Source organism: Arachis ipaensis, chromosome B10, assembly GCF_059453495.1.
Source record: "Arachis ipaensis isolate K30076 ecotype BB chromosome B10, ASM5945349v1, whole genome shotgun sequence".
NCBI lineage: Eukaryota > Viridiplantae > Streptophyta > Magnoliopsida > Fabales > Fabaceae > Arachis > Arachis ipaensis.
Window position 1 is genome coordinate 4,465,159 of NC_142435.1, and position 67,259 is coordinate 4,532,417.

The 67,259-nt window shown below is 35.5% G+C and overlaps 14 protein-coding genes across 17 annotated transcripts; 2 read left to right on the forward strand and 12 right to left on the reverse strand.

The window, feature by feature from the left end:
* Positions 1-8,760: 8,760 nt before the first annotated feature.
* On the reverse strand, positions 8,761-9,719 carry LOC107624335 (uncharacterized). Its single transcript, XM_088503754.1, has 2 exons — positions 9,527-9,719; positions 8,761-9,423 (listed from the first exon to the last, which is right to left on the reverse strand). The coding sequence occupies exons 1-2, from the start codon at positions 9,686-9,688 to the stop codon at positions 8,923-8,925; spliced, it is 663 nt and encodes a 220-aa protein (XP_088359880.1). The 5' UTR covers positions 9,689-9,719; the 3' UTR covers positions 8,761-8,922.
* A 1,388-nt stretch (positions 9,720-11,107) lies between these two features.
* Positions 11,108-13,032, reverse strand: LOC107623483 (small ribosomal subunit protein eS6). Its single transcript, XM_016325759.3, has 6 exons — positions 12,875-13,032; positions 12,728-12,792; positions 12,504-12,561; positions 12,297-12,405; positions 11,761-12,033; positions 11,108-11,523 (listed from the first exon to the last, which is right to left on the reverse strand). The coding sequence occupies exons 1-6, from the start codon at positions 12,878-12,880 to the stop codon at positions 11,282-11,284; spliced, it is 753 nt and encodes a 250-aa protein (XP_016181245.1). The 5' UTR covers positions 12,881-13,032; the 3' UTR covers positions 11,108-11,281.
* Positions 13,033-13,749: 717 nt separating this feature from the next.
* EMB3113 (Ribosomal protein S5 family protein) lies at positions 13,750-15,245 on the forward strand. The gene is made up of 2 exons (XM_016324223.3): positions 13,750-14,636; positions 14,712-15,245. Exons 1-2 carry the CDS (start codon positions 13,969-13,971, stop codon positions 14,959-14,961), a joined length of 918 nt encoding a protein of 305 aa, XP_016179709.1. The 5' UTR covers positions 13,750-13,968; the 3' UTR covers positions 14,962-15,245.
* LOC107622353 (transcriptional corepressor LEUNIG_HOMOLOG) lies at positions 15,237-20,583 on the reverse strand. 2 transcript variants are annotated; one of them, XM_088503729.1, is made up of 17 exons: positions 20,304-20,583; positions 20,108-20,205; positions 19,402-19,517; positions 19,084-19,313; positions 18,946-18,994; positions 18,789-18,861; positions 18,635-18,684; positions 18,292-18,498; positions 17,915-17,971; positions 17,749-17,823; positions 17,466-17,613; positions 17,106-17,215; positions 16,849-16,998; positions 16,573-16,728; positions 16,118-16,237; positions 15,816-16,013; positions 15,237-15,652 (listed from the first exon to the last, which is right to left on the reverse strand). In XM_088503729.1, exons 1-17 carry the CDS (start codon positions 20,330-20,332, stop codon positions 15,506-15,508), a joined length of 2,013 nt encoding a protein of 670 aa, XP_088359855.1. In that variant the 5' UTR covers positions 20,333-20,583; the 3' UTR covers positions 15,237-15,505. The 2 variants fall into 2 exon arrangements, with proteins under 2 accessions (XP_088359855.1, XP_016179708.2); XM_016324222.3 differs by having other exon boundaries at positions 17,749-17,802; positions 20,304-20,578.
* A 2,845-nt stretch (positions 20,584-23,428) lies between these two features.
* LOC148578984 (uncharacterized) lies at positions 23,429-23,950 on the reverse strand. The gene has a single exon (XM_088487922.1). It carries the CDS (start codon positions 23,948-23,950, stop codon positions 23,429-23,431), a length of 522 nt encoding a protein of 173 aa, XP_088344048.1.
* Positions 23,951-24,035: 85 nt separating this feature from the next.
* On the reverse strand, positions 24,036-25,261 carry LOC107619971 (uncharacterized). Its single transcript, XM_016322197.1, has 3 exons — positions 24,990-25,261; positions 24,532-24,905; positions 24,036-24,382 (listed from the first exon to the last, which is right to left on the reverse strand). Exons 1-3 carry the CDS (start codon positions 25,259-25,261, stop codon positions 24,036-24,038), a joined length of 993 nt encoding a protein of 330 aa, XP_016177683.1.
* Positions 25,262-26,850: 1,589 nt separating this feature from the next.
* On the reverse strand, positions 26,851-28,065 carry LOC148578985 (uncharacterized). Its single transcript, XM_088503760.1, has one exon. It carries the CDS (start codon positions 27,616-27,618, stop codon positions 26,956-26,958), a length of 663 nt encoding a protein of 220 aa, XP_088359886.1. The 5' UTR covers positions 27,619-28,065; the 3' UTR covers positions 26,851-26,955.
* Positions 28,066-30,246: 2,181 nt separating this feature from the next.
* On the reverse strand, positions 30,247-32,003 carry LOC107622355 (uncharacterized). Its single transcript, XM_016324224.3, has 3 exons — positions 31,795-32,003; positions 31,556-31,713; positions 30,247-30,495 (listed from the first exon to the last, which is right to left on the reverse strand). The coding sequence occupies exons 1-3, from the start codon at positions 31,891-31,893 to the stop codon at positions 30,396-30,398; spliced, it is 357 nt and encodes a 118-aa protein (XP_016179710.1). The 5' UTR covers positions 31,894-32,003; the 3' UTR covers positions 30,247-30,395.
* A 640-nt stretch (positions 32,004-32,643) lies between these two features.
* Positions 32,644-37,379, reverse strand: LOC107622356 (Telomerase activating protein Est1). Of its 2 annotated transcripts, none has more exons than XM_088503721.1 (6): positions 37,121-37,379; positions 36,502-36,613; positions 35,813-36,403; positions 35,601-35,723; positions 35,275-35,483; positions 32,644-35,012 (listed from the first exon to the last, which is right to left on the reverse strand). In XM_088503721.1, the coding sequence occupies exons 2-6, from the start codon at positions 36,559-36,561 to the stop codon at positions 32,942-32,944; spliced, it is 3,054 nt and encodes a 1,017-aa protein (XP_088359847.1). In that variant the 5' UTR covers positions 36,562-36,613; positions 37,121-37,379; the 3' UTR covers positions 32,644-32,941. The 2 variants fall into 2 exon arrangements, with proteins under 2 accessions (XP_088359847.1, XP_020969619.2); XM_021113960.2 differs by lacking the exon at positions 37,121-37,379 and adding an exon at positions 36,901-37,101.
* A 6,554-nt stretch (positions 37,380-43,933) lies between these two features.
* LOC107619972 (protein RALF-like 19) lies at positions 43,934-44,389 on the forward strand. Its single transcript, XM_016322198.2, has one exon. It carries the CDS (start codon positions 44,057-44,059, stop codon positions 44,387-44,389), a length of 333 nt encoding a protein of 110 aa, XP_016177684.1. The 5' UTR covers positions 43,934-44,056.
* Positions 44,390-45,821: 1,432 nt separating this feature from the next.
* On the reverse strand, positions 45,822-48,505 carry LOC107623704 (VQ motif-containing protein). 2 transcript variants are annotated; one of them, XM_088503746.1, is made up of 3 exons: positions 47,678-48,505; positions 46,342-46,415; positions 45,822-46,140 (listed from the first exon to the last, which is right to left on the reverse strand). In XM_088503746.1, the coding sequence occupies exons 1-2, from the start codon at positions 48,372-48,374 to the stop codon at positions 46,396-46,398; spliced, it is 717 nt and encodes a 238-aa protein (XP_088359872.1). In that variant the 5' UTR covers positions 48,375-48,505; the 3' UTR covers positions 45,822-46,140; positions 46,342-46,395. The 2 variants fall into 2 exon arrangements, with proteins under 2 accessions (XP_088359872.1, XP_088359875.1); XM_088503749.1 differs by lacking the exon at positions 46,342-46,415 and having other exon boundaries at positions 45,880-46,140.
* Positions 48,506-56,075: 7,570 nt separating this feature from the next.
* Positions 56,076-58,584, reverse strand: LOC107624374 (uncharacterized). The gene is made up of 4 exons (XM_016326872.3): positions 58,126-58,584; positions 57,955-58,027; positions 57,584-57,649; positions 56,076-57,071 (listed from the first exon to the last, which is right to left on the reverse strand). Exons 1-4 carry the CDS (start codon positions 58,170-58,172, stop codon positions 56,925-56,927), a joined length of 333 nt encoding a protein of 110 aa, XP_016182358.1. The 5' UTR covers positions 58,173-58,584; the 3' UTR covers positions 56,076-56,924.
* A 762-nt stretch (positions 58,585-59,346) lies between these two features.
* LOC107622931 (Eukaryotic translation initiation factor 3 subunit 7 (eIF-3)) lies at positions 59,347-62,449 on the reverse strand. Its single transcript, XM_016325011.3, has 2 exons — positions 60,556-62,449; positions 59,347-59,591 (listed from the first exon to the last, which is right to left on the reverse strand). The coding sequence occupies exon 1, from the start codon at positions 62,260-62,262 to the stop codon at positions 60,559-60,561; it is 1,704 nt and encodes a 567-aa protein (XP_016180497.1). The 5' UTR covers positions 62,263-62,449; the 3' UTR covers positions 59,347-59,591; positions 60,556-60,558.
* Positions 62,450-63,778: 1,329 nt separating this feature from the next.
* On the reverse strand, positions 63,779-65,462 carry LOC107621611 (basic helix-loop-helix (bHLH) DNA-binding superfamily protein). The gene is made up of 3 exons (XM_088503778.1): positions 65,234-65,462; positions 64,610-64,981; positions 63,779-64,200 (listed from the first exon to the last, which is right to left on the reverse strand). Exons 1-3 carry the CDS (start codon positions 65,366-65,368, stop codon positions 64,114-64,116), a joined length of 594 nt encoding a protein of 197 aa, XP_088359904.1. The 5' UTR covers positions 65,369-65,462; the 3' UTR covers positions 63,779-64,113.
* Between the last annotated feature and the right edge of the window lie 1,797 nt (positions 65,463-67,259).

The window sequence follows — 67,259 nt, forward strand, 5'->3', positions numbered from 1 at the left end:
AGGCCTAGAAAACCCCGTAGTTGGCGCACTAATATAGGAATAGGCCAATTCTTAATGGCCGAGACCTCGCATTATCCACCCGGACCCCTTTGTCGGAGACCATATGACCAATATAATCGATACTCCGCTGGCCGAAGGAGTACTTAGATAACTTTGCAACCAAATAATTATCTCTTAGAACCGATAGGACCCTGCATAAGTGTGTCAGATGTGAAGACCAGTCAGGACTATAAACCAAGATATTGTAAAAAAAATACCAGCACAAATTTGCGCAACATTTCAGCAAACATTGAGTTCATAAGGGATTGAAATGTGGCCGGTGCATTTGTAGCCCAAATGGCATTATTATCCATTCCTATAGACCGTGGCGAGTCTTAAATGCAGCCTTGAAGCAATCTTCAGGGGCGACCCATATTTGATGATACCCTGCTCTTAGATCTAGTTTAGAGAAAAATCGAGCGCCAAACAATTCATCCAATAATTCGTCCACTATTGGCATAGGGAAAGAGTCTTTGATTGTGGCTGCATTCAACGCCCTATAGTCGGTGCAAAAACGCCAACATTCGTCCTTCTTTTTTACCAAACTCACCAGTTATGAGAAAGGACTAGTACTCAGGCGAATGATTCCTTCATTTAACATTTCTGTCACTAGTTTCTCTATTTCTGTCTTCTGCCTATGAGCATACCTATAGGGTCAAACCTTCACAGGTGTAGTACCAGAAATTAGAAGAATATGATGATCATGTGCTCACTTCGGTGGAAGACCTTTGGAAGGGTGAAAAACCTCAGGAAAACCATGTAGTAATTCTGCGAGATCAGGCACTAACTCAAGAGGGAAGGCTAATGCAGGAGAACCTTCCTCCATCGCAAGTTGTCTAACCTACAATGTAAACAAAGCAGCTATACCATCTACTGTTTGAAGCCGTTTAAATTGATGTAATGAAGTTGGCTCTGGAATTTGTTTTTGCTCCCCTTTCAAGATAACCAAGTGATCACCAGCCTAGAACATGATAAACTTCTCCCTATAATTGACCAAGTGAGTATCCAAAGTCTTTAACCAACTATCGCCAAGCACCAACTCCTCCGAGGCAATAGGCAAAAGATAGGCCAAAATGCACAGGCAGTGATCTTGGACAACAACCAGAACCTCTTTAATTTCACCCTCATAATGCAGTAAATCACCACTTCCCACCTCTACTGCAAATGGAGGGGCTTGGTGAAGCACAAGTTTCAGTGCTTTCACCAAACGAGGATAGATAAAATGTCCGAACTCCCTCCGTCCATCAAAATATGAATAGGGTGATTCTTAATAAAGCCCGTGAAGTGAATGGAACACCTTGAGGGGACCCTTGACAACGCATTATATGATAAATGTGGTGTCTCAGGGGCTTCTACCCCTGATTCTTGGTCATTATCAGGCACTGGAATAGGCTCACCACCATTATGTGACTCAACTAGAATGTCTTCTAATGTTTGAATTATAAAATATTGTTTGGAGGCACAATAGTGAGAAAATGAAAATTTCTCATCACAAGTGAAACATAACCCATTCACTCGACGAAATTGGATTTTTATAGGCGAAAGTTTTTGAAGCTGGGGATGCTTAGTAGGGGTGGGTAATAATAGGGTGGATGCAGGGACTGGCATTGGGAAGGTCGCCAATGGTTTAGGGGACTGCGTAGGTATCAGTGGCTGCTGAGCCAACGGAATGAAAGGTAGTTGTGGTGGTCGATTGCGAGGCAGCACCGGAAGAAAATTGTCCTCAAACAATTTCGCTAAAGCGACCGCCTGTAACAACGAAGGTGCGGAGCGAGATTTCACATCTTGGCGGAGCTCCGGGTGCAAACCACCCACAAAACAATCTAGGAGTAAGGCATCAACCATGCCATAAGTTCGAGCGGCCAAATTATTGAAAGCATCAAAGTAATTAGAAACAGAGTTAACCTGTTTGAGCTTTAGCAAATCCTCCCAAGGATTATCAAACTGTGAGGGACCGAATTGTAGCTGAATAGCTGTGGAAAGAGAAAACCAATATGTCATCTGACCCGTCTTCTCCAGGAGCTGGAACCACGCTAGTGTCTTACCCTCTAAGTTCACCGCCACCAAGTCAATGTTCTGGTGTTCAGGCATATCGTAAATCTTGAAAAAATAATCTGCCTCATAAATCCATTGCATAACATCATCACCAACGAAACTCAGGAAATCAACTTTCATTTGGTGCGGTGGAGCGAAGCCCGACCCCCAAGAGTCACATCAGCGGGCCGCTACTTTTATTAAAAACATTGGGCCAATTTAACCTGAATGTTAGCTAGCGTGCTATTGATAGTAGATAGTTGTTCATGGTGACTTGCTCAGTGAGCCTAGTAGTGGCCGATTGTATCATTTGCAACTACGTGTTGTCCGCCATGGCAGCTCAATGAGAGCACCAAAATGATAAGGTTGCTTACTCAAATTAAGCAAAAATCACTGGTATGTATGTGTAAGTATAGAAAAATCACAAATGGAATCAATGTAAGTACAATATTGAGCATAATTATCATAACCAAACTGGTGATCGAATTGGTCAGGTTACTGGGTCACTCAGTCATTGGTTCAATCGGTGGGTGATTAGTCGAGCCTGTTGACCTGGTATAATTAAATAATTATATAAAATTTAATTATTTTTCTATTATAAGTACCTTTATTTTGTTTTTATAAAAATAATTCTCATTTTTAAATTTTAATACTTTATTAATTAGTTTATATTTATTTTATTATTATATTATTATAGGTGAAAATAAACTCACATACAGTTGTTTTCATATGAAGTTGATATTTAAGAACCGTTAGATGATTTGACAAGTTTGATAAAATATCATCTAATGATTTTTAACTATCAACTTCATAAAAAGATAACTGCATGTGAGTCTTTATCTATTATTATATACTACAAGTATTTATTGAAAAAATAATATTAATAGATATCATATAATCATGAAAAGAAAAAATAAACTGTGATTAATAAAAAAATTTTTGTTTATATTTTTAATTTATATATATTTAATAAAATTTATAGTTAAATAAAATATAATTAATTTAAAAATGAGTGACTTTAAAATTAAAATAAATTGAATATATGTAAAATAAAAGATTGTTATATGTATTATAATTTATATATATATATATTAGTAAGAAGCATTGCAGTTTGGTGGTATGATTATTCTTGTTGTATTCTTAGAGGAAGGGGTTCAAACCTCATTTCAGACATTGAGCACGAGCATCCTTATTGTATTTTTGGAGGAAGTGAGACCAAACGGTTCGATCCGATCTAAAATTCACGGTTTTAATTTTGGATTAGACCGATATTGGATCCAGTTCATTAGTTTTTTAATCGAACCGGCCGATTCATTCCTATTTTAATAACTATGATATTGAGGCTGAGAGAATTGGGAAAAAGAGAATCACAAGAAAAGAATTCAGAGAGAAATTCAAAAAGGAAGGCTCACAATTCACACACATCTCTCTTGCTAATGTCACTCCCGCTTATTAGGTACCATTGCTATCACACGCAAGGTCATGAGGATACAGAGGCTGCTAAAGCCTACAACAAAAATGCCGATGAGCAATTTCTCGGTGATGTGAATGCTGGTTTAGAAAAGGCAGACCAGGAAATTGGTCCGTCCAGTGACAGAAGATTGAGGGCTCAGAATGTAGAGGAGGGATACACTGACAAAGACAACCATAAAGAGGAACAAGGGCATGCTGATGATGAATAGGACAGTAGTAGTGATGGTGGAAATTTGGATGAGCAAATGTTGGAGCACCAGACAGAGCTGCATACCACAGCACAAACCAATGCAAGATTTTCCTTCATTTCCTTCTAAAGCAGACAGTTCGCAGGTTCCAAACCTTGAAGATCTCCGCCTTAGGATAATCCTGACCCGCAGGGAAAGAGAGCCATGTCAGCTGGCTCATGGGTAAGGTCTGTCGTCGAGGGTATAACGTAAAGCCCTTACTTCACCAGATCTGGTAGTAGAGCCCTGTGATTCAATGCATAACGGAAAGCAACCTAGCTATATTAACTAACGAGATCCAGAGTTAGCAAAAGAATCAGGAGCAATGCTGGTCAACGAAGAAGAGGACATTATGGCTATACTGCAAGAACAGAATGAAGAAATTGCGCGAAAAAAAAAAGATTGGCAAAACAGAAGGCTAAAGCAAGACGAAGCAGACCCAAAAATCAAAACAAGGTGTGTAGTAATAATTTAAAATGATTATTAGCTCTTGGAATGTTAGGGGGTTAAGGGGTGATGGAAAGTTGAGAATGATTAAAGAACTTAAGAGGAGGCATAGGTTGAATATGTTAGGTTTGGTAGAGACTAAAAGACAGTTAGTGACAAAGTTCGATGTTATGCAAATATGGGGGAATGGTTGTGCGGGGTGGGAGTATGTGGGGTCTGATGGTACATCTGACGGGTTGTTGTTAATGTGGGATGATGGCTTCTTTAAAATGAGAAATTGCTATAAAGGTGAGCGATGGTTATGTGTTGAAGGGATCCTCTTGGAGAATTCTATCAACTGTGCTGTTTTCTTGATTTATGGTGCTCATACTAGAGATGAGAAACTTGTTGTGTGGGAGGAGTTGAGTTACATGGCTGGTTTGTGCCCAGGCGCCTGTTGTTTCTTGGGAGACTTCAACGAGATTGCACAGGTGGAAGAAAGGCGAGGCTCTGATAGTTTACCTTTGTCGGCGCAAGACTTTAAGAATTGGATAAATGACATGGGTTTGGTGGACTTTCCGATTACTGACCGTAAGTTTACATGGTTCAGAAGCCAGTCTTATAGCCGTATTGATAGAGCGTTGGTTAGCTTAGAATGGCTGGAGGCATTTCCAGAGACTCGGTTGAGGGGTGGTCCAAGGGGTTTGTCAGATCACTGCCCTATCATAGTGGAAGAAAAGAGGCTAAGAGACGGTCCGAGGCCGTTTCGAAGTCTAGATTCATGGTTTACACATGAAGGGTTTTTAAGAATGGTTAAGGAGGAATGGAGAGGGCTGGGAGAGATACAGTTCACTGATAAACTGAAGGCGTTGACGATTCCTCTGCGAAGATGGCATAGGGACAACTTTGGTGATATGGACAAGAAAATTATGAAGTTTGAGGAAGAGATTCAGAAGATTGATGACAAGGTCAATGACGGGAATTATGATGGGACAGTGGAAGCAAGACGGAAGGCGCTAGTTACCTGTTGTGAGAAATGGTATGTGAGGAAAGAGTTACATTGGAAGCAGATGTCGAGGTCGAGGCATGTGAGGGACATGGATAAAAACACGAGATATTTCCATAACTTGGCTTCTGTGAGAAGGAGAAATAATAAGATTGACGTGCTGGTTATTAATGGAAGATTGATAAAGAATCCAGCGAGGATAAAGATTGCCATCAGGGAGTTTTATAAGGGCTTATATCATCAAGAGATCAGGTCTCCTATGGTGGGCTTTAGAGATGGGCTGGTGAAAAGGATTAGTGAGGAGGATGCTCTTGCTTTAGAGAGGCCACCATCACCTGAGGAGGTTAAAGAGGCAGTGTGGGATTGTGATTCATCCAAGGCTCCAGGAATTGACGGTTATAACATGAACTTCATAAAGAAATGTTGGAATGATATTGGTTCGGAATTCACGGCTGCGGTACTGGGCTTTTTCCAATATTCAAGGTTGCCGCCTGAAGCTAATATCACTTGGGTGGCGCTGGCCCCTAAGTTTACTGATGCTAAGGAAATCAAAGATTTGCGTCCGATTAGCATGGTGGGGTGTGTATATAAGGTAATCTCGAAGGTGCTGGTTAGGAGAATGAGAGATGTTATGCCAGGATTAGTAGGCAAGACACATAGTGAGTTTGTAAGGGGTCGGAAGATTCATGATGGGGCTCTTATCGCATGTGAAACGGTTCAGTGGATCAAGCAGAGGAAGAAGAAAGTGGCAATAATAAAACTAGATTTCCAGAAAGCATACGACAGAGTCAAGTGGAGTTTTGTAGTCCTTGTACTGCAGAAGTTGGGTTTTAGTAGACGATGGAGGGGATGGGTTATGGAATGTGTCAGCACGTGCTCTATGTCAGTATTGATAAATGGTTCGCCGTCCAAGCTGTTTAAGATGGAAAGGGGCCTACGACAAGGGGACCCTTTGTCCCCATTTCTGTTTGTACTTGTTGTTGACGTCTTACATCGGATGATTGGAGAGGCTGTTAGGAATGGCCGCATATCGCCGTTGTTAGTGGGGAGAGATCATATTGAGTTGTCGCATCTCCAGTTTGCAGATGATACTGTTTTATTCTGCCCTCCCGAGGAAGAGACGATCAAGAATTACAGGAGGCTGCTTTAGTACTTTGAGTTGATGTCAGGTTTAAGTATTAATTTTGATAAATTGAGCTTGATCCTTATCAACTGTGATGAGCGGTGGGTACAACGTATGTGCCGTGTGTTGGGGTGTAAGAAAGCCACTTTTCCAGTCAAATATCGGGGCATCTCCCTAGGAGCAAACCCAAGGTTGGTTAAGACGTGGAAGCCAGTAATAGACAAAGTGGAGGAGAAGCTCAGCATCTGGAAGGCCAAGGTCCTCAATAAGGCTGGTAAGCTGGTGCTAATCAAATCTGTGCTGAATAGCCTCCTGATTTATTACTTGAGTTTGTATAGGATGCCAAAGGCTGTAGCAGAGAAACTGATTTTCTTGCAGAGGAGATTCCTATGGAGTAAGGAGGATGGGAGAAATGGTATGGCTTTGGTGAAGTGGGAGGTGGTTCAAGCTCCGGTAAAGATGGGAGGTTTGGGAGTTGGGGATGCTCTGATACGTAACACTGCTCTTCTGTTTAAATGGTGGTGGCGGTTCTCTAAAGAGGAGTGTCCTTTGTGAAAAAAGGTGGTATGTTCCTGTAACAACCTGAATCCAAATGAGCTCCTGTCCTCACAAGAATTACCTACTCGAGGGGATCCGTGGAAGGACATTTGTCAGATACAGTTCAAGAATCAAGAAATCAAGCAGAAGATGATTACTGGGATGTCCATGGAAGTGGGTGATGGGAGACGAACTCGGTTTTGGGAGGATGTCTGGATTCATGGAGGTTCTTTGAAAGATCGTTTTCCAAGGCTCTTCTCAGTTTCAAACCAAATAGGATCGGTGATAGGGGATTGTGGGTTTTGGGATAAGTTAGTGTGGATATGAAACTTCCAGTGGAGGAGAGATTTATTCCAATGGGAGTTAGATTTAGTGAACCAGCTTCACCACACTTTGAGACTGGTGAAAATTGAATTTGGGAGAGAGGATAGAGTTGTCTGGAAATATGATAAACAAGGAATTTTCTCTACTAACTCATTTGTGCAGGTGGAAATGATCCCGGAGAAAATATCAAGCTACAGCTTTACTAGGACTATCTGAAAAGGTCTTGTCCCACCTAGAGTGAAATTGTTTGTCTGGTTTGTTCTAATTGGCAAGGTCAACACGAAGGAGAGGCTCAGTCGGTTTGGGGTCATTCACCAAGAAGTTAATTTATGTGTTTTATGTAACAATGGTGTAGAATGTGGCCATCACTTGTTTCTTGGTTGTAGCTTCTCTTGGCAGGTGTGGTGTGCTTGGTTATCATACGTTGGTGTGCCATGGGCTTGTCCGGGTGCGATAAAGGAACACTTCCAAAGTTGGACTGAGATCTCAAATAGAAGAGAGAAATGCAAGAGATGGATGGTGTGTTTCTGTGCGATCATTTGGAATATATGGTTGGAACGAAACCGGAGGATTTTCCAAAACAAAAGAAAAGGAGTAGAGGAGATTATCAACATGTCCTTCCTGAATTACAAGGAGTGGTTAGGTGCAGACCCCTTCTATTGTTGATGGTAATGCTGGAGACGACAAAAAAGATATTTAAATTTGTTTTACCTGTTTGCTTTAGTTTGATTCCTATGCTGTTATCACCAATACTTCACTTGTTGTGTTGAGTTCCTCTTCAAAAAAAAAAATACTTATAAAAAATAAAAAATGTAAAAATCAAATTTTTATAAATAATTATCTAAATATTCTTATAAAATTTTGAATGAAATACATAAATAATTTGTCAAATATAAAAATCATTTATTACTTATAAACAGAATAATATTCTTTTTGAACATCTGTATTGTATTTTTAAATCATTTAAAGATGTTTTTATCGATAAAAAAATTAAAAATATTTGTCAAAATAATTTGGGAACGCCAAAATAGTCCATATGCAGTGACGGTTTTATTAGATAGACAATAATTTTTATAAATAATGTGAATAATAAATTCTAAAATTAACCTAATAAAATAAAAAAATACTCCATTCTAAATTATCTCCTAAATTTTAACGTTAGAATAACTATCTATACACCTAATAAATTAAACAATTAATTATTATTAATTATGCATAAATAAATTGAATAAAAAATCATCAAATTAAAAATAATCAACATAATTATGTTCTCAGAACATATCCATTCATTTGTCTCCCTATACTTTTCTTTTCTTTTTGGTGGTTTATCCTTCTCTTTCATTTGTGTTTCCTCAATTCAGTAGCATTTTTGTACTGCAACTATTCAAAGCTACTTTTGGGTTTTTCTTTTCATTCAATTTTTGGGTTTGTCAGTCCAGCCATCCTACTGGCCCATTGTTGGTTTAAATTAGTATATGGACTAGCTCTTCGGTTCTTGTTCAGTTGGTCCAATTTCAATTTACAACTTATGTCTCAAATTAAAGCAATTATTCAATTAAGCTCATGACAACTATACTAAGATAGTGATTTATTGTATATAGTGTCCGTATACATAAGACTATCTAAATTCTTATTCCAAGCGAAAGAGTTAAACAAACTTGATACATATATATCTTGCATGCTGTAAAAAACTAATATTAAACTTATTAATTAATCTAAATTAATTAACAATTCTAGGTGTCACTATACCCCTTATTCTTACGATCTTCTTTTCTCTTCAATTCTGCAATATCATCACCCAACACACCACGCGCTTCTTCATCGTCATCGTCGTCGTCGTCATAATTCTTTCCAACGACAGTATCCTTGATCTTCTTGGTGGTGTCTTTGGTAGCCTCCCAAGCACCTTGCACAGTCTCCTTAGCCTTCTCACCAACATTCCTAAGAGTCTCGCCGCTCCGCTCAGCTGCGTTCTTCGTCGTCTCCGCCATTCTTGCAGCTGCATCCTGGGCGTCCTCTGCGCCTTCTTTCGTCTTTTCCTTCGCCTCATGAGCATACTCTTTCGTTCTCTCCTTCATCTCTTGTGCTCCTTCTTTTGCTCTATCCACGCCTTCCTTCATCGTTTCTCTCGCTCTCTCTGCGCTCTCTTCTGCTTCGCGTCTTGCTTTCGTACCATCGTACGACCAATTATCACTTCTTGATCTCTCTCCAGGCCCTTCTGCTGCATTTCTCCACTGAAAATTAATCGAACAACACAAAAAAAAAAAAAAAAACGTGAGTGGACCTGAAAAAAGAACTAGTTAAGTTGTGAATTGTGATGACGGAGTTTTCAGTTACGTCTGAGTAGTTATTGGAGGCAGAAGCAAAGACGATCCTGGAGGAGGGTCTGTGGGAGAATCTGAGGGAGAGTGACGATGATTTGGTGTAGCAGCGGAAGAGGGTGGTTCTTGTTATGAACATTGCTGCCATGGCGTTTCTGGTTATGAATATTGATGCCATGTATGATTTGTTATGTTTACGTGATCATTTGGAAACAGACATTTTGAGGACTATAAAGCTTGACTAGTTTGCACCGTTTTCAGAAAGGCCGATAGGGTGGCAAAGAAATAGACTGCCACGTGTTCTACGTGTTGACACGTGTGCCTCCGAATTCGCCACGTCCTTCATTCGTTGCTGACACTCTTTTGCTACTCACATCTAGATCAAGTGATTAATTCAATCAAATTTGGTTATACCTTGAAATTGAGTTCCCAAAACATCATAATAAATTTTCTTTTCGAATTGTCTGATTGCATTCATGTTAAATATACTTACATAACCGTGTCATAGTTTTGATTGAACAACAGCATGCACAAAATCCATAGGAATCGATTTTGGTTTCGCGAATTGTACAACTTCAAACGGTATTTGCATATCTATCTTTTAAGAAGTTTTGGTCATAGTCAGAGTGCAAAACTAAGGCTCACACTTAAAGTTCTTTATAAATAAATTATTTTATATTTAGATTTAGTTATAAAAATATTTATTTTAAAAAAAAATTGTAGTATTTGAATAAATAACTCAAGAATTTGTTATAACTAATTATAAAAATAATAGCAAGTTATATAAAAATAAAATAACATGTGAAAAAAATAAAATTAAAACTATAATTTCATATCATACACAATGTTAAATATAAATTTAATAATAAAAATAGTGGTAAAATGATAAAAAAATAATTGAAAGAAATATATAAAGTAAGTGATTCAGATGTAACATTATTTTAAAATGGTGTTGGAAGGTCAATACTTTCAACTAATGAATCATTGCGTGAAAATGGTGGTGGATGGCTAATACTTCCAGCAGCGTGAAAACCATAGTGAAAGGTCAATACTTCTGTACTTCTAACAGATAAAAACTTACGTAAAAATGATAGTGAAAGACCAATATTTTCAGTAAAAAAAAAATATTTTCACAGAACCAAAAATAAAATATATTTTTTTTTGTTTTAAAATCAATTTTTTTTAGAAAAATGATAAAATGACTTATCAAGAAGAAGAAGTCATATAATTCCACTTCTCACTTCTTTAAAAAGCTGTGAAAAAACTTTTTCGAAAATTAAAAAACTTTTTTTTCATACTTCAAAAGTAAAAAAAAAAAAAAAAAAAACAACTTCTACTGATTCCCAATTCCCAAACGGGCTCTTAAGTAAAGCTAACCAAGTTATTTGCCTTGCTTAATGAATCCACATCTAAGTAGGGATGGATTCCGTAGATAAATGAACAGACATGTGTAATTTGTTCTTAAACAAAATTGTGCACTCATAACTCAATTAGTGATTCCCACGTGTATTAGTGAGGAAGTCCGGTTAATGCTTATCACAGCATGCACACAAGATCCGCGACAAAAGCAGGCACTAGTAGCCCTTTAATACTAAACTTAGGTAAGAACTTAAAATTCTATTAAGCTTTCAAACACAACATAAATAGTTGAGGTAAAAAAAAGGAAACGATACATTTGAACTACAAAATCCAATAACAGAGGTATCATGAAAATAACACTGTAAAAAACTATGACCAAGATCAAGCTTCACCATAGTCGTATAAAAGCGATCTATGCAGAGGAAGCTTGTTTAACAGCAGCACTGGAGAGCTTTGATCTCCTCTTAGCCAAACTCTCACTACGGCGTTCCCTTTGCTCCTTCAACCTTGAGGCAAGGAGTTTCTGGTACTCTGCTGCCTCTGATTTTGCTTTGGCAATTCTCTTCTTCTTATCAGAAATTCTTGCCCTCTTCCTTTGAAGTGTCAGGGGAGTCACCAACCTTTGTATCTTTGGAGCTTTACTCACCTTTTTCCCTGCAGCAAAATCAAAAAAGAAAATATTACCAAGATGAGAAACAATAAATAATAATAAAACCAGAAATTATGTCAAAGAGATATATCGATTCCAAATCATAATACATATGCAAATCAAGGATATTCTCCCATCAGGCCCTTCTTTCTTTCACCTCCTTTAATATGAGGAGCAGCCTCTTCGTAGTGGCATAACCAAGCTAACTAGAATATTCACACTACATAAGCAAGAAACCATACCATTTTTGGTTGTGAATGTCCTCCTGTATGTGTTGACATACTTCCTTACATCATCTTCCTTGGAAAGGTTGAACAGCTTGCGGATTTTGGAGGCTCTCTTTGGACCCCTCATCCTTGGCTTTTCAATGTCTGTCAGGCCTGGTAAATCATTGTCACCCTTCTTCACAATTACCAAGTTCAGAACAGAGAGGTCTGGGCTGACAATGCACCCACGAACAGACTTCCTCCTACGCTCGCCATTGCGCCTTCCATATCCACGGAAACAAGGAGTTCCTGCTCAAGCAAGACAATATAACTCAAGAAAGCAATATATGGCATTGCAATAACCATAAGACAATGGAAATTGGAAAACAAATACGAAAGTCCTACTACTTAAATGGATTCATTAAAACATATCGAATGTAGAATTAAAACACAGAACACAAGACTTGAACGAATGCTCTATGCATTGTGCAGCCTATACTAATTTTCATTATAATCTTAATCTCAAAGCAAAATTAAGGAAGACATGTAACAGTGAAGTCGATAACTATTACCTCTATGGAGCAAGAGGCGAACACGACCAGGGGTCAACACTCCCTGCTTCATTGGAAATCCCTGTTTATCACAACCTCCAGTAATCTTGAAAACATAGCCTTTAAATTCCTGTTGGTATAACAGCATTGAAGGTGATTAATTCAATGTCAAAATTGCTTAACAAAAATTTCAGCATACGTTGAACGTTTGCAACTAAAAGAGCATACCTCACCCAAAGCATCACCAAGAACCTCTTGTGAGATTCTCTTGTCCCAAAATGCTCGCCTGTAAATGCAAAGTAAAATGTCAGAACTCAATAGCCAAAAAAATAAAAATCCACATTCAAATTACTTAATACACCGTGCATTTTGTTTTTTTGCTTTAATTAAATATTCCTATGAACTAAAGAATGGAAGCGAAAACCGAAGAATAAAAGTAGTGAAGAGATTACAGCTTCTGATCATCATCGATCTCGAGCTTCTTTTGGCATCCAGTGGTGGGATTTGCAATGTTGAACTGAAAAAGAGTTGCAATATTTAGTCACAAAGCAAGAAATTATACAACCACGGAAATAAGAATGAGAAATTCTGAGAAAAACCTTCATATTGGATCTCTGTTACTACTGTGTCTGTGCCTGTGTTTGCACTTCGAAACGGCTGAGCTCAAAACAGAGGAGAAAAATTAGGGTTATCAAATCTGGCGGAGGGTAATTTTCTATTCATAATAATGGGCCAACCACCCTGCCTAGGCCTATTTAGCGAAATGATCTCAAGTCCAAAGTCCAACAAACCCATTTATTCTTTTCCATTCCAAAAATTCAAAAACCATTTTTCATTCTCATAAATAAATAAATAGCACCATTTTTATTTTTTGACTAAGGTGACAATTAAATCGTTTAAGATTTTGATTTTATATTAATTAGTTTTTGAAAAAAAGTATTAATTTGGTTTTTTTACTATAACAAACTATTAATACGTTATATCTTTTAATCAATTTATCATCCAAAACTTAACTTAGTGTTTATATGTATCTATTTATAAATAATTATCACGTAAATAACAATTTTGGAACGGAATTTTATCTATTTTAATAAAATTCATATAAACAAAAAATAATTGATAAATATTATATAAAAAATTAAAAGATAATAAATATTTTATTATCTAAAAATATATTATTTTTATGTTCATGTAATAACAATAGAACACACACTATTATAAATAATAAAATATATAAATAATTCTATTTTATTTTGCAATATCTATTAATAAAATAACATATATATCCACTATTTATCTTTTTTTTAAAAAATTAATTAATCTGATATCAAAATCTTTAAAAATCTAATTGTCTTCGGTCTTATTTCTTTGTGAAAAAGTTTATAACACATTTTAGTATAAGATAAAGGTTGAACTAGTGCTATTTTTTTTTCTTTTAACTTGCTTTTGTGTTTGTAATATTTATTCAAAATCTATTAACTCAACAAATTTTATTAAGTATTATGAAGTTTATTTATTGAGAGTAAAAAGTAGATATAGTAGGTGAGTAAAAATAAAACTAAGAAAAAAAGAAAAAGAAAAAAAAAGAGTTGAGGTGAATCCAGCCAAGTAGCGCTGGCTTTTTCTGGATAAGCCCTTTCACAACACTATCATCACTGATCCAACCCAATCTTCTTCTTCTTCTTCTTCTGCAATGGCTTCTATCACTTCTTCCCTCTCCTCTCTCTCCCTCCACTCTCACACATCTTCTACTGCTGCTTCTTCACGTTTCTCTCTCCTGCCCGCTTCCAAACTCACCTTCAATTTCGCCGCCGCACGCCCCCGCACACTAACCCTCGCCGCCGCAAAATCCAAGCCCTCCGATGACATCGACACCTCGTTCTTCGACAACGTGAACCCAGAAGAGGAGGTCCCCTTCAACCCCCCAGAGGCCCCGGAAGGGTTCGTGGCCCCACCTTCGTTCGACGAAGGGCCAATGGAAACGGAAGACGAAATAGCCGCCGCATACGAAGAATTGTACGGACCGGCGTACAGTGGCGTGAGCGTTCTGGGAAACGACATATACGTGATGGACTCGAAGATGAAGAAGGATACTGGGTTCGGGTCGAAGGCGAAGAAGGAGAAGGTGAAGGATGGGTTCGAGGAGAGGGTGGTGCAGGTGAGGAGGGTGACGAAGGTGGTTAAGGGAGGAAAGCAGCTGAGGTTCAGGGCGGTGGTGGTGGTCGGAGACAAGAAGGGGAATGTGGGTGTGGGTGTTGGAAAGGCCAAAGAGGTCATTGCTGCTGTTCAGAAGTCTGCTGTTAATGCAAGGAGGAATATCATCACTGTTCCTTTGACTAAGTACTTGACTTTTCCACACAGGTAATCAAATCATGCTTCTAACTAAGCTTTCCACTTCTCACATTATATTAAAAGAATGTTGCCATTGTTCTTCAGAGCTGATGGAGATTATGGAGCAGCCAAGGTGATGCTGAGGCCTGCATCACCGGGTACCGGAGTGATTGCTGGTGGGGCGGTGAGGATTGTTCTTGAGATGGCCGGAGTTGAGAATGCTCTGGGAAAGCAACTCGGCAGCAACAATGCACTCAACAATGCCAGGGCAACTGTTGCTGCTGTTCAGAAAATGAAGCAGTTCCGTGAGGTTGCCCAAGAGCGTGGCATTCCAATGGAACAACTCTGGCAATGAGGCAATAAGGCAATTCATCTTTGTCATATAGATTAGAACTCGCCCATCTCTTTCTCAGAATGTCCAAAAGGGTGCTCCATTTTTTTTGTGTAGAAAATGAAAAATTTCTTCAAAGAGCTGCTTCCTCAACTTGTTTTGAAATTTAAGTTATTTTTTAAACCTCCATGTTTATTTGATTCCTGGTTAGCTTTCAATGTTTGTTTTAATTCGGAAATTCAAACATATAAATTGAAGCGCATATGATGCTAAAGGATCAAGGCTCTTCAGGAAAAACGTTTCTGAAATGTGTGCATTTTATTTGGTTATGATTTTAACTTTTTAAGTCTATGATAGATGCAACTGTACAACAATGTGCGCAATGGTTTATTGTATCTTTGCCTATGTAAACTATCTACCAATTCCTGTCATATAATGTCGTATAGTACCCGTTTGCCTGTAAAACAACATAATCTGAAAAAAAAAAAAATGAATTTCCAGAAAAGATATATTGTCAGAAAAAGGCCCTAAAAATTTAAACTACGGCAAGGAACTATGCACCAAGTCCTTATTTCCAGAGTTTCACGCAATGATCATGGCTAGCTGAGGCAATCATTTCATCTTGGGGTGAATGTGCTAGTCCAGCAATTAGTCCCTTGTGTGCAGGAACTGTCAATGTTTTACTGCTCTCTGTTGTACACCACAATTCCAGGGACTGCAGTACATGCAAACAGAAATTGTATGTTAGAAGCTGTCGATTTGAATAACGGCGGAAGCAAGGCCAGATTTTTGGGAGCTAAAGCTTAAATCAATAACTTCATTATGCATACCCAGAAGAAGCACTAGCTAAAATATTAATGTCATAATGGAGTTTTTACCTCATAGCCACCAATTACTAAGAGATTATGATATCCTGGATGAAATACACACGATTGGAACTTGTTCCCAGTGGAATTCAATTCACTTATACATTTTCCATCTGCAACAGACCAGACACGTGCACAATCTTCACTGACGGAGGCAACATAGTTTCCACTCATGTCCCAACAAATGGAAAGAACATCTTTGACATGACCCTAGAAAGAAATGAAATTCAGTCATGTGCAAAATCCAAATTCCTACCAATAAGGTGAAAGCTAGAGTCGTGATAAAATAGGCATCACTCAACGATGAAGGTTACCTTTAGGTGGTACAGAAATCTATTGCTCTCAAAATCAACTATCTTGATATTATTTCCGGACACAGCAGCCAGAAACTTCCCAGTACGAGGCTGGAACCTGACTTGTTTATTAGCGCCTCCCTGTAGTACATTTATTATTATTTTCCTTATAATTGCTTCTTCTTTTCACAGTAAGTATCAGAAACATAATGTTCATGTCAATTCTGGGCAAAACAATATTACAATATTCTAATGGTGTATTCAGTCCAGTCTGATATTTTTATACCATAAACACATGAACTTAGTAAGTTGGAGCTATGAAAACAATATCATTTACTAACAAATTTATACACTGCGCAATTTGGCATTGCTCAACTTCAAAAACAAAATCCAACTCCATTTAGCACTGATCAGAACAATTGAACCTAATGACAAATATTATCGTCACACAAAAGAAAAGGGTCTGGAAACCTAACCTTAGTAGTATGCAAGCAGGTACGCTGATTGATATCCCACAGACGAATTATGTCATTGCTATCACATGAACAAAGAATGGCAGGCTTCCTTGGATGGAAGTCCAATGACATTACTTGGTCGGCATGACCGTCGAGTTGGAATAATGACTTGTCGGGCTACATCATGAAAACGATAACTTAAATAATCTGAGTGTCTGACATTAAACTATATCAATGTTGGGAAAATAAAATGAAGATATAACTACAAAACAGAGAAAGTAGTGATTAACAACTCACTCTGGCTGCATCCCAAAGTTTTATAGATCGGTCAAAGGAAGATGTTGCAAATATAGTAGAACTTGGCCTAAACCGAACATCTGTAATGAGATGTGAATGTCCTTCTGTAGTAGTAACACAATTAAGGGTTTCCATGTTCCAAATGAAAACCTGTCATAATCATAAACTACAATAAGTTCTGAATCGAGGAAAACACCCAGATGACTCAGAATGCATAAAGTAAATTATTAATATTTGGAAACTGATCACAAATCAACCTTCTTCTCATGTCCAGCACTTGCCAAAACCTTTCCATCCCATGAAAAATGGGTGGATAAAACCTTGTTTTTGCTTGAGTGAAGGCAACTGACTTCTTCAAATGAAAAACCTACCAAATGGTAAAATATCCTTGTGTCAGAAACTAGAATGAGAGTTTAATAATTGCTAGAATTACCTTTTAACCTTATGGAATTCATTATATTTTAATTCTGTCTAATTTTCATTACCAAGGTTGCTGTTCATTTAGTATCAATCACTACTAAGATTGTTATGGACATGGACATGGACAAAGGTCAGCACTGAATTATGATCGATGTGTAGATTACATTAAGGCATAATTTTCTTGTGGGATATATTACCTTTATTTTCATTTTTACCATGTGCAGCTGAAATACGAGTCAGATTGCTGAAAGGCACAACTCTATGATCAGCATGTTCATTTTCGAATGACAGGAAAGACTCCACACTTTCATCCATAGGCTTTCCATCTTCTGCATCTACACAATCCTATTTTGTGTTTCACAGATCAATGAAAAAAATTATGGAAACCAGATTGAAAAGTAGCATTAAACAAATTGAATAAATAACATTGCATTGAGTTTAAACATAGCCATTGTAAGAAGGAATAAAAAGACAACCTACCATGGCACTTTCTCCAGTCCTCAAGGGTATCGTTGCCTTTCTCTTTTTGCTCTTCTGATGAGGAACGGGTACAACCTTATTTCAGAAACATAAGCGCCAATTCTTTTTTCTTCTAACAATAATTTGAATTTCAACATTTGGAATTCGAAAATATCAAATGCCATACCTCAACATTCTGAGACTGCATCTGTGGTTGCTGATCCCTAATCATTGGGTCCATTGTCTGTGTCAACATGAAAACAATTTGTTAAGAAGAAATATGCAACAACTGGAGAAACAGAATTTCTTGTCTAACAGAAATCCTTTCATGCAATCATACTTCACTAAGGAATATCTTCTTGTCTTCTTCCTGTGTTTTTGTTTGTCAAATAATCATGTTGACTTCCCCTTGAATTTAACTCCCATTAACCCAAAAAGCTCATGACTAGGCTCCCCTTGCATGATACTTCGTTTTTTCACAAGACCTACCTCTACTATCTCAGAATGAAACAAAGAAAATAAATGTCTTAACCACATCAACAGAAGGAACATGCATTCACCAACCTGCTTATCCTTTATGCTTAATTCAGCCTCGGAAACCTTTGTGTGATGATTGTTGCACTCAACAGAGTTTCCAGGAACTGGGAAACTCTGACTTTTAGGACTACCTGCACGTACATCAGCAGGAATTGCTTCCGGATTTTGCATTGTCTGCGCTTGAAATTGCTGTTGATAGTTTGGTGCTCGCAAAAATGAGGTTAATACTTGGTTCTGTAAATCCAGGAGATCTTGCTCAGTGTGAGAACATCAATAAGATATCAAATGTGACAATATCAATAGGATAAAAAAGAATTGAGATTGAAATTTTTTGGTTCAAGTGACTCAACAATCATACTCCAACACCTACATTTACTGGCCAACCGTTAATTGGCATTCGATTGAAAGATTCACCAGTATCTGCAAAGAAAACTAACCATTAAAATCTCCAAACAGACATGAGCCAACAAGCTTAAGGGTAAAAAATTTTGATGTTGAGCTATGAAAATAGGTTAAAGACAAACTTGGTTTATGTTGCAATGTCCTTTGGGCTACATCTAGAGGGTCCCTAGATACGTCCCTTCCGATGCAAATATCCTGAAAATATTAAATTGAGATCCAATCATGCCATGGACCAAGTTTGCAGTTCTAATTAGTATATTTTGGTGAACTGCACTATACCTTAAAAGCTTCCCTCTGAGCATTATTCCCTACATCTTGCAGCGAATTACTGACAAAAATAAAGAAGGAATAACATGATTATGAAAGCAAAAATCACAAGACGACACATTAAAATTTATCAACCACAGCTGTCATTACTTTGAATTGGTCACAGCCAGCTTCAAATTGTTTGCTCTGGCGGCATCTACAGTCATATATCCAGGATGCTCTTTTGCATTCAGAGTAGATTGTAGTACACATGCAGCTGGTTGTGCCATCATCCTGTTATATCTGGCGTTGACTTGACGTTGGTCAGGTCTCTGCTCACTCATGGATGATCGAGGGATTGGAGGGACACTAATTCCGGCATTACATGTAGTTCCTGGGACCTGAAAACTCAAAAATGTATGACTAGGATGCACCATCTGACAAACAATACTAAGAAATATATTTGGTAAATTGGTATTGAGTGACCACCTTCCCAGAAGATTCTGCCCCAGTCGCCTGATCCTTCGCTAGTCTAGCCCTAGACATATATATCTCATAGAAAACAGACCACCATTCGAGCAAGAACCCATCATGAGAATCAAGTGCTGAACAATTAGTCAATGTGAAGCAAGATTTAGTAGATTGACTAAGCTGAGCGCATCAATGCTAAGTTCATCAATTTTCAATATGAATCAAGTGCTGAACAATTAGTCAATGTGAAGCAAGATTTAGTAGATTGACTAAGCTGAGTGCATCAATGCTAAGTTCATCAATTTTCAATAAGTATATACCGATACCATTAACTAAGCAATGAAATTGAACCTCTAATACAAACTGTTACCTAGATCATTTTTCATTAGCAATAATGTAGGCTCAATTGGAATTAATTTTGTAATAGGAGTACATAAAGAATCAATAAACTGTAACCACCTAATAAACTTTATTGTTAATGAAAAATGATCTAGGTAACAAAACCCTATTTAGTGGAAAACTTTTTTCAATGCATTGCAACTGCAAGTAATATGAGTTTTTCAACACAAACGAAAAAAAAAAAAAAACTCTGCAAGGTTTTAATTAAATTGCGAAATCCAGCAATTAACTTTATATTGTGAAGCCACATTCTTTGAAAACCATAGGTTTGTGTAATGTGTATGACGGTAGAAAAGAAAACGACGTCGGAGGAACAGATACATACTAACAGCAGTGTCAGTCAGATTGCATTCCTTCCTGAAAATCTCAGCGGTTTTGTGCATTCCTCTTTTCACCATATAATCATGCACATACAGTCGAAATCTACCCACACACAAAAAAAGAGACTCAGAAAATAAAAATTGAGCATCGAAAAAACCGACATATAAAATAAAAATAATCAAGAAAAAAGTTAGACGAACATGTGCTCAGCGTCCCAATTAAAATCCATGACGGTTTGATGATGATCGTCAATTGCGTAAAGAAATTAAGCTAAGTCAAGAGTAGTGAATTCCTAAATTTCTGGTTAGAGAAAAGAGAAGAGAAGAAAAAGACTATATGTAAAGATTTATATATAGGGTGGATGAGATGAAGAATATTTACGGAAAAAAAAAAAAGAAAGAAGAAAATTAAAGGGAGGAAAGAGAAGAGAAGAGAAGGGAAGAGAAGAATGAAGTAAGAAGCGGCAAGTGACAGTGCCATGCAAAAAAAGAGGGGAACAAGAGAATGCAGGGTTTAGCGTGGGACCAACCCCTTTTGCGGGACCCTCTCTCCTTATATATATAGTGGGACCCACTCTCGTATGGGCCTACACTCAAATCACAAGAATAACACTTTGGGATTTGATCTTCTAGACTTCCAGTAGTCCTCATTCGACTTTAGTCATCACACTACTTTTATTTTTATATTCTTCTCATCTTATTCAACCAATATCAGTGATAACTGTTGGTGATGAATTATAGTTCAAATGACATAGTCTTCTCATACTTAATTAAGAGGTTGTGGATTTGAGTCTTTTATTTTTGGTGAAAAAAAAAAGAAAAATTAATGATAATTGTTTTTTTTATAATCTTATTTTTAAAAAATAATTTTAAAAATTTGTTAATATTGATTAAAAAAATAATTTTTTAATTAAAAAACTCTTTTTAAATTACTTTTTCTTTCGATTGATATTTATTTATGTATTTATCAGCTAATTATTTGTTAAAAGAGAATGGATTCGGCTATACTTGTAAACGCAGTACTTAGTTGGATTAAAACGAACAAACAAACAAAAAAGTTGTTCCTGAAATAAATCTACGCAATTTAAAAATGTGACATCATGTGGCTGAGGCGGTGTGTGAGGGACAAATCTAAACCACACCTCAGGATCCGTTCCCAGGAATAGCTGAGGTCAGAATGTGTTAGTGGAGATGTCCAAACAAAATATGTGGCATCATATATATAAATTATTAAAATGGTACTTCAAAATTTATATTGCTCACAAAAATTTAAAATATAATTATTGTATTTCCTCTGTATTGCAGTTTGAATCAATTGTTTGTGTTGTTAGATTGTATTTAGTATGCTTTTTTTTAAGGTAAATTACTTTAATAAACCAAACTCAATCTAAAATTATTCAAATTTAGTAAAACGGAATAAACTACCTAAATGTCTTGAGTGACATTTCTATATAAATTGAATTGATTAAATTTGATTATAGAAAATGGTACTAAATCGAATCTATTAAATTTGAATTGCATGCATACGAAAATCATGTATAAATTGAAGTAATATAATATAAGCACTAAATCGAAACAATGAAATTCGATTTGTATTTGCATGAGTTCGATTTAGGCACGTGAAGCAGCAGTCTATAGTAATTCGAATTTAATGGTTTCGATTAAATGATTTTTTTAAATCAGAAACCCATTGATTCGATTTACAAGCAACACTTCCCCCAAGTAGTTCGAATCTAATGGATTCAATTTATGCTCAATGTTACTATACATACAAATCGAATTTTATTAATTTGAACTACAAATCATACAAACCCCACACCCAATCCCACCACCCAGATCCAAAAGTTTTGGAAAGTCGCCAAGAAAAAAATCGAAGCTGGACACATGGAAGACGACCCGAATCGTCTATATCAACTAGATGGAGTCGCGCATATTGATGGAGCCATCCACCTCAAAGTTAGTGAAAAAAATTTCCTTTTTAAGCATAGATTAATCATTCTAGTAATATTAACATAAAGCGTGTGGTAGTTGGTTAGATTCTTTAATTAGGGATTAGTTAAAAAAAATTAATATAAGTGTATGTTAGAAGTAGTAAGCTATTAGGTGGTTAGATTTTGATAAGTTGAAATGGTACTTAAGAAGGTTGTTTTGGAATGTAAAATATGTTAGATTTTTGAAATTCTTAGTCTTATGTGCAATGAGACTTCGTTTATGTGTAGCAATAGCTATAAATTTGTTTAGTTCTTCGAAAAAAGTATTATAAATATTTTTTGTGATTGTGATTTTTTGAGTTAGATAATTATGATTAGAAATGTTAGGATATGTTAGATTTTTTTAATTTTTTAATCATTTTTGTATTCATTGTGTAAACATGTGGGAATAACTACTTTGTATTTTTTTGTTTTTTTTTTTTTTCTTTGTATGGAATTTGTTAATGAGTTATTCAAGGTTTTGTGTTTGATTCAAGTACTGAAGTTTGGGCGATATTGTAAACAAGTTTTTAAAGTTAGAGCATGCCATGTTTACCGTTTTCAGATTTTCATGCATTGAAAATTGTATTGTGATAGTTGTGATAAGGATTTTTCTATCTTTGGAGCTGCATTAATAACAGCATGAGACGGCAAGTCGGTATGCCGTTGGATGATAGGATCGTTCTATACTTGCAGATGGCAGGTTTATGCCATCTTGCGAGACTGGACGAGACATGGTTTCGACTGGACGAGCCATTGGTCAGCGCATTTATGGAGAGATGGCGGCCTGAAATGCATACTTTTCACATGCCGTTCGGAGAGTGCACGATCACACTCCAAGATGTGGCATACCAGTTAGGGCTCCCGATCGATGGTCAGTATGTTAGTGGATACCTTACGGACTTTGCCCGACATATTGAGGGGGGCCAGCCAGCGTGTGTATGGTTTGAAGAGTTGTTGGGTGTTTTGCCTCCTGCGAACTGCATCGACAAGTTTACGGTGAAGTGCACATGGTTTTAGGAGACATTTAGCGAGGTGCTGTAGAGGGCAAACGATGAGACGGTTAGGAGGTATGCCCGTGCATATATCATGATGCTCATGCCCGGTTCCTAATTGTGCCTCGGCCTCTCTGCCTTTCCGGACGAATAGCTCGGCCAATCTCCCGTAAGTGGCCTTCACCAATGCACAGACTGGAAGGTTCCTCACACCCTTCAGTATTGAGTTCACACACTAAGATATATTCGTAGTCATGTGCCCAAATCTCCAACCTTCGTCCTGATGCTGAGTCCAATGTGCATAGTCAATTCGATTAGCCTAGTCGCACATAGCAAGATCTTCGGAACGAAGAATGTCAAACTAGTAGTAAAACTCAACATCGGTCCTGGCATAAGCAGCATTCACTAACCACCTCCGTGCATATCTGCCCTTGAAACTCAACGCAAAATTTGCCGCCACGTGTCGGATGTAAAAAGCCTTATATGCAGTAAGCGGAAGCCAGCCACCGTCAGGAGCTTCCAATGCATCCTTGATCCCAGTGTGCATGTCTGATATGACAAGTATACCCGGCTGAGGGGTCACATGTTGTCGCATGTGAGATAGAAAGAATAACCATGACTCTGCATTTTCCCCCTCCACAAGTGCAAATACAATAGGAATAATGTTCGAGTTGCCATCCTGTGCAATCGCGACCAACAGTGTACTGCCATATTTCCCATACTGGTGAGTACCGTACACACTGACCAATGGCTTGCAATGTCGAAACGCCTCAACACACGGTGGAAATATCCAAAAAAACCAATGGAAATAAGTTGCAGAGTCATCCACCTGCCCACCAACCCGCACAGGACTCGTCTTTAACACCGTAATACTACATGGCATCGTGATCTGAACACCCAATACCCATCGTGGTCAGTCATTGTATGACTGCTCCCAATCTCCATAAATCTAGGTCACGGCTTTCTGTTTAGCCATCCAAACCCTCCTGTAAGTCGATCTGAACCCGAAGTGTGCCTCCGTGGCATTCTGCAGTACCTTGAATCATGGGCAGTATGAAGGCCGATATGATATGATAATCAAGCTTCCTGTGATCACTAGATATCGATGTGGCTAGACAAGTGTGAGGAATATTGTATCGTTTTACCTCCCAAATACCTCTGCGCTGACGGAGGCTAACTCGAATGAGCCATGTGCACCCGCTGCCGAACTCTTTGCACTTGCCATAGTACTTGCGATGATCAGATTCTAATACCTTGTACTCAATTCCACGGCAAATGCTATAAGTTTTCACGCTTAACACGACTTCTTCTTTATCTTAGAACTGTTGACCAACTTGAAATTCAGATACAACTCCTGTATTTTGTGTCTCTCTAGCCCCGAAGTCAACAGGTATTCCTGGATCCCCCTGAGAAGCCATGGCATCCAAGTCCAAAGCTGAGAAGTATGGGGGTACTGATTAGTACCCGAACTAGATGCTCCCCCACCCACAACTGGATTCAGCCGTGGTGTGTCATCATCACTATCGTTCGCTATTATGGCGGGCTCCACATCACCGTCATCATGCAGTGCATCCTCTACCCCATCAGGTACTCCAACATCTCCGAAGACCGGGACCACTGCAGAAGAACCTGGCGTCGCAAATGCTACCTCCCCCGACGGTCCAGTCTCACTAACTCCGGCATCACCACTGCGGTTCAGATTAAATGCAAAGGAAGGAGAAGCAACTACAACTGCCTCGGGTGCAACGATCGGCGCAACCGACGAGGCACCAATAGGCATGGAATTAGAGCAGGCTAGATGTCTTAAGGATTGAGGATTCCAATTCGAACCTCCAGAACTAGATATGACATCCACAAGCTTCGCCAACAGTTCTAGAGTCCTCACCTCGGAAAACTGGCGACGACAATGGTGCAGAACTTACAAATCCTCATCACTACTAATAACAAATGAATCATACTTAACATCATCGTGTAACACGGATATCGGGATCCTATAGAACAACTTCTCCACCCGTTTAACGCCGAGCAGACCTAGCTTCTGGAGCATAGTATTCTTAAACTCAGTAAAACTCGTCGAAGGTTTGAGAAAAACACTCAGTGGGTCCTTATTAGTAAACTTAATATCTGATCGCGTTTTTTTCTTAATTGACCCTCTATTGTACACAAGAGCTACAAAATTCTCATCACTAACCATTGTGAATCTCACTTTGGTGAAAAATTCACATTGAGCTCGTATTTATAAACGTCAGAAGTGTGTAAATCGAATTAAGTGCATTTGATTTATACAAATGGTGCCATGAATACTAAATCGACCTTAATGGCTTCGATTTAGGTAAAAAACTACGTATAAGAATAAATCGAATCCATTTGTATCGATTTAGCATGGATCTTAAATCGATTTTACTAGGTTCGATTTATACGTGACGTTCAAATGCATGCAATTCGAATCCATTCACTTCGATTTAGTATATATTTGGCTAAATCAAATCTATTAAATTCGATATATATAAAGATGAAAGTTGGGATATTCAAATAGTCATTTGAATTTTGGAGGATCCGCGTAATATTAAAATGCTTTTGGTTTAATACAATAACTTGCCTTTTTTTAATTATATATATATATATACTAAAATCAATTATTAAAATTAATTATTAGTATAAAATATATATTAAAATATATAATATATATTTATTTTATACATAAATATATTAGTAGTTAATTTTTATATATACATAATATTTTTGTATTTAGTTTGATTTAAAAGAAAAGAAAGAGAAAAATAAAATAAAAAATTTAGAGAAATTCATACCGAAACTATTTAGGAAGAGATACACATATTGCATGAAGGGCGATGAGCGTAGTGCTTGTTTGGCACTATTAAATAGATAAAAAAGATTTTTTTTAATGAAAAAATATATTTTTTTTATTTATTAATATATTTGACAAATTTTAATAATAAAAGTAAAAATATTAAAAAATTTTTTAAAAAGTTACAATTTACATCTTTTTTTAAAAGAATTTTTTTAATTAAAAAAATATTTTTCACATAATAAATAAACAAAAAATTATTTTTATCTTATTTTATTCAAATATAATTAATAGATAAAAAGATCTTTTTATATAAGATATCTAAATATAAAATCACTTTTACTTTTGTAAAAGATCTTTTAAAAAAATATAATTTAAAAAAGATCTTTTTTGAGAATGACGCCCAAACAAACTCATAATTTTATGTTTGGATGTCATTTTTAGAAAAGATTTTTTATAAAAATAAAAGTGATTTTATATTTGAATATCTCATATAAAAATATCTTTTTTTATCAATTATATTTTAATAAAATAAGATAAAAGTATTTTTTTGTTTATTTATGGGCAATTTACACATATAAAATGATTGAAGAAAACCTTTACGCAAATACAACATTGGCAATTTTCAGACGCAAATGCAACAAACGCAACTGTATATAATCCGCTACACCCTGTAGCGGAACTCAATTGCACGTAATCTGCTACAGGCTATCGCGGATTACGTTGAGAGCTGCGTTACTCATAAACCGCTACACCCTGTAACAGATTATGAGTATAGTGGTGTTTATATGTTAGGGTTTAAAACCTATGATGCAAAATGCACGAATTGATACAAAATATAATCGTCATTCACAGTAAGTCGTACAAAAATAATACAGGTATAACTACATAAATAATACAGATATAACTGTCACAAGTCGTTAACCCTAACAAAAAATAAATAAGTCATAATTCATACAAAGATAACTGTCGAAAATAAGAGAATCGGACGCTACTGCTGGTCACCGTCAACATCATGGTCGCCTCTGAATGGACCAAATAGGTGCGAGCCTGTGCCACATCGAGTCGGATGCTTAACCCTAGTCGCTCGCCGATCTCCCGGTGGAGCCTCCTGTGCCCCAACTCCAAATGCAGATGGTGGTGTCCCCCCCCATGCCGAACCAAGTGTCGTACAGGCTGCCTGCGGGCTCATTCAAGTCGACTAGGAGCTGGGTCTCAGGAACCTGGGACGGCACATCCGCTGGCTGTGGCCTATACTCCGTAGGGTCTAAAGGGCCGCCTGGAATCGAGCTCTGGTACTGATGAGCGTCGTCACCCCGTATGATCTCAACAAAATCCGCATAGAACTGGGGTCCACCCAACTGATCGTCCAAATCTATAGTGAAAGAAGTGGTAGCAAGATCGGCTAACAGTTGTGTGCTAGACCCATGTAGTACCTGAGAGCTAGATACGTGGGTAAAAGGTGTACCACCCATACTAGCCTCCGCGGGGCCACCAACATGAGTGTCTGTAGGGTGCCGACGGGACGATCCTGCCTCGTCATCATGGTGGACGGGAGGTGCTCCTCCACCACGAGCAGCCCGTCGTCTAGCAGAAGATCGACGAAGGCGATGATCTGCCTGGCCTCCGTCATCACCACCAACCTGCTCCTCCTGCATCATGTCGTCTAGCCAGCGCCACTCGCGATCAGTGGCACGTGTACCGATACGTCGTCTCCTCTCCACACGTCTGTTATCCGACATATTAGACGCTGGAACTCTAGTCGGCGCCTGCGATGACCCTTTAAGTATAGCATCGTTCGGAACCTGGGTCGGTCTGGGGTCGGCGAAAGCAATCCCTGGTGACAGAATCCTATGTGCAACACGGTGCCACCAATCCAGGTACTCAGCAGATGGACCAGGATCAGGAACTCTCTGGACACTCAACACAGAACGAACTCGCTCGTCCCAATGCTGATGCCATGTCCTATAGTAAGTGGGGAACCATCTATCTCCACCCCTGCCGTCCTTACTATGAAGATACTCTATGTTGAGCGCTGGCTCAGGCAAATGCTGTACGCCCCCTAGCTGTGGGAAGACCCTGTCTACCTGATGCCACTCAATCACTGCAAAGTATATCAGGATGGTGACAGCCCGCCATAACCGGCTGTGCTCCTCAGTCAGTATCTCCGGTGGATGACTGCCAGTACGTCCAGCGAACCATAAGGTTCCCACACAATCTGATAGACAGGAGGCAAGGTCAGCATTGTACCAATGTATACATATAAGTGTGAAAAAAATAATTAAAAGAACGACAAACAAAAACAAAATACTTACATCTCGATGAGTCAGTCAATCCAATGCCAGACGATACTGTATAATCCGCCGTTCCTTTCCATCAGAAGTGGGCAAATATGTGGCCCATCTAAGTTGCAGGAATAGCACGTAAGTATGTAATTTCATATATAGAACGTAATGAACTTGAAAGAAAGAATGAATTAAACTATACCTGGATGCCAATAAAAAAGAGAAAGCATTAAAACCCGGCGGCTTCAGCGTGGGGAACCGCCAAAAGATCCATGACTGTAGCAACTGTAGGGGTCCAGCCAAGTTGGTGACGTTTCTGTTCGCCACCCTGCACATGCATCGGTACAGCCACGCCAATGCAGCGGCGCCCCAGCTATAGCTGCCCATGTCGTCAAGTCTCGCCACAAAAGGCAACCAATGAAGGTGGACCCGATTAGCACTCTTGTCCATGAACAGCTGTGTCGGCAGAAGCATCGTAATATACGCGCGTGCATATATGCGCACGGTCTCCTCCGAAGCATCCGCTGGTAACACCCTGAACCGCTCATGAAACCATGTGAAGTGGACTGTGTATAACTTTCTCTTATCCGGTGGCAGAAGCTCACCAAATAAGTCCTCGAACCACTCCCATGCCGGTATGGCCCCCTCGATGTGCATGTGGAAGTCTGTCATGCACCCGGAAATAGCCTAGCCATCCACGGGCAGCTCGAGCTGGTATGCCACGTCTTGGAGCGTGATAGTACACTCTCCGAATGGCATATGGAAAGTGTGGGTCTCAGGCCGCCACCTCTCGATAAATGCGCTGACCAGAGGTTCATCCAACCAGAACCAATGCGCGTTCAGCCTAGCCAGGTGGTACAACACAGCCTTCTCTAAGTAAGGTATGATCCTATCATGTAACGGCATATTCTGTTGCCTACGGACGCTATACACACATCGGGTTGGCTGCATTTTCAGAAATAAAGAACACCGACTTAATTTCTAACAATAACATCACCAAACTATAGCTTATGTTTCTTGTCTTAAGCTACTTGAGTTTTGAAATTACTAATTTACCTCTCTACCTTGATTATTAAATGTTAAATGTCAAAGTTTAAATTTCAAATTTTCATTTTCAAACCAAAACCTAAACTAAGTCTCTATCTATCTAATTAATGAATTACTTCCTTAATATTGAATAAAATATACATTTATTAAGATAGTGTTTGGAAATACAGACACTTACCTCTTCATCGATGGTTCCGGCTACATGAGCAACGCCGTCGAGCCGGTACAACCACCGTTCATCCTCAATTTGCATCTGAAAATTGCCAATGTTGTATTTGCGTAAAGGTTTTCTTCAATCATTTTATGTGTAAATTGTCATTTATTTATTATGTGAAAAACATCTTATTTTTAATAAAAAAAGATATAAATTATAATTTTTCAAAAAAAAATATATTTTTAAATTTTTTTAGTACTTTTACTTTTACTATTAGAAATTTGTTAAATACACTAAAAAATAAAAAAATAATTTTTATTAATTTAATGGCGCCTAAACAAACACTAAAAATAATAGTTGAAATTGAACCCACTAATGATTGCCACATATGTTTGCCTGCTTCTATCATTATTAAATTTCGCTTAACAGTCTCCTATTTCTTAAAGAAATTGAGGTTATTTCTAATGAACTGAAGAAACTAAGAGGCAATTTTCCACGGCTTATATCTTAAATCATCCTCTAAATCCTTAGGTACCAGACTACTTTCAATTCTCTTTACAGCATTAACTGATTTAAAAACCCAGGCACGTGTATAACATAGCATCAAAATCTTCTTGAACCATAAAAGCCAAAATTCTTCTATGGCGTCAGCATGAACAAAATGTCTATTCATAAAACTGAACATGTAAGTAGCCAGCATCAATAACACACACAAAAATATTATTATATAAATAAATTAATTAATTAATTTACACAACAAGGCTACAACATTATATAGGCTATGAGCTATGAAGTTCTTGTTGCACTTCCCTTGCTGTTCATGTTTTTGTTGCATTAAACCAAAGAATGAGAAACATAAGGATTAGGAAGCCAAGAGTCATTAACACAAGCTACATCTTCAGCCTCTATATTCCGGGCAAAATCTTTTGTAAGATTTAGGGTGCTGTCCATTGAATTCATCCAAAACTATTCTATCAAGCATTTCCATGATGAAAGAAGAATCCACAGAACCTTCCCAACTTCTGTAAATTAGTTATTGGTTCTTTCTAGTTGTCTCTGAATGATCATTTTGCACTAACCCCATCTCGCGCATTTGATGTTCAACTGTCACTAGGCCAGTTTGTGCAAGAAACCTACAGCGAAAATGCAGTTCACATGCAAGACACACGATTATCTTTACGACCTAATGCACTTACATAAGAACATCAGTCTCATAGATAGTATGTTAACGCAAGATTCGAAACTTCAAATAAATGGCATGGCAGACTACAATATACTATTTCTATTAATGTGAGCTCCAGGCTCCAGCCATGATGGCATCATCAGTTCGTGATAGTTATGCCTACAATTGTTAGCCAGTATCCAAATTCTGTGGTCTTTGGCATAGTGCGACACGTAAATGACGAACAAGATCAGAGCATGCAATTGAACATTAGTATGCAAGTTTGTCATTATTTTTTTGTTAAGATGTTGCAACCATAGACATGAACCAAAATAAGATTAATAGTCATGTACATATGCATAACTATGTTAACTTCAGTACAATTTGCTGGAGAAATGTTAGCTATAAGGTAAAGAAATCAATATAGGTCCCCAATTGAGTTTATCAGTTGAGCTTTGTGATTTAAGTTCATGTAAACTCATGTAAGCTCCACGAGTTTAGGTTGCAAATAGGTATTGAAAAACAAAAAATTCAGGTACATACTTTATATCCAGTCCAAACTGTTAAAAACAAATGGAAATCTTTCTGTGCTATATTAATTCAGCAGCCAGCAGACCAGAGTTTTTGGACAAATATATATGACCATAATGTTTGAATTTTGAACTGCATCTAAAATAGGCACAAATGATGGATCTTTTCAAGCCCCAGGTGAAACTACCAGAAACAAGATTAACAAATTTGAGAGTTCACCTAAACTGGTGGGAGTTAGGATAAACTCAAATAATAAACCTTAACTCAGTAAAATTGATTTGGGCACATAAACTCGTAAGCTCTCATAGTAAACTCCAGTTTGATAACTATGGCCACAAAATTATTCAGGTATGCAAAAGGAGAAGTAAGTAACCTAACATGAGGCATTTAAAAACAAAGAAGCATAATTTTCAATATGAAATGGATAGCAGATACATCAAAAGCAAAATCTAATAATGAACAAGTTAGGGGGTTTTAAGATGAGGAATTAGAAAGAGTACCAGCTAAGGAGCAAGAAGAGGGTAACACAAATAAGAACAAGGAAAGTAACATGAAGCAGCAAGGGTGAATCACTGGAAGAGAATGCTAATCCCAACATAACAGCAAGACACATACCCATCATCAAAAAAGTCAACTTTAAGGTAATCCAAGTAGGACCCTGAAATGGGAAAAAAGGAAAAATAAAAAACACAGAACAGATTCAAAATGAAGAAAGAGGTGAATCAGAGTGTGTACGGACATTCACACCAGGAGCTAAAGCTCCGAGCAGAACTGCTTGGGTTGATGATACACCTCCGCTAGTTTCAGTGGTTGATTCCATCTTCCAACAAAAGCGCATAAACGCTCCAAAATTTGCATTCACAATTGAAGAATGACAAGGAGAAGAAGAAAGAGGGGACTTGGACTTCGGCGCTGTTGAATTGGACCAGCCTTGCCCCGTTAAAAGCCCTCTTTTGGAAAAAAAAATAAATTGCACCAAAATCAGTTACTATTTTGTTTATATGCCGTATAAATGTATAAATATACGTGTAATTTAGTTTATTTTTAATGTGTATTTTATATTTTAGTATAAATTTTTTATTATAAACTAATTTTAGTAATTAATTTTGGTGCATATTTAATATGGTTAAAAAAATATCCCAAACCAATTCTAGTCTAAGACTTTAATTGACAATAAATTTTAATAATTAAATTAGTTCTTTATTTTTTATTTTGTTAGATAAATCAATTCCAACATTAAATTTTATTTATATTCACCAAGTTCTCAAATTCGATTCTTGAGGGAGGATTTTGTGTTTGTTTGGGTGTTATTATTTTGATAAAAAAAAATTTTAATGACAAAATTTTTTTTTATTTTTTAGTGTGTTTGACAAATTTCTAATAATAAAAATAAAAACACTAAAAAAAAATTTTGAAAAGCTATAATTTACATTTTTTTAAAAAAATCTTTTTCTCTTAAAAAAAAGATGTTTTTCATATAATAAATAAACAAAAAAGTACTTTTATATTGTTATATCTAAACATAATTGATAAATAAAAAGATCTTTTTACATGAAATACCAAGCATAAAATTACTCGAAAAAAGATATTTTCTTAAAAACTCACCCAAACAACCTCCTTCTCCGCATGATGCAGCTTGAATTCTTACATAACACACTTTACATGCATGTTCTACAATAGTGTGCAGCTATGAACATATATGATTATGAATCACTCTGGATTTCCAACATCATAAAATGCTTTGAATGATATTTCATCCACTTTCACCGGGATTCCTCACTGAGGGAAATGACCGAAACATCTATATCTATATACAATCTAATGTGCTCAACTAAAGTGTAAGATACAAGTTGTGAAAAACGGTGAAACATATGTTTTTGTTTTGCTCAGATGAAAGAGTTCTGATTTCCCATGAAAGTAGGTCCTCCGAGGTTAGGATCTCTCTGGAGTCTCAACTCCTTCTCCTTCAGGTACTCTAGCAGAGACACAGGCTCATTTCTCATGTCTGTCACAGCACCACAACCATAAGGGCTTGGCCTTTGAAAATTGTTGAAGAGACTTGCCTTCTGTTCACTTGCACCATAAGCAGAAGTGAGAAAACCTGGCTGCAACGGTGGTGGCCCCGGCGGTTCCATGTTTGTGTACTGGTTAGAAGGCAAAGGAATAGGATTACCCCATCTATCAAACTGATTAAACCTGTAATTCTCATGATAGAGCAAGTTTCCATGATTTCCAGGACCAGCAGTATTCATATGAGTAGGCTGCACATAATTGTTGGCCTTCTCAGGCTTGTAACTCTCTCGGTACCAACGAAGCCATTCGGAGGAAGTCATTCTTCCGGGTGGCGTGTATCCATTGGTAAAAGCTGGAAATCTAGGATCATATCCTGGTGGTCCATAAGCAGAACTCCAATCTTGATAGGCACTGGGTGGTGGTGGTGGTGATTGGTTGCTTGGATATACTTGAGAACCAGATTGTAGATTGGTGAACCAAGCAGCATTATCAGGCAACAATGGAGCAGAAGGCATTGGATTTGGAACAGAATATGTGGCAGAAGAGGGATGGAAATTTGAAGATTCATTGGCCAAAATGGTAACAGGGTTCTCTGTTTTGTTATTGATGGAAAGACTAGCCAAGGATGAAGTGGCTATTTCATCAATGGGTTGCAACCTGTGTTGTGCAAGACAATTTGTTCCATTATTTCTGTTGATGCTGAAGCTTCCTCTATCGAGGACCCAAGCGCTGAGCGAAGGAGGGCCGGCTGATATTGGAGCTTCAGAAGAAGTATATGTATTTGATTCCTTTGTTGAAGGTTCTTGCTGCTTGAATGATTTGTCACTCCTGAAGTTTGAAAGGGTAGCATGGAATTCCCATGGATCATTTTGAGCTGGGTTTTGTGCCATAAGCAGAGAAGTAGCACGGCGCAAACAATCATCAGAGGAGGTGTTTTGTTCATCCTTGTCTTTTGGTGATGTCTGCTCATCAGTTGAGATAGAAGGGTATGATGGTGCTGAGTTGTACCTTGTGAGAGGCCTAAAGAGAATAACCTCCTCTTCTTCCACTGCAGAGGATTTTCCATTGCTACCAGAGCTACTTAAACTATCCTTTGCTATAAGTTTGCCTTGTTCAGCCGCGGCGTCTTTGTTGATTTGCTGATTAAGATGTTTTGCACTTGTACCATTGCTGCCGGTCTCCACCTTTTCTGTTCCTTTCTTGCTGTGAACTTCATCTGAACTAGCCACATAAAACTTGTTTCCTGCTTCATCACATGTTATCCACTTCTGCAAATTATTTGATCTTCTTGCAATCTTCATTCCTGCTACTCTGATGCGCTCAGTGCGCAATTCAATTCCACTTTCAAAATTGTCAATGTGTTCCCAGTTACCACTGAAATCTAATGAGAAATGTGAAGGGGAAACAGGTACAAAGCCCCTTAACTCATAATCCTCCCATAGAGGGGTATTATCAAGAAGCTTCTTGGTTTTCTTTCTATTCACATTTAGTTGATTCAGAAGTTGGACAAACACATGAAAAAAATATGAAATAGCTCTTTTACTTGTCTGATCCGTAGCACATGCTTCAGCCGAATCAAGCGTGCTTGAACACCACTCCACAAAAACAAGAACAGATGGCAACAAGGGGCAGTGATTTAAAGAACTAGCCTTTAAGCATCTTTCAGTAAAACGTCCCATGAAGCTGAATGCAGCGGCTAAAGCCAGCTGCATCAAATGCTTATCATCTTTGTCTTCTGATTCATTCTTTTCAAGCTTATCAAGTAGATTCTTCAGGGAAAAGATGAGCATAGAAACTACTTGCAAGGCACGGAACGGACCTCTTCTGGCTAAATCCATTTGACGATACGACTCCAACATGTTCTTCAGTTCAATATCTTCTAGCTCCATCAGTTTATCCAACTCAACAACAGTAGATGCTAATGCAATAGGGAACTCCTCCAAACTGATTCAGGAGACAAGAAAAGTTGGATTAGAAGGCATGTAGAAGAATATGGAAATAAGTACAAAGCATTATTGAAGAATTGCTTCTGTCTAACAATTCAGCATGGCATGTCCAATTCTTGCATAATATGTAATTCAATGTCCATTTATTGAAGAATTGCTTCTGTCTAACACATGCACAGACATTAAAACATACATAGCACCTAAACAGAACAAAATGCCTAGAAAATTCTAGAGCAAAATAAACTGATTCCAAGACATACCTTGATGTTATGAAGAGGAAACTTATGGTCCTGACCATAAGAGACCATAACTTTGTATCTGCAAAGTGATTACTTTCGCCTTCAAATTTACTGTAATTCGGGCTATCGCCTTTGTATTGTTCTTTCGTCTCTTCACTGATTCTCCCTAATGGTCTTAAAAATTCAAAGCAGACTTCACTTGATGTATATTGCAGATGTGATGACCTGTTCTGCAAGATCATAAGTGACACTTGAGAACATGGCAACATAAGAAGCTTAGAAGCAGCATGGAGCATATGGATAGGGAAAAAGAAAATGTATATTCAAGATACTGAGTATCATATTACCTTTTCAAATAGCAAGATAAGATTGTTCCAAGCATCAGGAAATGGTTCTTTAACAGCTAAACTTCTTATACTATGATACATGGCAAGAAATTCATCACCAATATATGTTGCCAGTACAGCCAACTGCAAATGAACAAGGTTACTGTCTTAGGAACAAATTTGAGTAAAAAATGTTTTTCTTTGTGCATTAAATTCTTAAAACATATCTTTACCTGATTTTGGGGGTTACCACTATCTGGCCAAATCCTTGTTGCTACCAAATAGTGAGTGGCAGCAACTGACCAGTTATGATTTTGACTATCAGGGTTTTCACATTGTTGTTTATACCTTGAGAGGTCACCCATACAAACCAAGCAACGATGACATAAATATTGACATTTCAGCATGACATCTGGTTCAACAGAAGTAGAGGTCCAACCCTTCTTGTAAAACAAAGCCTCTTCTGGCACTGCATAGTGTTTTCTGAGTTTCACAATCAGAGTTTGGTAAAACTCAATAGCTTCTGACAGAAATGACTTAAATGACTGCAAATGATTCTCTGCAGCAGCATCTGGTGATGTGCCTGATTTTTTTCCGGCAGCATTACCGGAACCTTTCTTTTGTATTTTGCGAAATTCATCAATGTGTTTATAGTGGAGCTTCCACAAACAGTATTCAAGATCTTGAAGTTCTGACTGTGTGTGATTGTTCAAGAGTATTCTCTCATAACTAGACCGGACCTTGCGGTACAAGTCTTGAGCCTCGGCATTTAATAGGCCTTTAGAATGAATCAATGTCCATAGCTGCTTTTCAGAATTCCCCATCTGAACATGCCACAAAGTTGAAAGCTAAGTAAATGAAGTAAATAGTTTCCTTAAAAATAAAGCCTAACAACAAGGAATGGTAGTTTTAGAAAATCCACCTCAAGGAGAACCTTTTCTTCTTTATGATCTACAGGTTGAAGATGTAAATTAGGTGTCATGCTTGAAACTGAAGAGCTTCTTTCAAAGGTAATGCATCAGTTAGGCACAATCCTGATCAACTCCAATGATAACATTTCAATTTTCAATGGCCAAAATGCAAAAGAGAGAAAAATAAGACAATTAATTAAGCTCATGATACCAGTACCCTAACATTTCAGGGAAAACAGTGTCAACACAAGCAAAATCTGAGATCTAACCAAACAATTGAACAATCAGTTGACCATGGTGGATAAGCAAAAGATGAATTCATTCAAGGCAGGATGCAAGCAAGCACACAAGTTATGTTTGTGAAAATAAAATAAAACAGAATAAAAAATAGTCTTAGAATAATATCATACCAGGTTTACACTCAAAATAGAATAAGCAAAGTTTGGAAGCTAGTTGCAAGTTTCATTACTAGACTTATATCAGAGCTTAATTTCTTAAATTTCCACCATCACCAACACCAGGAAGTAAAACACAACACAAAAAGGAAAGATATTTGATTACCCTTTAAGGTCAAGAGTCAAGACAGAGAAGCATACTCAAAATAATTCAGCAGAGGAAAAAGAAAGTTACCTAATAATGAAGAAGATATGAAGCTTGAGTGCAGAATTCAAAGTGCAGTTAGAGATAGAGATACCAGTGTGTTGAAAGAGAAGAAGAGAAGAAACAAGAAGAATCAGTGTGTGTTTCAGTTGTGAAACAGACAAAGGAAAAGGTGGGATTATGAATTATGATGAGATGACACTCAAAATGAAATTCAAGACAAAACTACTTACAACTGTTAAGTGTTAACCCCCTTCTTTTTTTCTTTTGGCTTTTCTTATTGAATGTCTTTCTTTCTTTACCTTGTCACCATTTAATAATATTCCATCAAAAACAAGTTATTATAATTAGGAAAAGTATATGGAGCCAATTCTAAATCAAGCAAAAATGAAATAACTTAATTAATTATAATATAGTAATTAATTTTATTTATTTATAATTTAAAATATTGGTTATTAAATGTTTCACCATATTCAAATTAGGAGGAAATACATTCAGTATCACGTGAATCATGGAAACTGATTAATTAGTTTCCGTCTCTTCACTCTCATTCTCTCTTCAAATGCCTAAAACATGATAAATAAAAAAATAGATTCAGAACCATCCAATTTACAAAGAAAAAAAAAACATCATAATACCTAGTATAAACACCATCCACATAGAAGTTTCCGATTCATCTAAAGACATTTGGCTGGTTTTTAGGTTCTTAGCATTATTGTTATAATTATAATAAATATAAGTGCCTTATCATCATCCATTTCTCTGCCTAATAAATATATTCAGCAAGATCACTTGTAAATCAAGACAACGACTATCTCCGTGCCACTTCCTTCAACTTATCCTCTGATTTCTTATGTACCATCATCTAGTACTCTCTTAACAAATACCATTACTAATAATATACCGTATTATATTATTAAAAATATTGTAATATGGGCAAAAACTAAGATATTTTTAGCTTAGAAAGTGGTGGTTACTCGTTAGAAATATTATAGTGGGTCAATTAATTATCTAAAATTGATAGTTAGTTCCATAACTATATCTTATAAGTGTCAAATTTAACTAAAACATGCCACATCATAGATGCATTTACTTCCATATCCTTTTTCTTTCTTCTTCTTTATGGGACCCCAAAGAAGATTCCCTTAGCTTGACCCCAAAAAATACACAGTGAGTATGTAGAATTATTGCACCTATTAATTAATTTTCTAATTATAGCGGCTTTTTTCATATCCTTGAAAATATTTGGTTTAACTTTCGTAATTTATATATTTACAGAGATAGATATATTGATCTACAATTTATTACATTAAACAAGAGTCTAGGCCTTTTGTTATTATAATATAATTTGATAGCATCTAGTTTATTGCCACATTGACACAAATATATATTACATATGACCATACATGTGTGCATGGTGGAGTGGCTGCTGAAAATGAAAGTGTTGGTTGGGATGTCATGTTATGTTCTCATCCAATTTCCAAATAATGCTTCAATTTTGAAAATCTGAAAAATGTCTTTTTCTCATTAGCTGAGTCATTGCTCACAAATCATTTTCAATTATTTTACTACTATATTATATGTTAATTAATGACCACATTTGCATGATTTTTCACGGTATTGAATGTTTATTAGCGCTCATGCCAAAGGAGTATTTGCTAATGAAAAATTAAATATCTAATCCTACCATCATAGTATTATAAAAAAAGATAAAAAAGGAGCATGTACATTCATTCTATTTATTAATATATATAATTATATGTTAAAAATTATTTTTAATATGAAAATAAATAGAGATTGTATTTTGGTTGAATATTGATATTTGAAGTGTATCACAGTATTGTGGAAATCATTCAACACGCTCCCCACATGTTGCAACACGTCCTCATGTGTTGACTAATATGTTGTCACGTGTCCAGCACGTTCTCCACGTGTTGGCCAGGATGCTATGTTCAATACGCCTTCCACGTGTTGCAACACGTTTTGACTTCTCTTCTACAAAATTTACCCGTCTGTAATTACACCAAATAATTCCATTTAAAAAAAAAATACCAATATTTTTTCATATAAAAAAAAATCAGCCGTTATATGTTTTTGTGAGATTCTTTTCCTTTACAATAATATCACAAAAGTGCTATTTATTTATTTATTTATTTTCCATCGTTTTTAGAATAAACACTTTTGGTGAAGTTAAAGCTTGCACGCTGTGTATAGGAGCAAGCTTTTTCAAAGTAATACGGAAAGCAAACCATAAATTAAACAACGATTATGAGTATTAGTTAGTACTTAGTACATGAATTATGGAAATTAAGGGGGTCCCACAAGACAACCATCATCATCATGGGATAATAATTAGATTATCTCACCAATTTTGTATTATTTAGAGATAAAGATAATATCCCAAATTTGAAGTCACATGAGTTCCGTTAAGATGAATAGAGAGTAGAGACACGAGAGATTATAAATTAATTTGAGTCATATATAATAAGACACCATATAAATCATATCCATTTTCATGCCAAAATTCATTTTTTCATTATTCATGTAACATGCTAATGTGGGACCCACTTGTCTCATCTCCATCCTACAGTTACTGTTGATTATGGAGCCAATGATTTCTTCTCAAGAAGCACGACAAAATGCAGAAAATTTGCGAATGAAATTGCTTATGACATGGATAAATTTTGTTTTATTCAATGTAAGTATAAATGCAATTTCCACATTAAACTTATACAAACAGTTACCTCATAATCAAACATATCCATGGTGATAACAGAGGATAACTGAAAGGTTGAGTTTGAAATTTTGTTGCATAAAAAAATTAGATAAAAAATAAACTAATTTAGGAGTGTGATTATTATTGGTATATATGTAAAAGAGAAAGTTTAGGGCCAGTATTTTTATTGAAATTTGATTAGCATTTAATCATAAAAAAAATAATTAATTTTATACTAATAGATGTTATCTCACATTATTAAAAATATTGATGATAGTTAATCGATAACTAAACATTACAAATTCTGCTAACTCCTTAACACTTTTCTATATAAAAAATTCCTGAAAAACAAAACTTTTAAATGTGATTGTAGTTGTGATTTAATTTTGCGTGGATATATTGTTATACAAATGTTTAATTATGGATGTAACACCTGGATAAATTTGATGATATCTCATTTGGAGTCTACCCATTTAATAATTGCACTGAAAATGATGGATATAATAATAATAATAATAATAATAATAATAATAATAATAATAATAATAATAATAATAATAATAATAATGAGGAGGAGGAGGAAGCACTTAAATTTTAGAAGGTTAGCCTTAATCAGAAGCATGATGATGTGATCTAAAATAACCTAAGCCATCACTTTGTTGACATTGTATATTTAATATGATTAAACTTGACTATTAGCTGAAATTAAATTCCACAAAGATGTACAAATGGTGTCTATAATTTGGTGTCTAATTTATTTGTTGTAGTAACTTTTAAATATTTAATAATTATTTATTTTTATACCTTTAAAATTAAATATTAATTTTTTTTTTTTGGTGACTAAACAAGGAAAGAAACAAAGCAAAAACTATTCTAAATCCGAGCGGATGATTCGTTGGAGATCAACACTAGGCTCAGACCAAATAACATGATTAGAGTTACTCTTGGCACCATATTTAGCCATCCAATCCGCAGCTCTATTTGCTTCTCGGGACACCCATTCAACGTGAACAAGCCAAGGACGAGATAAAAGCTCCTGAATCTTGTGAACCAAATCTGTTACTTCAGATGGATACCCACTTGTAAGCTCATGCATGATGGGCAGAATGTCAAGGCAATCTGTTTCACATATAATATCCCTCAAACCGCAATCCCAAGCTAAAACCAACCCCCTCCAAGCAGCAAAAAAAAAAAAAAAAAATATTAATTTTTAATTCTTTTTGATAAGTTAGACAAATACTTTTAGACACCAAAACAATCACCTAACAATAATGATATATGTTTTCCACACGCACTACAACATGCAGTCGCCAAAGTTGACATTTTGAGTCCCAAGTTGATGAAACTGGAGACTCAACTAATTCTTCGTTAGCCGTATCGGAGCGTTAAATAAACAAAAATGTATAATAATAAAAGAATTAGTTAAAAATAATTAAAATTTATCTCATTTAATATTTATTAATTATAATTTTTTTGGGGGGTCTTCTTAGCATTAAATATTTACGAGCGGCTTTGGTTTCGTTATTGGTCATCTCAGTGGAAGAAAGAAATGCTAATATGCTAAGCTAAGCTTAGATGCCTATAATGAAATATATACTTTTGACCTTTGCATCCTTCACATTTAGTAAGGTTTAATTTTCCTCTACTGTTGGGGAATCCTAGGTTTCATTATAGCTAACTAAAGCAACATAAGAGAACAGGAAAAAGGGGAAACAGATAAAGAGTTGAATAAAAGCGTTGTTATTTCAGAACTTCAAGAGGCAAATTTGCCCAAAAAATATGCTGCAAAGATTTCCTTAACCCCTTTATAAATACATCAATTCGGGTTATTTCTGAGATTTTAGTTTTATTTACTATTACTATAAGAATATTTATTATTGAATACGATGACTGATCCTTCACTTGCTTATAAATACTTTGACGGATCCAACAATTGACATAATCTATAGAACTTAATTCATTTTCTTGATAGAATAGTTTTTTAATAACTTTACTGCCTTTATTATCTTGAAAACTTTGAAATCACGTCATTATATCGGGGTGCGAACACTAAATACCATTAATATGTCTGAATAAGTATGTACAAATAACAAGTCTCTGAAAAATATGGTTTTTTTTTTTGGTGCCGTAAAAAACTATGGTCGTTTGATTACAGATAGAAAAAGTTTAGGAGACAGCAATTTTGTTAAATTCTGGTCAGCATGTAATCAGCAAAGAAAAGTAAGACATTGGATGAAATCTCACACCATTAAAACCATCATTGATGGCTATTTGATGGCTACAAATCACAAAAGTTACTGGCCCCTTAGCATTCTTCATATAGATATATATTTTAGAAAAAATTTCTACGTACAAGTGTTTTGCGTTTACAAGCTTTACAAGTCTGAAGATAACGAAACCCACTAAACGCGCTGCTTATGTTACGTGCCTCTTTAACAGGCTTTTAAATCTATTTAAATCAATTAACGCGCAAATATATAACTTCTATTTTTCAAAAGATTTCGTTTTTTTTTTTAAAGTTTCTTGCCAAATTTGTTGGATCTCCTTCGTTCGTTCTCTTTTTGCTTTATTTTTTTTTCGATTTTCATGATTTCTGAAATCAAGCTTTGAAATCATTTTGAAGATAATAGAACTTCAGAAATACACCGATTACAGAAATATACCCAAACAATTACAGAAATATACCCAAACGGTTACAGAAAGGATTACAGAAATACACCCAAATGGTTACAGAAATACACCAAAAACAGGAGGAGATAGTATATTTCTTCTTGAAATCTTTTACTGTTTTGCTGGTTAAGGATGAGGCACATGGCAGAGACAATCTAGAAAAAAACCTAGAAGAACAGTAAAACAGTACCTTGAATAATGTTTTTTCGTTTTTCTAGTGATTTTTTATGAAAATTTGTATATTTTCTTCTTGATTTCTTCTACTCTTCGCGAGGAGTTGGAACGTTTCTGCAGAATCGTAGTTTGTTTCGAATGTCGCTTGAATCTTGACGGTTTGCGTTTTGATTGAGGAAGAAGAGGAAGAGTGAACATGTTGTGGAAGGGTGATTAAGGTGCGTGCGTTGGACGCTTGATTCTAAAAGAGTGGTGCACGTATTTTTTCTTGGATTTTAAGCAACTTGTATAGCTTGTAAGCCAAAAAGACTTGTATGTGTAGCAGGTCTTTATATTTTATTTTTCTAATTAAACAACATATACCGGATAAATTACATAGATAAATAAATTGAAAATCAGTATTATATAGATGTTTTAAATTGAATTGTGAGTTACATACCTATTTTGTTTGTAACTCTATATAAATCGAATTAATTAAATTTGATTTACACTAAATATATATATATATTGTGATTCGATTTACTATTTATACAGATTTAATTTATATGTATTTAATGTAAATCAAATTTAATTGATTCCATTTATATAGAGTTATCAATAAAACAGCTATATAACACAATTCAGTTTAAGATATGTATATAATATTAATTTTTAATCTATTTATTCATATAATTTACCCACGTAAGCCTCTGTCTTCCGTGGGTAATTTTTTCCGGCACACTGTGTAAGATTTTAATTTGGACAAGGACACAAGGCCACGAGAATATATAGCAGCCATGCTGGAAAATCAATAGGCCCATGGAAGAAAGCCCAATTGACCACAACCACATGGACTCCGTAAGAAGTAAGAACATTGAAAAGATATTAAAAGTTAGTGAGGACCTATATTGGTGCAATCAAATTAGAATCAGAAATAAAAAAAAAAAATTAGAATGAGAAGTATAACTTAAAAGAGTAATTAGAAACAAAAATTGATATATTAAGAGTTTCGCACAAATATAGCAGCTCGGGAGCTTTGGAGGCAATACCAAATTTAGTAACAGTTGCAAAATCCGTTAAGATTGTTAGAAGAAACAAAGCAACCTTCAATTTTGATCAAATTCATGCATGCCACTCATTTTATCTCAAAAACCTTTACACAAAAATGATTACATCAGCTAATTTAGCAAATACACCACACAAATTCTATTTCTAAACTCTCCTTTCTTTTCTATCCAAAACATAAACCAATTCTCATCCCTCATTTTTTCACCTATATCCACCCTTTCTCCAACCCAACCAAGTTGGGCAAGAATAATAATAATATTAAAAAAAGAAGCATTTTAAAAGGCTTTTTTTCCTAATTTTTTTTCTTGTTGCATTCCAACCCAGAACCAAACGAAAAACCTTGCCCCATTTGAATCAAAATGGAGTCAAAGGCATTGCTTGTTATCTTCGTCCTGGCCACCTTAGCATTCGCCATGGTGGCCGAGGCAACGAAAATCCACGAATTCTCAAGGCTTACTTCCCCTGGGGACTATGATCTGCTCGTTGATGACAACGAGTTCTTGATGAACTCGGAGACAACTCGTCGGACACTGGCACAGGCACGGTACATAAGCTATTCTGCTCTTAGGGCTAACCAAATCCCATGCGGTCAACGTGGACGTTCTTACTATGATTGCAATAAGAGACAAAGGGCCAACCCCTACCGTCGCGGTTGCAGTCGCATCACAAAATGCCAAAGAACCATGGATTGATTCAATTCAAAACTATACAAATTTGGATGATCCTTTGCATAACGTTACAATATTAATTACTAGATTTTCTCCCATGCATTCAGACACAATTTACATATATATGGTGATCCTGTTTTATTTCTCTGTGTTAATGTAACATGTATGTGCCTCTTTCTCTTCTTTTTTTTATTGTATTTTGTTATTATCATTATTATCAAATGCAAAGGAAATATATATATAAATAAAATATTTATTAAGTGATTTAAGTGTTACATGAACCTTCACGTGCAACTAACTATTCTTTCTTTAATTTCTTCCCCAATATGTATAGACATACATTTTCCCTCGCTCTTTTTCTATTAAGCGAACCATGTTTGTGTGTCTTTCATGCATTAAAGTAGAAAGTTTGGTAATACCAAACAGGAATATTTAGAATGTTATTGGTGTGCATAATCAGGTTTATGCTAGTGTTAATCATATCCAAAGCATGGGTGACAATTTTGCTCCTCGTGCGGTGTTGAAAGTTCCACTATTAGTCTATTACGTTAATATATATATATATATATATATATTTGTTTAATAGACCATCCAACTGGTTAACCTTCAACTAATAATGCTACTTTTAATTGCGTTATTCAACGTCATGTTAGCCATAATACCAAGTTTAATTTATTGATAGTGGAGGAGCTTAGAGATTGACATAAACCAAATTACAAAACCACACGTACGCTTGATTTTGTGATTTTGGTTGAATCAAGGTGATTTGCTAAATATGTTTTTCACCCCCTAATATGTTTTTTTTTTTCTACGGTATCTTCTAAACGGTAAAAACTCAGGTGAAGTTGATACTTGAGAACCGTTCAGGTATCAACTTCACGTGATGTCGACTGCACCTGAGTTTCCACCCTTCTAAAGACTAATCTGTCGCTAGCCAATGAGTTACTGCATGCACAAAATAAAATTCGAACTCTCGACACTTGTTTAAGTAAACTAGTAAAATAATCAATGGATCAATCCAACTTGGTTGACTCGTTCTTTTTTTTTTTGTTCTAAATAATGAATAACTAAAATTTATTGGAACCCAACTAATCTAAGCTTAAAGCCCCGGAAATTATGTGCTCTATACGTACAATTTTAACGTTTTGTCGAGTATTACTTAAAAAAGTAAAAGTATCTCCTAACCCCCTTTTTCCACTTGAAATGATTAATTGACTTGATTGATATATAAAAATGAGAAAGTGAATTAATCTAAATTATGTGAATAAAATAAATAAATATAAGGCTAAGTTTGTGGAAGCGGTGTGGGTTCTACCAAGTTGAAGGTAGCGAAGACATGGTCAAAGATGTCATGGTTGAAGTTTCCTCATCACAAAGACTTGAATGGATAGGACATCAAATCAAAAGATGCCACATGTGAAATGTTTTATAATTTTCAGAAAACATGAAAGCGAAGGAAAATAATAGAAGGTGACATTGATAAATGAAAATGGGTCAGCAAAGGCAACAGGGGATTTTCATAGCAGTGCACATGTCAAGTTTCAAATTACCAATAAATGCACCACCAACCATGAGTTGCAAAGTCCACAAAAATAATGTAACACCACACAAACAAACAAAGGAACAAACAATCATCCAACACACAAAACAAAACCCATTCCTTCCTTTGCTTTCTTCCCTCCCCATCTTTTCTTTACCTTTCATCATCACAAGTCCCACTTCCCCCTCTTCCCTTCATTTTCTCATGTCCCCCATTCACTACAGTTTTGGTCTCCCTTCAGTCAAAAAGAAAAAAAAAATATCCTATCAAATACTTTTTTAAAAATACAGGAAAAAAAATATTAAAGATGTTAATGCATTCAATAGAATAAAGGCTTAAAAAAATTTTACTTGTTTATTTAAAAAAAAAAAACTATTTTTTGAATGTACTAGTTAGCAAATCCCTTTTATAATTGAATTGAAGAAAGAAGGACTACCTTTGCATGATTGCTTTTTACGGCTGTTCAAAGCTTTATATTCAAGACCCTGACTCAAAAGAAACCAAGGGTCCCTACCATAAGGAGGAAAAGAACAAAACAAAACAGAAATAAGAAAAGAAAAAGAAAAAAATACTTATACTTTAATGGATATGGATTGTGATTTTCTTGTTCACACCATGAATGGCTCTCATCTAAACATCAACAAGCTTAGTCTGACTTCTCCTTATCACATTACTGCAGCAATTTTTTTTCAAAGTACATGTGCAGAGCAGATGAACTATCACATTACATAATCTAAAGTTTTCATTAACAAGAATTGGCCTACCACCTAACAAGTTAAGAATCAAACTTAATAGTTAACAGCAATTACTCAACAAGGGTGGACTCTCTTTTTATCCCACCATAAATCCATTTTGCAGACAAGCTTAGATCAATGCATGTGGTTGTTTGGGACAAAAAGCACAAAGTAGTTTTTTTTTTTTTAAAATAAAAATGGATGGTTAATGCTTAGAATTAATACACGAGGTCATAAACACATGGATCATCAATGGCATCCTTCCCTGACACAGAAAGCCAACAAAAAGGGTCAAGATTCCTTGCCCATTCTTCTACTCTTTGTTTGACAGCTAGCCCCAAAGCTGCTTTTGCAATTTGATCCTCAAACCCCAACACTCTTTCCTTCTTTTATTTATTTTATTTTATTTTGAGGGGGTTCCTTTCACATGCCAGGTTTCTTCTCAGTTCCTAACACCTTATTACTGTAATGTAATATTATAGTGCCACACCAACCAATCAACCATGAATGCCCTCAGCCCCAAGCAACTCAATTGGGATCACATAATTCAATTTCGGCATTCAATGCTGCCTTTCTGACACTACATCATTTTGACGATAAAATCATCTGAATAATTTAAAAAAAAAATTCAATTCCCGTTTCATCCAAATACCCCCACATAATTGACCAAATCTAAGCCGTCAAAAGTAGTAAAATTCAGATTCACATTCTCAAATTACTTGAAGCTTTTCTAATCTATAAGCTCAAACTACTAGAGAAAAACACAGAGAACCGAAGTAGTAATAAAATTAAATTCCCAAAAAAAAAAAAAAAAAAGAGGAAACACAACACGATTCTACATACAATTGAAGCAAGATTCTTCCATTCTCTCTCCATAAACCCGTTACAAATTCATCGCTATTTCTCCTCGTCATCATTATCATGAATGCCAATATTACATATAAGAATCTTCCACAAAATCCAAATTGAAATTAAATTAACAAAAGAAGAAGAATATAACTCAAGATGCAGCAGCAGAAGCAGAAGCAGAAGAAGAACCTGAAGGAGAAGCTCTAGGAGAAGTTGTGGGGAAGAGAGGGAGCAAGCGAGGTTCAGAATCCCGAGGAGTGGAAGCAGGCGAAGGGTGCAGGAAGAACCCTTTCTCCTTTATGGCTTTGTCTTCAGCCTCCGAATCCAAACCGGGGGAGCTGCTGAACCCGGTTTGTTGTTGAGAGGGACCGGATCGGTCGAACGGGTCGGGTATCAGTGGGGTCACGGGGCTCAGAACAAGAGCGGGAAAATCGAGGATGCTAGGTGAAAGGATCTCGGGTTTTCGGGGCGAGAAACCCGACCCGATTGGTGAGAAAACGGGCATCAAAGGGTTGATGTTGAGGTTCTTTAGGGAGTTCCTTCGCTCGTAGAGCTTGAAGCCTGACTGCTGCTGTTGCTTCTTGTTAGCGTTGGGCTTTATGGGCGGGATGCTGTGGTTGTGGTGGTGCGGGCTTGCGGGCTTCGAAGCCTGCTTGGCTGTCTCTGATGAGCCCGTCAGCATTTGGACCACCTGCTTGAAGGAAGACGTGTCTGCCTGAACGAATGTTGTCGGGTACGGGTTTGCGGGTTCGGATCTCGTGATGGGCTTTTGAGCCTGAGGTGACAGTAGTAGCCCATTGCTGCTGCAGCTGCTGCTGCTTGCGGCGGTTGTAAATGGTGCTTTGTGGTTGATGTCTTGGTACCTTGGGGACATGGTGGACTCCATTGGTGACTCTCTCTCTCTCTCTTTCTCTCTTTCTCTCACACACACTGATTTCTAGAGAGAGAAAATAATAACAACGGAAGAGAGAGAGAGAGAGAGGGAAGTGGAGGGGACTTTAGTAAGAGATGGAGGTGAGACTTTGGTTACTTTGGTTTTCTATTTGCTGAGGGACCTTAAAGTCTTTTCCCACTCTTCTTCATTCTGCATATGCCATATTCTAATCCATCCCTACGCGCACTCTAAGCTGTGTAACCCACTCAACCATAGTAGCTAGAATCTCGATTTAACTCTTAAAATCTTCCGATATTACGATTTTAAATGAGTTTATCGATTTTACGAAATTTGTACTAAGTCTGACGATTTTACGATTTAAATTTTGTTAAAATTTTACGTTTTACGTTTTTTATTTATTTTTTCAATTTCACGTAAAATCTCGATTTTCTCTACCTTGCACTCAACTATACATAGTTACATACATAATTACATATTACTCCCTCCTCCTTTACATTTTACTATATTAATAATTTGACGTATTTTAGTAAAAATTATTAGATTTTTTGTTTGATAGAGAGAATAATATTATATTATATTTATTCATTAATACAATTGACATACCAAATTCTTTCTAAAAAAAAACAGGCGTCTACTTATACAATTCTAGCAAAGGCAATAATTTTTCAGTGTTGGATTAAACTAATAAGAATCTAACATTAGTCTCCTTCAGCTTCAGGCTTCAGCCAGTTAACCTACGCGCATGTTGGCAGGTGATACCAATATATATCAATTGAGGTACTCAACTCTAATTTATGCATGGCAATATTAGTTTAAATTATATATTAAATTTTGTCAAAACGACAATTAATTATGAATATAAAGTGTGTATATATGTAATGGAAATAGACACACTTAGGGAAATATATTTAGGGGCCTGCTACACATACAAGTAAAAAGGCCGTACAAGTTTTACAAGTTATCAGCCCAAACTTCATTAACACGCGCATTAACTCATTTTGAATGGAGCGTAACTACACGCGCCCCACTCAAACGGTTTCTCTTCGTCTTCTTCTTCTTCTTCTTCTTCTTCTTCTCTTCTTCTTCTTCGTCTTCTTCTTCTTCCTCTTCCTCTTCCTCTTCCTCTTCCTCTTCCTCTTCTTCTTCTTCTTCGTTTTTTTTCCTATTTTCATGGTTTCTGAAATTCTTCTTATTCTTCTTGCTGCACGTTCTTCTTCCTCTTACTCTTCTTCTTCTCCTTTTCTTTCGTTTCTGCACGTTCTTCTTCCTCGTTTTCCTCTTCTTCTTCTTCATTTACGTCTTTTCTCTCTGTTTTCTCATTTTTTTTTTTCGATTTTTCATGGTAAAATCGTTTTTGAAGAAGAAGAAGCAGCATAAGATGAGGAGGAGAAAGAGAAAGAGTTCTGAATTATGCATAAGATGTACTTCAACGAATTTTGGGTGTATTTTCTTAAATTCTTTGGGTGTATTTTCAGTAACCCTTTGGGTGTATTTGAGTGATATCTGACTGATATCTATGGGTGTATCTGACTCATATCTATGGGTGTATCTTACTGATATCTATGGGTGTATTTTTCATTTCAGAAAAAATGGCAAGCATTACAGAAATACACCCAAACGATTACATAAAATACACCCAAGAGATTACAGAAATACACCCAAACGATTACATAAAATACACCCAAGAGATTACAGAAATACACCCAAACGGTTATAGGAATTCACCCAAACGATTATAGAAATACACCCAAAAGATTACAGAAAATACACCCAAAGGATTTAAAGAAATACACCCAAAATCATGCATAATTCAGAACTCTTTCTCTTTCTCATCCTCATCTTCTGCTACTTCTTCTTCTTCAAAAACAATTTCAAAGCTTGATGTCAAAAAATAATAGAAATCGAGAATAACGAAGAAAGAAAACAGAGAGAAAAGCACGTAAATGAAGAAGGAGAAAGAGAAGGCAAGAAACAAAAGAAAAGAAGAAGAAGAAGAGGAAGAGGAAGAAGAACGTGCAGCAAGAAGAAGAAGAAGGTGTAATGAAAACGTGCCGTAACAGTATGTGGAGGAACTAACGTCAACGACGAAGAACAAACCATTGAGAAAGGAGGAGAAAAGAACGATCGAAAAAGAAGGAGAAGAAGAAGGGATGTAGCGCGTCGTACGTGGAGCAGCGCGTAATTTGATTTTATTGTTTAATGAACTTGTAAAGCATACAAGCCCTAATGACTTGTATGCAGAGCTTTTCCCATATATTTATATTAAAATCCAACTCTGGATTTGGATTTGTTTGATTTCCTTTTTTTTTGTAATGTCTATTTGAGCGATTTAATGAGGTATGAAGTTTAATGTCTATTTTTTTTAGACTTTATATTCCGATGTCTATAAAACAAAAATTTGAGGGATTTAATAAGATATGAGGTTTTCATGATACATTATTATTTGATTTATTAGTCAATATAACAATAATGTTAAAAAAAATAATAATTTAAAGTTATTTTATTTAATTTAATATTTATAATTTTATGTATATAATATTAAAAATTATATATTTATTATATTTAATATTATATATTTATTTTAGAAATAATTAATGAATATAACATAAGATAAAGTTAGACTGATTTAGATTAATTTTTTATTATTTATCAAATATTTTTGTTAATATAATTAAGCCTTATTAAGATTCTAGCTTTGACTGCAATTTATTATTAATAATTTTTCCATAAATATTAAATTATTTCCAGAACAAATTCTTGCCAACGATATTTTCATGACAGCTATATATACTAACGTTAAGGTGTGGAAAATGAATATCTGTAAAATAAAAATATGTAATTTTTTATGCAAATATGGAATAAGATAAAATTAAAACTTATTATCAACTTTTTTTTTATGCTGTCATTGTCATATTATTAAAAATATTTGAATTCACTGAAGACTGAACTGCAACACAAAAGGACACAAACATGGTCATATTTAATTATTTATGAACATCTTTTGTTTTTTTGTTTTTGGTACATGTATCTTTGCTTTTCAACCGCATTAGATTATCTTTGACCGTCAAAACTGAGATCAATTACGACATTTACTAATTCTTCTTAGCGTTAGATTATATCATTGACCATCAAATTAAAACCATTTATTTCTTCCTTCAACGAAATATTTAATTAAAATTTTGACTACATTAATTATCAGAATAAAAAATGAATCAATATAGATTGAGTTTTACTCGTTGAGATTATCAATATGAAAAAGAATAAAGAACTTAAGTTTTTAATTTATGTATTACTTACAAATTTTTTTAAAATATTTTTCTACCAAACATTGTTGGATATTGATTTAGATTACCTTTACTAAAAAATTTTAATAAATATATTTTAGATACATTGAAATTTTAATTATTTAAATTTTCTACAAAAATTATATTAAGTGCCTTAATTAAAATCCTTAAAATATTAACAGTATATTAATTATTGAAAATTCTAACTCAGCTTCTTACTTATTTTTCTAATATTTAAAAATAAAAAATCAAATATATTATTTTTAAAAATATAAAAAATATTTAAAATTAAAAAATAATTAAAAATATTAAGATTTTTAATATAAAAAATATTATGTATATACTAAAATTATTTATTAAAATAATCACTATATATATATATATATATAATTTAATTTATTTTAAATATATATTTTATATTTTAATATATATTTTATATAAATATTTATTTTTAGTGTACATCTAATCATGATTATTTTGATATTTTTCATGGTGAAAACTCAAGTACAGTCGACTTCACGTGAAGTTGATAACTGAGAGTCGCTAGATAATTTGACTAATTTAACTAAATTTTCATGTAATGACTCTCAGCTATTAACTTCACGTAAAGTCGACTACACCTGAGTTTTTACCATTTTTCATACTACTTTTTATGTAGAATAACCTTTAGAAAGTAGCAAAGGCATATAAATGATTGAAGAAGAAGGAGCACGCGCCTAAAGCGCGGTGTGGAGGGAAAGAAGAGAAGGGTGAGAAGTCTGAAATGGTAAGGTTCAATTGGTGAAATTTGGAATTTTAGAGAAACACGTGAGTGGGGATATGGCAATGGCAATACAAAGATGTGGGGTTGATGCAGTCATACACAGAAAGCGTCAAAATGTTTTTAATATTTGCCATTGACTCTCTCACACCCTCACTAACCTCTACTAACCTTATCTCTACCTACACTCATTTTTCTTTCTAATTTAATTCTTTTCTAAATATTCTCTTAAGTATTAGTAAATAAATTTAGACATATGAATTACTTTTAAGATTTTGAAACATTAGATGGTTTGAGTTACAGAGGAAAAAAAGGACTTGTAAAGTAATTCTTTGAGGATTTAATTTTATTTTGTATTTTGTATAGCACTTACTTGATTATTTATAAGTCTTTAGAAGAAGAAATATAGACGTTAACTTTTTATTTTTGGAAATTTTAAAATTTAAGATTAAAAAAATTAGTTGAGATTGCCTAAAGACTTTTTAGTTGAACTTAGAAATAGTTCATACTATAATATCCAAACCTTACTTTTTTTTTAACCTTAAAGAAAAAAAAAAGAGTATTTATAAACATCATACTTTTATATATAGAAATAACTAACAGCCTAACACATACATATTTGATTAATGCTAACAACTCCTGTGTTACATTTTTGGTGTATCCTATTCCTATGAACAAACCTCATCAATAATTTTAGAACAAACCACTACATTACTCTTATAGCTACTACCAATCTATGTCCCACAGGGTCATGCAAAAAAAATTTACGTATAGGTGGTGTTTCTATCTACTATAAATTTATTTGGTACATGCCAGTTACAGATTCTTAGGGATTTAATCTTACTAAATATTGTAAACCCTGTGATATCTAGTTTTGTTTGGTAGACATCAAAGTAGTGGTTAATTGGGATAAAAATTTATTATGTTTCTAAATTAAGATTCATAAAGAATATGCATGTTGTACAAATGTTTTAGACTTTTAGTTTATCCTTCCATGTTAAGACTCTTCTAGTGGAGGTAGTTATAATTTGTCTTTACATGTTAAAACGTTAATAACTCCTATTAACAATCTCATCATACACCATTACATGTATTAATGGGTCAAATTGCATGAGTAGCACAAGACAATTTTATTTAAAAAGAGTAAAGTATTGTTTTTGCCTTCAAGGTTTGGGGTAAATCCTATTTATGTCCCTAACGTTTATATCGTCCTATTTGTATTCCTAACGTTTATAAAAGTGATTTAATGTTATTCTGCGTCAATTACACATCATTGGCACTTTAGTTTAAATTTTAAAAATCTCTTCTTGAAGTTATAATACAAATGTCTGGTATAGAATCGATGATCCACTCCGAAAATTGAAACTAATTCCTACAATATTTACATAATTCACTTTTCTAGGGACATAATTGAATCTAAACACAAATAGTGGGTATAATATTAAAATCGAACACATTCAAGTGAGACCTAATTGAGAATGAATACATTCAAGTGAGAATAATTGAAAAATATAATCTGATTTGTTAGTATAATTGATAGTAAGATAACATTGAATCACTTTTATAAACGTTAAGGATACAAATAGGACAATTTAAACGTTAGGGACACAAATAGGACTTACCCCAAACGTTGGAAATAAAAACTATACTTTACTCTATTTAAAAATAATAATAAGATATGAGTCCTTTAAAAGATGTTATTTTTGATAAATTTGGAGTTGTTTAATTAGGTAGTATTTATTTTCAAATACTAGAATTGAAATTAAGGAACTAAAATTTAATATTGTATTTAGTAGTCAGAAATTAGAACTAAAATTTCAATCCCTTTAATATTTTTAAAAAGTGAAAACAAAAAAACTGCAATTTCTAAAAATTGAAAATTTAATATTTTAAACCAAACATGATAATTATACATAACTCTTAATCTAGTATATTTTACATAAAACATAATACAGACGGTTAATCTCAGTTTCTTTTTTAAATGCAATTTTAAGGCAGGAATGAATAGTTTTTTTTAATCTTTTTCCGTGCAATAATGTATATCAATGATTAAAAAAATGATTTGACTATAGGAAAGGATTACGTGTAACTGAAGTTGAAAAAACTGATTAATAATAAGGACATTAGAGAAAAGAGAGAACAATCTTATGAAACACATACTCTTGCTTTTTCACAAGTCAGAGCCTATTGATGCCCACTTTGAAGTTTATACTTAAGGAAGTAATTCCCAATTCCAGGATCCTAAGCTACCAAACAAGAGCAGGAGAAAAAGCAAAAGTGATTGCAGAATCCAATTCCATTCCCATTTTAATTTATACAAGCCAGGGGATAAAACAATACCGAAAATGCTGTAAAAATAGTAGGATATTGGAAAAAGAAGGGACCACAATAAAATCTATAAGTGCAACAAGCATACCAGAGTATATTAATTGAAGTGCTGTAATTTCTTTTTTTTTTTTTTTTTAATAAAAAAAAGAGTCCATTTATGTATAGGATAGTGCCAGATGCATGCAGCCACTCAACACGTTTGAAACAATTTTGATTCCAAATTTCCATTGAATTGACAAGCTTGCACCATGAAAACGAAAAGCTCTTTCATTTTTGCACAAGGTCGGTTCATATTACTACTACTGTTATAAACTGCTATTTCCACTTTAAGCAATATGAAGTCATGTATAAAATCTAGGTGTACTTGATTTTTTAAAATCATCTCTGACTTTGTGGTGTATTATAAGTGACACATCTTTTAAAAATATGATTTTTAGAAAATTTATGAGTGAAAGATATTTTTCATTTGGTGAGTTAATTTTTGGGAATAAATTAAAAATTAATTTAATTGTTAATATGACATTAAAATCTATATGATTTAATCTAGTTGAACCACTCACATATGTAAAAAATGTGTAATATAAATTTTATAGTAGTTGGCCAAATATTGTTAGCAATAAATTTCATAGCTTAAGTCCTTTGGGCTCATCATCCAGCATGGTGATTTGCTACCTTTCTTACATTATTTATTGTTTTGGGGGACAGGGGAAGAAATATTTGAATGCTTTGTACTGATATAGAATTTCACGCATTATTATTTGCCTACGCTATATCTCATATATATTGATTATTACATGCTCTAACTCAACTCCAAGCCTTTACTTTGCATCTTGAGATGATAAGTCTTGCATCTCTAGAGGCATTGAAATTCTATTAGTAAAGAGTGTGGAAATTTGATTTGATCAACATAACACAGACTGGTATTGACAGAATTCTATTTGCCTGTGCCACGTGCTTAATCTCCTTTACATCCTATGATGTAAAATGATGTAATATCTTTTAGAAAACATTTCAAGTGTACCGGAGAGTACCGGTGCACCAGTTGTTTTAACCGTTGATTTCAATTAATATATATTATATATATTTTTTATAATTCAGATCAACGGTTAAAACAACTGGAGCACCAGTACTCCTGGTGCACTTGAAATGTTTCCTATCTTTTATAGTTTTATTAACATACAAGGACATCTTTACCCTCACACAAATTGAAATAAATAATCTATTTAATTAACAAACTCGAAACTGAGTGCAATTTCAACATCATCAAACTAAGAGTAGTATCATAGCTTCATCGATCCATAGCTAAAAAGGCAAAGATCATTTTGTCCTGCACATTGCAGTGAAAATTTTTTCATAACTTTTGCACTACCAAGAAAATGCATTCATTTACAAAGAGTAAGCTATAAAAAAAAAAAAACAAAACAAAACAAAGGATATAGAGTAAAGAAAGATCTATTTCATTTCCCCTAAAACTAATTTGTTCCAAATTTATGAGTGAATGAATGAATCTAAACTATGTCCTCACTGTTTGTCATGGGCTTCTATAAGATCTCCTGTACAAAATAATAGTGCAGAAGATAAAAGAATTGAGCTAAAGATGGATTAGAATTAGAAGTAGAAAGAAAGAAGTCTGATGAAACTGACCAACCCGACCCAGAACCAAGCTACCAAGACCACCCAATACCAGAAGCAACAGAAGGACCAGGCCCAACTAGTAGGAGGATGAGAAATGCCCCATTTTGGGTGAGGGACTACTATATGGGAAAATAGAGTGAGAGTAGAGTAGAGAACAGTCAGAACACTGAGTGAGGGGACCGTTCAGTTAGTTAGAGTACTGGAAAATATATTGTAAGGGGAGTGAGAGAATGGGGTTAGAAGAATTAGTTGATGCTCAAGGAGTCACATTCCGAGACTCGAAAGGGAAAATAGGGTGCTGTTATTGCATTTTGTTGCTGCATTTTTCTTCAATGCAATCCATATTCATCTTCCATTTATGTTCACTTAATTGTTGCTTGTAATTCAAGTGTGAGGCTAACAAAGTTACTAGTGCAGGAGATTTTATTATGAAATTCTCCAGACCAGTGAAATATGTATTGAAGTAAGAGAATGAATAAATCCAATTCTCTCCACAATTCTACCAATTTCTCTCACTCATTCTGTTATTTTCTCTTATCTCCTCCTATAAGTGTATCGAAAAGGAGTGATTTCCCTTTGTTGCCCTCGAGTTTCTATACTGCTGGGGTGTGTAACAGCTTCGTTATTGTTAGTTTCTGTTAAAGCTCCAATATTACCAGCAGCATTGGAATTGGCATCACTCTGCACACAAGTATACATAAATAAATAAACATATTTGAAGCTAAATATATAATACATATGGAATGCACCTCCAATGACACAGGAGGGGAAATTCTAGATTACAACTACTATAATCTGTATGTTAATTCATGCTCATTCATTTTATGCGCCACAAATAAAACAGAAAAATGTATCTTTTAGTAAGATTATCCACATTGAAGAATGTACAATTACTAATTAAATCTTTTGGACAAACTCAGTAATCGAAAAAAAAAAATTAGAATAAAGCTGTGTCCATCCAAACAAAACAACTATGCAGGATTTATTTCTTGATATTAAAAGATTTAGATAGATATGACACCAATCATCCTACCAGAATTAGAGCATACTACAAGTGTTTTATGTACTTAAAGATAATCTATCAAAATGGTTTTTATGGAAGCGGTGAGAATCAAAGTTAGGTCCTTATGGGATTCAAATGATCAAACCCTAAACCTAAACTGTAAACGAGATGAGATGAGTGATCAAGATACCTTTTTAGTTAGACCATGAGCTGACATAACTTCATAGAGCTTGTGCATAAGCATTTCTTCTTCGACCTATTAATTAGAACTCCATAACTTAGTGATGAATTAATACAAACATGTCACAGAAAAATAAATCATTATTCGGAAATTCATTGATACATGCCACCAGAAATCAGTATCACAGTCCCAATATAAACCAGAAAGTACTTTCTCTCTTACAAACATCACATTTGTTATTTGTTATTGAAAAATGCATCAAACTAGGACTATCTAAATGAAGAATGTAATTTCTATTTCAAAGAGAATAGCTAAAATAGTAAAAAAACACAAATTAAATTAGATACAGGAAAATTCAAGGGTAGTGCCAAGCAAAGAACCTGAAGTTTTTGCGATTCATGGAGCATTGATCTGTAGGCTTCCATAAGGATCTCATTCTGCTTATCCATATGCCTATTTTAACATAAAAATCAGAATCAAACTAGGTTCCCAAAAAAACAAAATAAATTGAAGAAAAAAAAGAAGCACGGCGCAGGTTGAAGGGAAAGTACTTCAATAACTCTGAGGAGTAAGTTGGATCAAATCTTCCAGGTTCCATGGTAAAAGAAAGAAATTGAGGTTTCGAACTGGAATAATTTCTGTGGAAAAAGAAGCAATCAAATTGAAACGAAAGATAGGTATGAATCCGCTGGAATGGCTAAATTCCAAATTCAATTCGAGCAATCACTCTCTTTACTGCTTGCAGCATGTGTTTAGAGAAGGAAACTAGGGTGTTTTTCTTTTTTTGGTCATGGACCCGGGCCAATACAGAAGCTCCAAGTCCCCAACCCGACCCGGAAATAAAAAACCTGCGTTTCCCTCATCAATGGATGCAGTAGCCATCTTCCTCTTATCACCCGATCGTCTTCATCCTCGCCGTGACAGCTCCCGCACCTTCCAGCTTCTCATCATGCAGCGAAGACCTCTCCTCCCATTCCCCGGTTTCGTTTTCAACCCAAACTTACGAGTCCGGTTAACACCAAAACCTGGGACATCATCTTTTGGGTTGCCATCCATGTACTGTGTTTTTTTTTGGCCCAAAAATTTAAACATATCCCCAAAGAGAGTGAAATTCCACAGAATGGCCCAATAAAGAAATTTAGCTGATTCCTAATTGAACTTGAGATTTTATTTAACAATGAGTTAACCCCTATTCACAATTCTTAATTGCCAAATTTTCTACGTGATACCCTAATTGATCGAAGACTCTACGTGGTTCTGATTGGCATTTGTTAGATAATTATTGATTAATAACAAATACAATAGTGGTTTGGATCATCAATCATCGATGATTGAGTGGTTCAAATTGCAATTTGACATATAAATTACAATTGAGTTGCCTAATTGTCTTCGCCGGCACTTTGAGTTGGATTGGGATTTGCTTAGGTAATGAATGGTTACTAACACATGAAGATGATGCTTTAGATCATCAATCACCAATGATTATGTTGTCGAAGTCGAACCCCAAATTTTTAATAATGAAATCACCGTTTAATTTGTTTCGTGTGGCATTTTGTTCTATTACCACCTAAATTTGATGCATTTCACAAATCCTACAAAGTGTATTTCTGGAATTAACATGTAAATTCAAGTCATTTCACCAAAGTTGTGAAAATAATTGGAGACCACCGAATAATTCCAAAAGGAGTTGTTATAGTTTACCTGAACATCTAAGCTTTTGTCTAGTAAAGAAAGGAGGGGGTGAAAAACAAAGCCGAAGTACACGAGCAAGGTACAACCATATAAATGTCAAAACATAACATATAAATATAAATAATAAACATCTCATGCTCTATGAATTTTGGTTCCATAGACCGTATCCGTAACAGCAAAAACTTGCCCCCCCACCGGGCACTGGTAAAGGACATAGAGGGAAAAATAAACTCTAAACGGGCACTTGGAAAGGTGAAAAAGAAAATAGAAAACAATTGAAAGCGCAGAACCACACCAGTGCTCCTAGTTGAAGAGCCGCTAACCTCTGAAAAGTGAAAACACAATCAAATATTACTATTAGCATAAATTAGGTTCTGATCATGACTTGTGTACATCAAACAAGAGAAAACACGATTAAATATTACTATTAGCTTAAATTAAGTTTTAATCCAATTAAACGGCATTTATGTCCAAACACCAGATAGAACAAAAAAGTGACCAATGCCCAAACAATGAATATACTACAAGAGTTAAATTCCCAATACAAAGTTTAATTTCAAGGCATTATCGGCATAAAAATCTAGTTGTCCTCAATCAAGTGCTTTCACGTAAATGAAGATGATATTTGACATATCAGGATTAAATAACCTCATATAAAACTCAAACCCATGTAAATCAGAAACCATTCGTCCCAAGTGCAACACAGGTTTTACAAATCAACGGTGTCCACTTGAATATTTTATTTATTGGGTGCAGCCCTTCTCCGTACCATGTGTTAACGCATGATGCTTAGGCACCGGGCTGCCCTTTTTATGGGAAAAGGTTGGTAAACCACAAACAAAGCAAAGGCATTGAAGTGGTGCACCACAGGCGTTGAAAAGCTTAATTTTATCTTAGCTACGCAAGTATTGATAGAGAAGCCTGAAAGTATAGGATATGCATAAATAGGTTTTCCCTCACCACCTAGAAATTCCAACAAGCATGTGGCAGAGAAGAATGCAGCAAACACCAAAATCCTAAAGAAGCCTAAAAGACATCTACCACAGATTATAAGAATGTTCACATAAATTACTCCCATAAAGTCATAATCTCACATACTTAAAATAGGCATCACCAGCTTTTTCCAAATCATCAATCTATTTGTTCATTCACTCAAACTAAGCAACTATAAGGGGCCAATCCTCGCAATAGAGTCACAAAGCATTGAAAAACGCAAACAATTTCCCAAATGAAAAAAACATGAACAGCACGAAACAAATTAGAGCATGAACCTGAGTTCATTCAATTACCTTCTAAGCTTGATCATCTATCTCCTTAGCCTCGGCCTCGTTTGCAGTAACATTTGTATCTACACCATCAGCACCCTCTGCTGGAGGTTGAACTTGTTCCTCCTCAGGAAGTGGCTCCTCCACATAGTCGTTTTCAAATGCATCGGGTGGGACCTCATAGATCCTAACCTGCGGCTTAGACGGGTCCTTCACAAGAACATACTTACCCTCATTGAGCTTCATGCACAAGTCTACAATAGACTTAACAATTCCCCACATATTAGACGTGTTCAAATTGATTTGCGCCGCAAAGTCCCTAGGCTTGTACCCAACCACAGCCAAAATCACATGATTGAAATGGTCACGGGGATGGATTCTAGACACATATCCCAGCTTCATCATATCGGCGCCGGCCAACAGCGCCTGCGCAGTCCATTTAGCCAACTTATTAGCATTGTTCTTGAGCTCAGTGGCCAACACAGCTCCCCTTTGAGTCTCCAACTTCTGCCTCCAATCGACACCGGAATACTTGGGATCAAACTCATTCAAAGCATTCAAAGTAAGGAAAGACTTGTTCTTATTCAGCTCAAGAACACTATGCACCTCACATCTCGCCACGAGATACATATCATTATCGAGCTTCCACCTCCTATACCTATAGGCCACAGATGCAACTTCCTCGCCCTCGTTAGCAAAAGGATTAGGTTCATCGAAACTCACCTTGTTTCCGTCCCTAACAAGAACCTGTTGAGAGAAATTCTGGTTAATATAAGCAGCTTCAACACTCAACGAATGTGCAGAGTTGATATCATCCTTAGCCTCGGGAAGAGGCTCTTGGGAAGTTTCATGAACAGAGAGCAAATCAAGCTGGGAGCCATCACGCTTATCAAAGAACAACTTGTTCCCAACGCGCTGCACAACGATGTCCCATGAATAAACCGACCTAGGGGCGCACATGAGTGTGGAGAGGATAGTGTCAGTTGCAAAAACAGTCGCCTTGTCCTCGTTGGCGAGCCTGCGAATAACGGGATCATCAGTGGTGGTGACTTTGAAGAAGTTGCGATTCTTGAATCGCTCCAGGCGGCGCTCGTTCTTCGGTGTGATGCGGTCGTAGGTGCGGTCGTAGTACTCAAGAGCACCGCATAGGAGGAGATCTTCGGGGTCAGGGACGGAGAACGAGAGCTTTGAGAAGGTGGAGAAGGGGATCTGGTCGTGCATGTTCCATTCCGGTTGGATATCGACGGACGATTTGAACACGGCGGCTTCGCGGCGGTTGGCGTTGGCGTTTGAGCGGTTGAGGTGGTAGAGGCGATCGCGGCGGGCACGTTCCTTCTCGGCCTCGCGCTTTCGGGCCTCGACTTCCTCGTCGCGGCGCTGGGGGAGCTGGCGCTGCTGCTGGAAGCGCCACTTTGGGCCGAATTTGGGCCTTGGAGGGGGCTTACCGTCAACGAGGCGGAAGGAGGAGTCGTCATCAGCGGAGGCAGGGAAGGAATCGTCGTTGGAGAAGTCGAATACGGAATCGGCGGGGTTCTTAGGGCGGGACGGGTTGTTGAAGTTGCGGGTCCAGTCGGCAATCCGGCCAAGCTTGTCAGAGCGAGAGAAGGGAGCGAATGGTACGTTCAGTGGCAGGTTGCTGTTGGTAGTGGCGGCGGCTGCAGCGGCGGATTCCGGAGGGCCCCAGCCGTCCGGGTTGAATGGAACGGGGCCAACTTCGAAAGCTCCAACCATTGGTGGAATCAAGGATTCAATCTACGGAGAAGAGTGGTTCTTCAGTGTGTTGCTATGGCAGCAGAATCTGACTCCCAAAACCCTAGATTAGGATTCAGGGTTGCCTTTTTTGTTATATGCTTTTGGGCCTGGGCTCTCTCTGCTTCTAATGGACGAAAACAGTAACATAATATTATAAGAAACTTCGACCCAAACAAAAACAATTAATTTCCTGACCAAAAAAAAAAAACAATTAATTTGAGATGAACTTTTTTGGGGGTACTGATTTTAGATAAGATATATTATACTAAAATAATTTAAAAGATTTGTTCTAATTTAATTTTGGCGGATCATATCATATTTAATGTGGTTTAATTTTGATTTGAATAATATTATGTGTTTTCTTTTTTTTTTTACCAAAGATAAGAGACTCGAACCCGCAACCTCTTAATTGAGTATGGGGAGACTATGTCATTTGAGCTATTACTCATTGGCATATTATATTTATATGTTTTCTTATATTTTTAATAATTAACCTATTTCACTCGGTTACTTCTCACATTTACCTATAAATAAATAAAATAAATATATTTTTTATTTTTTTAGATATTTCTATTTTTATATTTCGTTTTTTATCTTAATTTAAACTGAAGATTAAAAAAAAATACTCATAAATTTCGTTTTACACTGGTTACTTATCTCGTGTATAAATAAGATATGTTAAAAAATATCTTTTAAATAATCTCTTATTCAAATTTTAAATTTTAAAATTGATACAATTAATAACAAATATGTCATGTTTGATTTTTGTGTAGATATTTTTTTTATTTGTCCATGTTATTTTTTATTTTTAGGGTTTACCAAAGATAAATTCTAAATCTTTTAGACATATATAGAACTCTGATATGATATGAAATACTAATTTCAAAAATTTAAACTGATAAGAGAAGACAACATTAATAAATATATTTCTAACACAACAATCACTAATAGTGAATTAAATTATTTCCATTTTATTAAATATATATATAAAAAATATGGAATTCGTTAAAATAAAAAATATATCAAATATTACATTATATTACATAATCAATAATTCTGTAGTTGATAAAATTAAAAATATCAACTAATTAAGTATATTCTCTCTTTTTATAAAAATGATTGATTACATAGTATTAGATAAAAAAATTATTGGTAACTATTATTTTTATAACAAACCATATCATAGCTAATCTTTGGGTTCTTTTGTATGTCCACTACTTAGCATGGAGGTTATCTTGCATGCATTCGGACAAATGCAGTGATTATCAGTCAATAACATATATCATTTTGCTGATACTTATTAGTTACCAAATCTATATCTTAGAATATCATCATTTAATTATTCTAAGGAGTATAGAAATATTTGTCCAAATTTTATATATATATATTGATTTTCAAGAAATAATCGCAAGTAAAGTTTTTGAAGTAATAATATAGCAGCAAAAAGTCAAATATTAACAACCTCTGCAGTACATCTTCCAGCTTCCCAATACAATCAAAGAACACCTTTATAATTGACTGGGAAATAACCATTACTAATTTAGAGAACAAAAGAAAAACATTGAAAAACACAGCCATTCATGAATCTTGTCCATAATTGAATCACGTAGGAAGCAAGAAAGCATGCCCTAATAACTATATATTAAGACTATTAGTATATAAAACACCAAGCTTTATATATTTATGTAGGCAATTAATTGACCAATCTCATCACATACATATATGTGGCTTAAATTAATAACGGGTCATCTTTTCGTTTTATCCAACAAAAACATATACCAAAATCAGAACATTCAAAACTCGCTAACTAGCTAGATTGCCATGAAATTACTAAAAGGGACAATAAGTAGAATCATTCACAAACTTCTTCAGTCTCTCTGATATCCTCGCAGCAGCTCCATTGCCATACTCCCCTACCTGCTCATCACAATAGAGACTAATCTTTTAGAAATTATTCCAAGTCACACATTTTTCAACTATACTACTTATAAGGAAAAAAATCGCCAAATCAATTACAAATATAAAATATTATGTTAAAATATAAAATATCCACTAAAAATTTACAAAAAAATACAGATATAAATTTAAAAATTGATTTTTTTAAGTATATATAGTATTTAAAAAGGTGGAAACTCAGGTGTAGCCTACTTCACGTGAAGTTGATACCTGAGAGTCGTTAAATAATTTGACCGATTTGACTAAATTTTCATCTAACGACTCTCAGGTATCAACTTCACGTGAAGTCAATTTCACCTAAATTTTTACCATTTAAAAAATGTTAAAAGACCATCAGAATTTATTGTTTTGGGGCATCAATTAGAATTACCTGACAGTGCATTGTATGGAAAACAGCATGTTGAACAACCTTGTAACTGGCGCTAACAACATCTGCACCTTCTTCATGAAGAACACGAATGGCCTCAATGAACATGAAATAATGAGAATCCAAGGCAGTTATGAGAACAACCATTAAGGTGAATCCCATTTGTTGGATCTCAATTTGTGGAGATCTAATCCCAATAACATTATTATTATTGCCACTACCACCGTTTCCTAATATGCCTCTATTATTTGGTATTTGATGAATTGTTCCTAATAATGTGTTCTTCTTTTCCTTCATTTTCTCCAGCTTCACCTGTAACTTCTTTATGTAGTTTGTGGCTTCCTCTAGCTGATCCGGCAGCGAAGAAATTCTCTCCTGCCAAAAATATTTATTATAGGAAGAGTTTTAAGTATATCGAAAACACTGGTGTTCCAATTATTTCAACCGTTCATTTTAATTAATATATATTATATATATTTTTTATAATTTATATCAACGGTTAAAACAACTAAAACATCGGTGTTTTCGGTACACTTGAAATTTTTTCATTATATATATATAGTTAACTCAATGATGAAAGCATATATAAATATAAATATAAATATATATATATATATATATACATACCCTTGAGGTTTGAGGAGGGAGAAGAGAATTGAGGTTGGAGTAGAGTGCCTTCATTTGGTTTCTTCTTTCTCTCTCAATGAACTTTCTCTCAGTTCTGGTGGAGCAAGTAGAATCAGGGTGGTGCTTGTTCTCCATCAATCAATGTGTTGTGGCACCTCTAACTCTCTAAGTCCCTCACTACACTTCACAAACAGACAATAATCATTTCAACTTCAAATTGAAATTCAAAAGGGAAATGCTAGCTACCTTACTTATATAATCACTTTACAAGATTAACATACAGTAAAAATGTTAAATGTCTTATGAGTTAAATTAATCTTTTGTGAAGTAATGTCGTATGGCGTAAATTATTTTGTCGTTTAACTAGTGAGTCCGTATTTTTTACTCAAAATAGTCTATTTTTATTCATTTTAAATTTTAAATTTTAATTGGACTTTTATAATAACAAATGTTGACTTCTTAGACGTTATTTTCTTGCATACTTGTTGGTTACTTTGTAACACACATGCATTTAATTGATAAAAGAGACAAACTTAAGCACTTCATTTATATTCGCCAATTTTTTTAGTCAGTAGTACAATATTTTTAGGGCAAAAAACAATTAAGTCAATGGAAGAACAATATTACATGAATCAGTCAATCTAAAAATAGCTTCATGAATCAGTCAAACCAGATTTCTATGTAATTCGAAACAGCTGAATTCGAATTACATTTGCACATAATTCAAATCAAAATAACTCGAATTATAATCGAACACAAGCCCACACTAATTCGAATCTACATGATTCGAATTATAAAAAAGCATAATTCGAACTAGGTTGCTTCGAATTATACTTGTGCACCATTTTTCAAGTAGTTCGAATCTAGTTGATTCGAATTACTCACAATTTGCTTCAAATAGTAATTTGAATGGGGTTGATTCGAATTACAATGGATTCGGCTATATAAGGAGTTCGAACCCACCTCATTCGAATCACTTTTCCATTCTCATACCCCACCAAATCCCAAAAAAAAAACGGCCCAGATTCGCTCCGACAAAGACTCGATCAGAATATTCCGCCGATGGGGGACGATCCGGAAAGGCTATATCGTTTAGACGGAGTTGCTCATATAGTCGGGGTCATCAACGACGAGGTTAGTAGATAGAAAAATTTGTGATAGTGGTTTATCTGAATTAGTGGTGTCGAATGCGGTTTTGTCGGCGGTTTATGTTAGTGGTATTGCAAGCGGTTTATTTTAGAGGTTTTGCATGCGGTTTTGTTAGTGGTTTCTGTGAGTGATTTTTGTTAGTGGTATTGCATGCGGTTGATTTTAGTGGTTTTGTATGTGGTTTTGTTGATGGTTTATGTTAGCGGTTTATGTTGGTGGTGTTGGAAGTGGTTTTGCATGTGGTTTTCGTAAGTGGATTTGCATGTGGTTTATGTTAGTGGTTTACGTTAGCGGTTTATACATGCGGTTTTGCTAGTGGTTTATTATAGTGCCTTTGTATGTGCTTTTTGTTAGTGGTTTTCATAAGTGGTTTATGTTGTTAGTTGTTTTTGTTAGTGGTTTTGTCGGTGGTTCTAATTATGCGGTCCATGTAATGCGCTGCGCCAGCGATGCATCTCGAGCATGCGGCGGTAGCAGGGAATGCGACTCGATGAGAGGTACGTTCCGTATTTACAGATGGCCGGATTATACCATCTTGCGAGACTGAACGATAGATGGTTCTGATTAGATGAGCACCTTGTCAGTGCCTTCATCGAGCGGTGGCGTCCGGAAACGTACACCTTCCACATGCCGTTCGGAGAGTGCACGATCACACTTCAGGACATGGCGTACCAGTTGGGGTTGCCAGTGGACGGGCGCTATATCAGTGGTTGCCTAACATATTTCCAGATATACATCCAGGGTGGCCGTCCAGCTTGGGTGTAGTTCCAGGAGTTGCTTGGAGTGATTTCTCCTGCGAACCAGGTTCAGAAGTTCGCAGTAAACTGCACCTGGTTCCAGGAGACTTTTGGAGAGTGCCTCGCGGGAGCCGATAAGG

What these genes read in the sequence shown, in the direction of transcription:
- LOC107624335 (XM_088503754.1), bottom strand. Translation starts at nt 9,688, where the DNA reads ATGGCATCAATATTCATAACCAGAAACGCCATGGCAGCAATGTTCATA. An exon ending in CCTCCAATAACTACTCAGAC is followed by an intron (nt 9,424 to 9,526) that starts GTAACTGAAAAC and finishes ATTAATTTTCAG; the next exon opens with TGGAGAAATGCAGCAGAAGG.
- LOC107623483 (XM_016325759.3), bottom strand. An exon ending in ATCGATGATGATCAGAAGCT is followed by an intron (nt 12,562 to 12,727) that starts GTAATCTCTTCA and finishes TTGCATTTACAG; the next exon opens with GCGAGCATTTTGGGACAAGA. An exon ending in GACATTCACAACCAAAAATG is followed by an intron (nt 11,524 to 11,760) that starts GTATGGTTTCTT and finishes ATTTTGCTGCAG; the next exon opens with GGAAAAAGGTGAGTAAAGCT.
- EMB3113 (XM_016324223.3), top strand. Translation starts at nt 13,969, where the DNA reads ATGGCTTCTATCACTTCTTCCCTCTCCTCTCTCTCCCTCCACTCTCAC. An exon ending in TACTTGACTTTTCCACACAG is followed by an intron (nt 14,637 to 14,711) that starts GTAATCAAATCA and finishes ATTGTTCTTCAG; the next exon opens with AGCTGATGGAGATTATGGAG.
- LOC107622353 (XM_088503729.1), bottom strand. Translation starts at nt 20,332, where the DNA reads ATGGATTTTAATTGGGACGCTGAGCACAT. An exon ending in TTAACGGTTGGCCAGTAAAT is followed by an intron (nt 18,499 to 18,634) that starts GTAGGTGTTGGA and finishes CTGGATTTACAG; the next exon opens with AACCAAGTATTAACCTCATT. An exon ending in TAGTAATTGGTGGCTATGAG is followed by an intron (nt 15,653 to 15,815) that starts GTAAAAACTCCA and finishes CATGTACTGCAG; the next exon opens with TCCCTGGAATTGTGGTGTAC.
- LOC148578984 (XM_088487922.1), bottom strand. Translation starts at nt 23,950, where the DNA reads ATGCCATGTAGTATTACGGTGTTAAAGACGAGTCCTGTGCGGGTTGGT.
- LOC107619971 (XM_016322197.1), bottom strand. Translation starts at nt 25,261, where the DNA reads ATGGTTAGTGATGAGAATTTTGTAGCTCTTGTGTACAATAGAGGGTCA. An exon ending in ATTAGTAGTGATGAGGATTT is followed by an intron (nt 24,906 to 24,989) that starts GTAAGTTCTGCA and finishes TGTCATATCTAG; the next exon opens with TTCTGGAGGTTCGAATTGGA. An exon ending in TGGGGGAGCATCTAGTTCGG is followed by an intron (nt 24,383 to 24,531) that starts GTACTAATCAGT and finishes AACAGTTCTAAG; the next exon opens with ATAAAGAAGAAGTCGTGTTA.
- LOC148578985 (XM_088503760.1), bottom strand. Translation starts at nt 27,618, where the DNA reads ATGTCGGATAACAGACGTGTGGAGAGGAGACGACGTATCGGTACACGT.
- LOC107622355 (XM_016324224.3), bottom strand. Translation starts at nt 31,893, where the DNA reads ATGCGCTTTTGTTGGAAGATGGAATCAACCACTGAAACTAGCGGAGGT. An exon ending in CTTTAGCTCCTGGTGTGAAT is followed by an intron (nt 31,714 to 31,794) that starts GTCCGTACACAC and finishes TTCCCATTTCAG; the next exon opens with GGTCCTACTTGGATTACCTT. An exon ending in CTCTTCTTGCTCCTTAGCTG is followed by an intron (nt 30,496 to 31,555) that starts GTACTCTTTCTA and finishes TTTTCGCTGTAG; the next exon opens with GTTTCTTGCACAAACTGGCC.
- LOC107622356 (XM_088503721.1), bottom strand. Translation starts at nt 36,561, where the DNA reads ATGACACCTAATTTACATCTTCAACCTGTAGATCATAAAGAAGAAAAG. An exon ending in AAGAAAAGGTTCTCCTTGAG is followed by an intron (nt 36,404 to 36,501) that starts GTGGATTTTCTA and finishes TGGCATGTTCAG; the next exon opens with ATGGGGAATTCTGAAAAGCA. An exon ending in TTCCTCTTCATAACATCAAG is followed by an intron (nt 35,013 to 35,274) that starts GTATGTCTTGGA and finishes CTCCTGAATCAG; the next exon opens with TTTGGAGGAGTTCCCTATTG.
- LOC107619972 (XM_016322198.2), top strand. Translation starts at nt 44,057, where the DNA reads ATGGAGTCAAAGGCATTGCTTGTTATCTTCGTCCTGGCCACCTTAGCA.
- LOC107623704 (XM_088503746.1), bottom strand. Translation starts at nt 48,374, where the DNA reads ATGGAGTCCACCATGTCCCCAAGGTACCAAGACATCAACCACAAAGCA. An exon ending in TCCTAGAGCTTCTCCTTCAG is followed by an intron (nt 46,416 to 47,677) that starts GTTCTTCTTCTG and finishes TCCTTATGGTAG; the next exon opens with GGACCCTTGGTTTCTTTTGA.
- LOC107624374 (XM_016326872.3), bottom strand. Translation starts at nt 58,172, where the DNA reads ATGGAACCTGGAAGATTTGATCCAACTTACTCCTCAGAGTTATTGAA. An exon ending in TACTCCTCAGAGTTATTGAA is followed by an intron (nt 58,028 to 58,125) that starts GTACTTTCCCTT and finishes ATGTTAAAATAG; the next exon opens with GCATATGGATAAGCAGAATG. An exon ending in CTCATGGTCTAACTAAAAAG is followed by an intron (nt 57,072 to 57,583) that starts GTATCTTGATCA and finishes ACTTGTGTGCAG; the next exon opens with AGTGATGCCAATTCCAATGC.
- LOC107622931 (XM_016325011.3), bottom strand. Translation starts at nt 62,262, where the DNA reads ATGGTTGGAGCTTTCGAAGTTGGCCCCGTTCCATTCAACCCGGACGGC.
- LOC107621611 (XM_088503778.1), bottom strand. Translation starts at nt 65,368, where the DNA reads ATGGAGAACAAGCACCACCCTGATTCTACTTGCTCCACCAGAACTGAG. An exon ending in TCCCTCCTCAAACCTCAAGG is followed by an intron (nt 64,982 to 65,233) that starts GTATGTATATAT and finishes TATTTTTGGCAG; the next exon opens with GAGAGAATTTCTTCGCTGCC. An exon ending in TCCATACAATGCACTGTCAG is followed by an intron (nt 64,201 to 64,609) that starts GTAATTCTAATT and finishes TGTGATGAGCAG; the next exon opens with GTAGGGGAGTATGGCAATGG.